The sequence below is a fragment of the Anarhichas minor genome, unplaced genomic scaffold, assembly GCF_050575085.1.
Source record: "Anarhichas minor isolate MPS153535 unplaced genomic scaffold, ASM5057508v1 ptg000007l, whole genome shotgun sequence".
In the NCBI taxonomy this organism is placed as follows: Eukaryota; Metazoa; Chordata; class Actinopteri; order Perciformes; family Anarhichadidae; genus Anarhichas; species Anarhichas minor.
Window position 1 is genome coordinate 8,299,074 of NW_027466453.1, and position 60,948 is coordinate 8,360,021.

Below are 60,948 nucleotides of genomic sequence, written 5' to 3' on the forward strand. Positions count from 1 at the left end.
GGAGAGTGCGTGAGTTGATATGCAATGCCTCTCTTGGAGCCCTTGTCTTTGTGTGCGAGCAGCCAAGAGTGTGCTTCTACTGCTGTGACTGTTAGGGTTTTCTGCTGCAAGGTCAATGGAGCTCCATCCTCCACCCTCCACCCCCACCCGTCCCACCTCCTCAATCCCTCTCTTTTACTGCAGGAGTTGCTGCCAGTGACAAGAGAGTGTCAGCTGCTGCTGCTGCTGACCGGGCATCGCTGCCGGGGTTAAGGATACAGGGCAGCGCACACATACTGGCATAAATTGGCACCCGTGCGCACACTCGTTCGTGCGGCCCAGCGCTGCTCACTCGAGCGAATGCAGATTCTAATGCAGCGCTGAGGAAAAGGGTATTGACGAGCGCTCGAGTCGATGTGCGGATCTCACAGACTCTCACACGCATCGTTATCCAACTGTGAGGGCACTCCGTCTATATTCAGACAATACTAAACAACCACCAAGCGCAGTGCAGTCATGTCATGTATCAATATACAAACCACTTGTGTAATGACGCACAGAATTAGATGGATGAATAATACTCAAATAGAGGGATGTCTAATTGCAAGTAGCAGCAGAAGTGGGACTCATAATTATGATATAAAGTGGATGTCTTTTGTCTTTTGATGATTTAAGGTCAAACTTCGCTCCTTAAGAAGAAAGAAATCTGCTAACAATGTAGGCGAACGCCCCCAGATACTCTATGTCCGATGGATTTAACCAACTTCAAACTGTGACTTTAACAACCCCCTCCCCTCCTCGCCCCCACCCTCTCTCCGCTTTCCTCTCACATCACAGACGTGGCCCAGAATACAAATTGTGTTTTCCTTTCTTTATTTGGGTGGCCCATAATGCTGTGGGCCAGAAGAGAATGGGAGATGGGAGTGAATGCGTCCCACCGCAAGAAAAGGGAGGCGACAATGAGGTGGGAAAGCTGCTCGACAGACAAAAAGACGAGAAGACAAAGAGAGGTAGAAATAGAGACACGCTGAGAGGGAGAGAATGTAATAGAGATGAATGGAAGGTATACGGGAACAGGGTGAAAAGACACAAAGACAAAAGGTAAAATGATGACAAAGGAGGCTGTACTTGAGATGTGTTTGACAAAGGACAGCCTCTTGAATAGTCTTCAAAGATGTGGCTCATTTTTTGTTCCGAGCAACAATGATACAAAGTCTCCCCAATACTGGCTGGAAGCTGCATAATGCTGCAGAGTGGGGTGTTGATTCTCAGTGGGATCGACAGTACGAGTGACCCTTTCACGTTATAGCGAGTCCTTTGATTCCATGATCAGATCAAAAATATCGATTGATGGAGCTTTGAGTTTTCCCAGTTAGATAATACAACACTTCAGGTACCGCCTGATTAAATGAGTCTGCTTGCACAGGGTATATCAGATGTGGCTCGTTGTGTAAAACAAAGCGCAACGAGAAACAGTGTCCTGGGACAAATACAAACTTAAGAAAGAGAATCAAACTACTTGTTTCCCTTCAGTAGTTTTTAAAGCACAGATCAGACATTCAAAAGCTCTTCGGTCTGGTTTCCTAAAATTACATTCCCATACAACTAGGGAAATGTATTTTTTTATCCTGACGTATCAAAAATACCTTTCTCATCAAAGTCTATTTAAGTCCACGGAGGGAGGAGGTTGATTGACATGGGACTTTCACCCATGAGACCGCTGTTCGTGTCCTGTGTGAAACCAGAAGAACGTACTAAACCTATGTAGCATACATAGTCTACTTAACTTACATAACTTAAGCTATGTAACAAACATACTTGTTTTAACCAAACTAGCACAAAACATTATCTTTTTCTAAAAAACAAAAAAGTACTCTTGTTTCGTTACCAACCAAGTTTTTGTTTCAATCCTGTTTCGCTTTTTGAATTTGGGCTGAATTTCAGCTCTTTTTCACCGTTGGCCAGACCTCAATCTCAAGCCAAATTCTTTGATGCAACAGGAGTCCAACCATACCTCCGACATGCAGTTTATTCAGACAGATAGTCTGTAGGTTTACAGAATGGACAGATATCTGACAGGGACAAAAGAAGAACAGGTGATGAGACCCAACAAATTAAGAGGGCACTTAGAAACGTTACAGCTCAGTCACGTTGTAGCACTCCCTCATTCTTTGGTACTTGTTGTCATTTCCCTTTTCCCCCAATTAATTTTAGCTGAACGTCACAATTCCCCTGAGTTGATTGGAGGGTTATTCAGATCACCTGTTGAGCAGAGTGTGATTACCGGCTCCTAATTAAGTATTGAGAGCAGCTTGGTGCGTTTTAGCTCTTGGCCAATCATAGTGTGACGACGCCCTTTCTTGAGGGCTTAAGAGAGGTGGAGAATTAAACACCCGGGTCATTCTGCTTCTTCCTCGACTTAAGCAGACCTTTTTGTTTTTAGCAGATTCAGCCAGATCCTCAGGTTCTCCTGAGCATGACCTGTTCCAGGCATGGCATTGCCCCCACAAATGTTCTGCCTGCCCCACCAACTCCAAGGAGTATACTGTACGCTTTACAAAGCCTGCTCAAAACTACATTAAAGCATGATAAGTACTTCACTTTAATGAAGTTGGCAAGAGACTGTTTGAAAGGGTTAAACTCGAAGCCGTAGAGGCCGAGATATCAGTTGTTGTGCTCTAGTATGGGTGAAGCTCAAGGAACACTGATTTCCCACAGTGCCACTCAATAACTCTTTCATTACTACCACCCTGCCTCCGAAATGCCCTTTCTTTTTTTAAATAACCCAGTTCAAACTTTGGAAAGCTTTCTCCAGAGCCACAGAAAACATGACCCGGTGGTTTTCACTGGCCGAGTAGTACTCCTGGTGATGGGTGAATTGAACTCTATATGCAAATGTGTCTTTCAGTGACCTAATACGGAACTCAAACTGAACTTGAAGGTGTACCCCCTGTGTAGTTCTGCAGGATGCAGAGGCATCAGTGGGGCATAGTGAGTGTCCTTCTGCATGAACAAGCATCCGCCTCAAGTGCCGCTGAGCAGCACACCAAAAGGGTCGGTTTTCATCCCGACAAGGACGACACCTGGGATATTCCCACCATGGCACTGATGTAGTAAGCTGTTACTCTTAACCAGGCGAGGTTGTCCCATGGCCATCACAGACGTCGGTGAGTCGGACCTCAAGGGTTTGTCAACAGAACAGACTGTCTGCCACTCACCACGTATGACCCCTCTCTTCGTCTGCTCGATGGAAGGGTTAACACTGTCAACGCTTCACTCAGGCTTTTCTGTAGCGTGGGGAGGCTGGCAGAGAGCAATATCACTACATTAGAGAAAACAAAGCGGGTGCAGGGGGAGAGGAGGAGGAGGGAGGGGAGGATTGGCACCAAAAGGCCAGGGGTGTTTTGTTTGTGTGGTTGTGGACGCCTGTGTTTCATGTTGTGTCTGTGTGTGTGTAGACCACTGAACGTTTAAAGAAGGAGACATTGGACGCTCCCCATTTTCTCAGGGCTCACACACTTTTTGTGTTGTATTGCCCTAAGGGACACAGCAGCACAAACACACACAGACACACACACACAGACACACACGTACACACACACGATCAATGTCTGTCTCGTTTGATTTAGTCTCTTCCCTAAACAAAGCACAGCGCAACTAGACTCCATCACTTTAAAGCAGCCGAGGAGAGAATATGTCCTTACATCACACTGCTGTGAACCAGCCAGGCATGACGAAGACTGCAGTATTTTCAGCCAGGGGAGACACAAACTCACACAAACACACACACTATGGCCCCGCCGCGCTTCTAAGAAACTACAGTAAACACCCCCTCTATAATGCCGCACCTTCAGCGACAAAGATTCTTATCTCGTAGAGTATAAATTGGTGAGGAAATAGGTAAAAGCATGAATGTCTCCTGGTGAAGGTTAAATTTACGCATTGATTTTATTAATTTTTTTCCATTGCATGAATCCCTCAGTGTCAAAGACAATCTTAAATGTTGATAATAAGATATGCTGAAATGAACTTTGTATGACAGTGCTTTGACTCTTCCGGTCAGTAACTCGTCCGGTTGTGAAGTATGTCTGTGTTTTAAATGTGTGCACTTGTGCAGTACCTGCTCTCTAAGGGTGCATGCATGCATGGGTGGATTTCTGAGGTGTGTGTGTATTATGGCAGCACCCTGGTCTTCATGCTCTCTGTCATGCAATGCTGATGAATAAAACAAGAGAACAAGACAGTAAAAAGGAGGAGGCGGCGCAGGGAAGAGCCTGCAGGACGCTGACACAGATCACCGAGAACAGTTAGAAACAGATGTTTCACAAGTCAAAGTCAAGGGCACGTGTATCATTCAAATTCTATTCGCTCCTTCAAAATGGGAAACAAAATGCAAGGTTAATGACTTGATGTTGTTTCGTGGTATCCCCTCGGGTCAGAGTGGGTTTCCTTCCACAGTCCAAAAATAGACTCGCAACCTGTCCAGGATATTTTGCCTCTCGCCCAATGCATGCTGGGATTGGCTCCAGCCCCCCTGCGGCCCTGAAAGGACTGAAGTGAGTACAAAAGATGAATGAAACCCAACTCTGTAAAAAACAGTTAAATGATCTATATACCTTTACCTTTGCAGAGACTCACCCTCAGCAGCACATCTTTTCCTACAGCTCCAACATGCAAATAGGCAAATAAAAACAGGTTTAAAATGTAATGACTTCTATTATTAAAACATTTGTAGGGGAGGAGATGAGGTTGTGGTGTACTATTCCCTAGAAGATTCTCAACCTTGTCAACTTCACACACAGTACGTCCTAAACTTGTTCTCTTTTCTGTTGGTGGCGCAAGAGAAGAGCCCATCTCTCTCGTCCTTCACCCTAAAGTAAAAGCCCAGTGCAAGTATATGCTACGACACAAACAGAGCTACCTTGCACTGCTAGTTAAGTACAATTTTCTCTTGAATACCAAATAACTTGATGCAATAACAACTTGTATACTTGACACAGGTTGTTGTGAGTGAAAATGTCTTGTAGCAGCAGTGTTGACTGGTTAATTAGACGTTTAATTTATGATGTCCACATTGTTTTGCTGCATTTCAAACCCTTTAATCTACTTTGCCTGATTGAGCTTAATAACAATGGAGCTATTTCCATTTTGTGATGAATGCAGAAACTGCATAAATCTGTCCCTCAAGTCGAGCTCGCACAAATATCAATACGAAAAGTAATTAATTCAGAAATTCTCCCCGGCTGTTGCAAATGTCTTGCTGATTTACCGTGAACGATGACTTCCATTCACAAACTCCCATCGAGATACAATGAATCTTCTGTCTCTCCCAACAAGTTATAATAGCCATTTTTACACCTCATTGAGCCTCGAGGCAAGATTACGATAGTGCAGTCTTGACAACTATTGATGCCGTGGCCTATTTAATCTGCTGGATGAATTAATCCATTTGGAATGAGAGTGGAAAGAGAGAGGAGAGGAGAGAGTAATGGCTTGGACGAGGACCCAGTGGATGAGGAGATGGCATGGAAGACACATTTGTCCCATGGAGACTCAGACCTCAAAAAGGACTGGATCACGCTTATTGACACAGTAAATATATATAGTTATATATTATATAAGCCGATGTGTTAGTCACAGTGTGACAACACTATTATCTGAATCAGGCATTAAAGCAAAGGCTGACTGGCAAAACATGACAGTTTTCCTGGAAAGAGAAGAAAGAAAAAAGGAGAAATGCTGGTTACTGCAATGATGGAGGCATTGGCTGCTCACTGTGTGTGTGTGTGTGTGTGTGTGTGTGTGTGTGTGTGTGTGTGTGTGTGTGTGTGTGTGCCACATCCTGGTCCTCCTGTGGTCATCATTCAATGCACCACACCTGGAGCACAAGAGCCCCTCTGCTGCAGCCAAATGATCCTGCCAGACGAGTGGAGGGACACAGGAATGGAAGGAGAGAGATAAACGAGGGGGAGGGGGAGGGAAAATCAAGGATTTAACGGTGAGAGAATGGGGGATGCAAAATGTGCCAGGGGAGGAGGATGATGCGACCACATAGATGTGTGTTGGTAAGAAGAAAAAAAAAAGTATAGGGAAGAAGTGTGTGTGTGTGTGTGTGTGAGAGAGAAAGAGAGTCAGGGAAGGACAACCAAATGAGAGGGAGGAGATGGATGGAGAGGAAACGAGATAGATGGCCGTGTTAACTCGGGATGCAGGGACACATTGTCTCGGCAACTTCAAGAGGATGGAGAGGAGCCACACAGACAAACAAGGGGAAATTAAATTTAAAAAGAAAGAAAATCAACAAAGCAAAAACCAAGAATGGAGGAGAAGATGAGAGCACACTGAAATTGAAATAAGACACAAAACAGACAATTGGAAGAACAGGTAGGAAAGCATCGTAGTGTTGCTCGACAGAGTTTAGCTCTGCTGTCCAATCTGGCTCCAGTCCCAATTTGATTTCAGAGCTCTACTTTGTAGCTACTCTATCATCACTCTGGCTTTAAATGAATAAAAGTAATCTCCAAGGACACCCCCTCCCCCACTCACAAACTCACTCACCCTAAATAAGCATCTTTTAAAATGTGAAGCTGGCAGCGACAGGCTGACGCAGTGTGTCATTACTCTGTAATACGCAACCCATGAAAAGTATTTTGTTGAAGGTTTTTCCTCAGGTTGGTTCTTTTACTTTGGTGTGAAATGGAAACGAATGAAGTGTGAGATACAAGGTTAAAGTAAAATTCAGTTTTAAAAGAGCTAATTTCTTTTCACCAAATTCTCTTAACTGCGCAAGTAAAGTGCTCGTTCCAAACTGATGAATGTCTCCTATTCATGAGGACACGTGCACTAGCCCGGATACTTCTCCTGCTTACAATGAGCCCTTCATATGTACATGAGGAGAAGTCCTCGTCACGGAGTCCGTGTTTCTACAGGAGCCCACAACAGCCAAACCAAACACTGGTTCAAGTGAGAGATTTACGTTACCTGAAGGCCACCGTAGTTCTCCGGCACGCTTGGCTAATTGCGGTCAGGTGAGTCGCTGAGTGCAAACCGATGTCTGACTTCTGTTGCTCTTTAAGTAGTGTTATAATGATAAGGATTAAGAATAAGGCTTCTGAGCCAGGCAAAGGCCTTTTCACTGTTTTGCACTCAGTGGCTCACGTTACCGCAGTCTTGTCTTACTGTCTCAGTAATTGGCTTGAAGTCCTGGTGATGGAAATGAAATGATTGAGGTGAATAGAATAATAATATTGCCTTATTTTTAATCTAGTTTGAAAACATGCAGTGAAAAGTTCGGGAAATAAAATAAAGTTGATGGAAGTTTGGATTTAAAATATATCAGCGCTTTTAAAAGCTTCCTCTCAGGATACTTTTATTTACTTTAACTCAGTAAAATAACTGACCAATTAGGAACTGTCCTTTCTGGGGAAATGCATTGGTCTCAATTTTGGTCTTAAAATGTTTTGATCTTCTCTTGTTCTCGCTTTGAGCGGTTTGTTGATATCTGCTCGACATGAAGCATTTGGTAGCTACTTGAGATGCAACGACACACACACCTACCCATTGAAGCACAGCATCTGATCTGGACTCGTCTCACCTGAATAGAGAATGGCGTGATGTCGAAATGAGGGCGATGAGAAAACCATCAGAGACCTTGATGAAACTGACAGATGGCAGCACTCAGCTGAGAGACAGATGTTTCTCCCAGAAGGACGGAAAGAAAGAGCGCATTCCTGTGGCCTGGAATCAGATGTTACCGAGACAAGAAAAGAAGAGAGGAGAGGAGAAGACACGGGATGGAAGAAAAAAAAGCCGATAAGAGGAGAGAAGTGAAATAAACCTAAAAAAACAAAGTAAACCTATGTTTATTGTGCATGTACGTTTCCGCTCAAAAAGTGACACCACGTCCAAAACGGACACTGCATGGGTACCTAAGAATGTCATAGTTTGAACTATAGGACCATGGATGGATTATTGAACAGGCCTACTGGGCACACAGGCCCAGGGGCCCTAAGTTTAACTGGCCACCCTGGCCTTCACCTCCAAAATGTCAAAGACATACGCTTCAACAAGGAAGAGATTCAAAATGACCACAAAGTAACACCAAACGACAACAAAGAGACACAACAGGGCCATAAAGAGACCAAAACAACTACAAAGAGACTAAAAAATGACTATAAGGAGACACAAAGTGTCGGTATTCGTCGTGTTGGGAGTGAGAATGTGTTGTCAATCTATCCGGTAGCTGTTGAGACATTTAAGTCCGGTCCAAAGTGGTACACCGGTCAACTGACCGTCCCCGCCATCAATAGTTTGGCCCCTCATCCGTCTCATCACAGCAGTTGAATCACACTCGCCACTGGATGGGGGGGACGTCAGTCCTGTTAGATTCCCTCCTTCACCCCACCTTTCCACTCTCAGCTATCCGTCTCATCTCTACAGTCTCCTCCCCCCATCCCCCTCCCCACCCCATCGCATGCCTCTCCTAATTACTCCCCCTGTCCGTCTCCTTGTCTCCCTCCACCTCCCCGCTCGCTAACTCACCTGTCTCGTCTGTCGCCTCCGATTCCATGTCAGCAGCATTTATTGACAGGCCCCGTTCAATGACTACTACAACCGAAATCCTGTGCGGGTGTGTGTGTGTCTCTGCGAGTGTGTGTGATGTGATTTGAGAGAGGGTGAGGGTGTGTGTGTGTCTCGACTCCTGGCAGGTGTTGTTAATGTTGCGAAGCACGCAGGGGGAGACATACAAACCGCTGTTGAACGAATGATAAACCAAAGCCCAGCGAGGGGACTGGAGGAAATCACTCAAACACACCTTCTGCTCCTTCTCTTTCTGCCATTCACTCCTTTTACTCTCTCTCTCTTTCACGCATCATCTCATTGCATCTACCTTCCCTTCATGTCTTTATGTTCTGCGACATGACAGAAGTAAAGAGTTAAGAATCTTTGGAATACTGTGCAGTATGTAGGACGCACTGTAACCCCTGCAGCTGTATGTGTGCTGCATCTAAACTCACGCACACTGACATGCTGACACGCGGTAGTGAGGTGTTTAAGTTTTGATGCAGGCCGCTGAGCGCTGGCTCCCGTGGGTGCGGCAGCTACCCTTCAGGTGGCAACAACAAAGGTCAAAGTATTGATCATTATTCATTCTGCTAAATGCTAAATGCTAAAACTCGGGCATGGGAGGAGTTTGGGGAGGCCATGGAGAAGGACTTTCGGGTTGGCCTCAAGGAGGTTCTGGCAAACCATCCGACGGCTCAGGAAGGGAAAGCAGGGCTTACCCTAGGCTGCTCTCAGCAGGGGGGGGGGAACTGCTGACCCGGACAGGGGACATCGTCGGGCGGTGGAAAGAGCACTTTGAGGAACTCCTAAACCCGACCAACATGTCCTCTGCAGAGGAGGCAGCGCCTGAAGATCTAGGGGGAGGCTCACCCATATCCTTGGCAGAGGCCGCTGAGGTAGTCAAAAAGCTCCTCGGTGGCAAGGCGCCAGGGGTGGATGAGATCCGCTCTGAGATGCTGAAAGCGCTGGACATAGTTGGGCTGTCCTGGCTGACACGCCTCTTCAATGTCGCATGGGGGTCGGGATCAGTGCCCATGGACTGGCAGACCGGGGTGGTGGTTCCCATTTTCAAAAAGGGGGACCGGAGAGTGTGCTCGAATTACCGGGGTATCACACTACTCAGCCTCCCGGGGAAGGCTTATGCCAGGGTGCTGGAAAGGAGGCTCCGACCGTTTGTCGAACCTCAGATTCAAGAGGAGCAATGCGGATTCCGTCCCGGCCGTGGAACAGTGGACCAGCTCTTTACCCTCGCAAGACTACTGGAGGGGTTCTGGGAGTTTGCCCAACCAGTCTACATGTGCTTTGTGGACTTGGAGAAGGCTTTCGACCGGGTCCCTCGGGGGTTCTTGTGGGGGGTGCTGCGGGAGTATGGGGTGCCGGACCTCTGGACGACTGCAGTAGGAGCTGTGTCCGCATTCTCGGCAATAAGTCAGACACGTTCCCGGTGGGTGTTGGCCTCCGCCAGGGCTGCCCTTTGTCTCCGGTCCTGTTCGTGACTTTCATGGACAGGATATCTAGGCGCAGCCGGGGGGTGGAGAACGTCAGGTTCGGGGGTCTCGGGATCGCCTCTCTGCTGTTTGCAGATGATGTGGTCCTGTTAGCCTCCTCGGATCGTGACCTCCAGCATTCACTGGGGCGGTTTGCAGCCGAGTGTGAAGCGGCGGGGATGAGAGTTAGCACCTCCAAATCTGAGGCCATGGTGCTCTGCCAGAAACCGGTGGATTGCTCCCTCCAGGTGGGGACGGAGTGCCTACCTCAAGCGAAGGAGTTCAAGTATCTCGGGGTCTTGTTCACGAGTGAGGGTAAGATGGAGCGGGAGATCGACAGACGGATCGGTGCGGCTGCAGCAGTAAAGCAGGCGCTGCACCGGACCGTCTTGGTGAAGAGGGAGCTGAGCCGGAAGGCAAAGCTCTCAATTTACCACTCGGTCTACGTTCCTACCCTCACCTATGGTCACGAACTCTGGGTCGTGACCGAAAGGACAAGGTCGCGGCTACAAGCGGCCGAAATGAGCTTCCTCCGTAGGGTGGCCGGGCTCAGCCTTAGAGATAGGGTAAGGAGCTCGGTCATCAGGAGGGAGCTTGGAGTCGAGCCGCTACTCCTTCGCGTCGAAAGGAGTCAGCTGAGGTGGTTCGGGCATCTAATTAGGATGCCTCCTGGACGCCTCCCACTGGAGGTTTTCCAGGCACGTCCAACTGGGAAGAGACCCCGGGGAAGACCCAGAACACGCTGGAGGGATTACATCTCCCAGCTGGCCTGGGAACGCCTCGGGATCCCCCAGAATGAGCTGGAACATGTTGCCGGTGAGAGGGAAGTCTGGGTCAGCCTGCTTGGCCTGTTGCCACCGCGACCCGACCCCGGATAAGCGGAGGAAAATGGATGGATGGATTATTCATTCTCACGAGCTCTGTGAGTTAGTGAACAAATACTTTTTCTCCCCTCTTACAGACACACATACACATGCTTGCTCTATAGGGGACGGACCGTGGTGTGATGTTACGGAGCTCTGCTGACTGAAAAGCACTTTGGGCTATACAGTGATGGACTCCAATAATGATAATGTTCAGCCTACACATAAAATATGCACAAACAAATCCCACTCACATAACTGTATGAGTATGTTCATACGTACATGCCTACACATAAACACTCAAACCCTATATGATGTACATTATGTAATGCTTCCCCGAGTGCCTGGATGCTCACTTTGTTTGTGGCTGTTTTATTTGTGTCTACTATGTGCTATTGAAGCTTGCAGGTCAGAGAGGTTAATGCAAAGGTATATAATCGGTGTAGAGTGGATGTAAGGGTGTGTGTGTGTTTGGAGGGATGAACAGGCCAAAAGGTAAGCCAGCAGCATGATGAAGTCGTATTTGGAGGAGGCTGTTTGATCCAAAGCAAGCCCAGCATTGGAGCATGAGAAAAGAAACTGAACATGCAGTTGAACCCTGAGGTTGTTGATGATTTTTCAGAGAGAAGTTTTCTAAAACAACTCTCTCATTTTTCTCTCCTCTTTTCTTCTTCTTCTACTAAATTAAATTAGATAAGTAGTTACATTTCTATCAAAACATACGCCATTGCATAAATATTTAAAGTGTCCACTGGCCGACTTGTTCCTTTGAGGATTTTAAAACTTTCCATTAGCAGTAAAATATCAATGACATCAACACTAACCACTTAGTGTGGCAACCAAAACCACCGGAATAACTGAGGCTGAAGTTACAGTATGTTCAGTTATTTGTGAACTAATATTCTAAAATCCAGGATGATGCAGGTGAGTGGTGATGTATCTCTGCAGGTGGAACAATGCAGGTGGAACAATGAGAAAAAAGCCATTCTTCGAAAGATTTATTATGTCTTTTTCCCGAGAAGTCATGAATGATACAGTATGTTCAAAGGCTTGGAGACACTCCACCCGATTATAACTCCACTCTGCTTCTACCTCCTCCATAAAACACACTGCAGCTAGTTGTGGATGAACTCATTTTAATCTAGGAATTAAAATAAAACCAATTTCTCTTTTCACGGGCTATAAAATGAAACACCGTGTTGCGTTTTCTCGCTGCACCAAGATAAGAAGACTTTGCATTTCTGGGCTGCACAGGCAAAAAAAAGAAAATCCATCATTTGCTTGACTTCATTAAAACCGTCTTAAATGTTGCTGCTGCTGCTGCATTCAATGACAGCACCAATGACTCAGCGTGCAGGTTGGGTGGATGCCCTCTGAGCCTATCTAATCAGATCATACTGTGGTTGTAGGTGTGCACTTAATAGGTCCAACAAGTCAAGCCGCTATGGGACATTAGCAGGGAGCGGATCGATGCACATGAGATGCCAGTGCATTAACTTGACTTAATCATAGTGTCTCTCAAGGGTCAAACCCAACCTCTTCACTCCCTGTAACACACGGGTACACATACAGGTCTATGCCTAGCTAGCACTAATGCAGTCATTGTTGTAATGTTCAGTTTTACAGGTGTTATGTTATTAACGTTATGTTCATTTTGTAGGTGAGAGTTTGTGGTGCAGTTGAATTGCAATGTCTTCCCATTCATATCTATGACAGGCTTCTCCTCTTTGTGTCATAGGTAGCAGTGTTCTCTAGCTCCTGTTGGCTTGTTTTTTTTTGTTTTTTGCTCTAGCTAACAGAAACTAACTGGCTAAACGTGGTAATAATAATAATAATAATCACTTAATTTATATAGCAACTTTAAAACCAGAGTTTACAAAGTGCTTTGACAGACAAAGCAGCCAAAGCAAGGCAATAAAACAACAGAAAGCTCAACAGTATTATGGTATGGTAGTAATATGAACCAAGCCAGGAAGAGCACCGGGCTTCGAAGTAACATTTCATTTTTGTTCTGAGCAAACATTGGAATTTAACATCTTCTGGGTCCATCATGCGAAGGCATTGGGTCCAAAAGTTTTTTTCCCCACAGAGTTATATTGGGAAAGAGTCGTCTGTAAATTAGAACCAACTTCCAAATAGGAACACTTAAATAGCCCATATCTAAATCATTAGGTCCTACAAGTTGTAACCATGAATAGCCAAATCCAGAGTGGTCATCTATTAATTATAAATGAGCCAGAGAACGAGGGCCTGGAGGCGAGGTTAAAGGAAACGCTAGTGCGCTTGCTCTATGGGCACCACAAAGCAGAAGAGCGCCGGAAGATCCGGTTATTTCATCACTCGGCATTTGAGCCATCACGCACCACTGAGTAACTTTCATAGAAATGAACGGGAACCTGCCTTTCAACACTGACTCCAGATCTCTTTATACATCCATGGAATGAACACACAAACATTAACAGCAACACACACGTGTGTTGAAGACATGTCCATACACAAATGTGAGCGCCTTATGGACATGAATAAATGAGCTGAGAATAATCTGAAGACACACGCACACAACACACACACACACCCCTCATTTAATGTTCACTAATGGCTTTAATCAGCTGTTTAGCTGATTGATGGATATAATGATAGAGGACCCTCCTCTCTGTCTCGCAACTGGCAGAGTGTTGTCCAGGAGAATCCTTCACCCGAGCGAGTCCTTGACTTAAATTAGATTCCATCTGCAATGCGGCTGGCTTTCACAGCACACGGTTAGCCGGTTAGCATAATGTGTGTTAATGGCCCATCCACTTAAGAATGACTCTTAAACCTATTCTGGCCATAAAAGAGCAAATAAAGTCAGACGTCTGCAGGATGATGAGAGAGCAGAGCAGGTGCTGTTTTCTCCACGAACGCCGGTCTTGTTATCGCCCTAATGTTTTTATATTGTGCAGCATTTAGTAGTGTGTTGACACAGAGTCGCCCTCGGATTAACAAAAGGAACGCGTAAACATCAGGCCGTCTGTGACAGACAGTCGGCGTTGCTTTTTATCATAATGTGCAGATGTGGCGATGTGCCGTCGGTGTGATACAAGCTTGAGAGGATTTAAAGGGTGGAATAATTTTAAGAGATTTTCCCTCTTTTCATTGCCTGACACAAGCTATTTGTTGGAATTCGATATACTTTACTGCTCACATCACACACATACCATAGCAAACATATTTCCCTGTGCACACCGAACTTCAAGGTCAAACGCTCTGGTTCATTTTTAGAGCAAATGTGTGTGTAGCTTGCGTGTGGTTCTATTGTATATGTGCATATTTGCACGTATATGTTGTGTAGGTGTTTACAACTGAGAGAAGGAGGGGCGTTCAGTGCTGCATATATGCAGATTTTGTCAGTGTGTGTTGCATGTGCGCGTTCCTTCCCCCCCCATCGGCTATCTTTCTTTAAATGCTGTAAAGCTCCATGCCGGACAGTTGCTTGTAAACATGAAGGAAACAAACGTAAAATCTGTGACTATGCTACATTTACTGCCATTTAGAACAATTCACATGTGAAAACAGATCAATGTTATCCTTCGTTTACATATTGGATGATGGGCTGATCCATAACTCAAACATTAAAGCCACAATATGTGACTTCTTTACGGCTCTCTTTCTGCCCACCTGCCACATCGACTCAACAGAATTCACATTGTCTTTGCACAACGGACATTAGAATATTTAGTAAATGTGATCTGAATTATGACAGAAAAAAATCAATCACTTATTTCCGCAGTGCAATGCAGGATTTTCCTAAAAAAAAAAAAATGTATAAAGTAATCCCTCTTAGTCATCACTTATCATCAACATCAATTCATCCAATGCTATATATAACCCAACCTAACTTTATGTATAACTTTGGTGGAAAACTTCTGAAACTCAGTTGTAAAGTTTAGTGTATCTCTTCTCTCTTTCTCCGTGTCTTTGAATATACTCGCCAACATCTCATCACAAGGTGCTGGAGCTCATATTGCTTCTGAAGTCAGTCTCAACTCTTCTGACACCTGTTGTCGGGGTTCACACTGTTCTGACAGCCAAGGCCGGCACCAGATACTGTGTGAATAACACAATCGCCCCCCCGCCCCCTCCCCATTTCTCATCTAGATCCTGCACTTCACAGGCTGTAGCTCCCCTCACCATTCCTGGTGTGTGTGTGTTTGTCCATGTGTATGTATCGGCACGTTTGTGTTTCATACCCATTTGGATGGTGATTTTTAGATTTATTCATGTCATCATGACTGTGTGTTTCAGCTGATTAGCTTTTTTTTGCTCTTGTTTTGGATAACCGCCATCACTAGGTTGACATTGGTGGTTCTGAGTGAAATGTGTTGACAAGTTCTCGATGGAATGCTAACTGCTTTGCAAACATTATGTCTGCTACAAAAAGTTAGCATTGTCTTTGTGAGCATGTTAACATTCTACCGATAGCATTTAGCTCAAGGTGCTAGCCTCAGAAGGCCGCTAATGGCTGTAGACATGCTTATTAAAGACTTCCACCTGAATGGACACGATTGAGCTTGCATATTACATTGGAGACCTGATGATTTGATCTGACTTTTCGCCTTACAGTGTATTTGCCAGTGTCACCACATCGGTAGAACTCAACAACACAGTAAGACAGATGGTAAAATGTATAAAACATTAGACAATATAAGTTTTAAAACAAGTCTCTTTAATGGGAAGCTCTCCATCTTCTAGTGATGTTAATATTCCTTATGTGTGGTCTGCAGCCTCGGCCTGCTAATCCAGCGTCACATCAATGATCACAGCAGAGATGACGTGATGAAGATTGAAGTGATAAAAGTGCTGTTGATGGCTTAGACAGAGATCTCATCTTCCAGAGAAACTGACAGACGCAAAGAAAGACGTCTGACACTCGTCTGTCATAATGCTCATACGTCTTCCTCCCTAAAGCACTTTCAACAAATCTTCTCTCCCTCTGTGCAGCCTTTTGCCCCCTCTTTTTGCCTTCCTATCTTCTCTCTTTCCATGCGTCACTGCTCTGTGTGTATACGGACAGGTCAATCAGTCCTCCTGTCCTCTGAGTCTCTTGGTGTCTTTGTACATCTGATATCTGCCGGCTCTGCAGCGAGGACTGCCTCTTTTGCATCTAAAGGATGTGATTATACAGTGTAAGAGGGGGGTATTCGTCTAGATGCCCTAATCTTTATGCAGAAAGAACAATGTTCAAGCAGGTGGATCCTGCTGCATGAGCATCAGTCAAACATGCACACATTGGACGCACTTACACAGAAACAGACAGCAGACGAGATTGGATTGGATTTCCTATTAACAGGAAACTCATTCCTCTCCTCTCCTGTCTCATTCTTGCTGTCAAGTATCGGGTCACCCCTCTATCTATCTATCTATCTATCTATCTATCTATCTATCTATCTATCCATCTATCCATCCATCCATCTATCTTCCTTCCTCAGCATTTGTCGTCTAATTCACTTTTTTTCACTCTTTATTTTTTCATCAATTTCTGCTTTTCTTATTCAACTCATTTTTTTTCAATCTGCACCCTTTTCAGAGTGAGAGAGACGGATGGAGAAATAACTGCTGGGACGGTAATATAATAGTGCTCGTGAAGGACGGAGATGATGCCATACAACAGCTCTTTTCTCTCTGTCTCTCTCACAAAAACGTAACTGTGTGTGCGTCATGATACATTTTGAAAAGTGTGCCTTCATGTATTGAAATTTCACATATACCTTGGGTTTTCTTATGGATTGTATGGTCCTTGCAATGGCTGACACGACACATAGAGTTCATTTGTTGATGGTATAAAGGAAAACATTTTGTTTCCTCACAGTATTGGCATACTGAAGCATCCCAAAATGGTCCATGACATTATTTACCTACGAGCATCAAATCAAAATTATTGTTGCTTCAGAAGTAGTTTGCTGTTGTTGCGAGTGAGATGCACTCATGCTGAAGTCAGACTCTACTTCAGCATTTGTTCCATGCAATCGTTTTCTTTTATCATGTCGTCCTCCCTCTATCATGTCTATGAAACCTGTCACTTTGCACGAACTTCGGCACTCTGATCTAAATAAATCAAACAGACTGACTTTCTCTAAATGCAAACGCTCGTCAAAAAGCTGCTGACTTTGTTCTAAAAGCATAATTTGATCAGATGTTAGAAAAAGAAAGCCTTCCTGCTGTGTGGAGACAACCTGCTCAGTGTTGAGGACAAGTGAAGTCAAAGACCTGCAACATCAGTTCCCATTATTTGCTATTTGGGCATTTAGCACATGTTGTTATCCAGTGACTCTGGTCCAGTTCCCTCACTAATGTGTGTGTGTATATAGTAACCAAACACAAGGCGTGGAGCAAATACCGAGTTAGACGACACTCTATTTGTTGAGCTTGTTTAGTAATTCTGTTCAGGATTCCGAAAAAAAGGCCTGTGATGTGACAATCTATTCCATATGATAATTAACCTTAATTCCTATGATGCATTAACATGATTGTCAAAGATAACTCCAACAATAGCAGAATATAGAAAGGAGGAAATAGAATCGAGCATCATCTGCATAGCAGGAGAGTGGCTCGTCATACCTACAAGAATATCATCTACAAAGACGGTACTAGACAGATGACAACAACATTGTAGGATGATTCTTGAGATGTTATGTTCACTTTTGTCAACTTCTGGAAGACAACCACAACGCTGACACATGTGGAAAGGGAATGTGACCCCATTGCAAGGGCGACCAAATGAAACGCACCGTTACCTTGAATAACATACGGGTTACTTATCGGTCTCTGGGTTTGTTAGAAACATTTGGGATAATGTAAGTACACAACTCAACAAATATATAACTTAGGTCTAGTTGTTTTTACACATTGTAATGCGGAAATGTAACATTTATACCTTTTTTAAATGAAATAAAAAGCAGACACTAGATGGCTGGAATCGCACTCCTCTCTCTGTCTCTTGATGCTATACCCTCAAAGTAGGTTCCCAATGTGTCGGCATTATGTTGGCTTACCTGGACTCAGGTTCAAAAGCATCTCTCTCTCTCTCTCTCCCTTTTCTTATTCCCATCACTTGTTCTCTCATCTTCTCCTCACGGGACTTTGCTTTATCCTCATAGTTGATCCAGAGAATACCTCTCCTTTGTTCTAAGTTAAAGAACGTGATATGAATATATACTCAAACAATTTTGGGATAGTCTAATCATCTGAAGCAGTGGGACAACTGATCTGATGCTCTTTTGTGTTCCGTGTTGCCATTGATACGAGAATGGTGTAAAAAAGTTAAAAGTTTAGATTACGTCTCCGGCAGCAACCCCTGATGGTTTTCTTAGTCAGGCCATAGCTATGCAGGCTTTGGGTGAGATAAAGCCTTACCCATGATGTGAATTTCTCTTCCCTATTTTCTGTCATTCGGCTTTCTCTCTCTTCCTTGCCCTCCACCCCGTCCATGCGTCATCTAACACCGGCATTCCCCGGTGAGAGCCATTGTCAGCCTCTCGCCCTCTGCCACTTCACTGGCCTCAACCCTCCCTTTTTACTTCTCTCTTTTTGCTCTGTCTGCATTTCCCTTTTAATTTCTCCTTTGCCTTGCCTCTTTTCATTCCTCTTCTTTCATCATCCACTTCTATCTCCCTGCTGGCTTCGCTTGTCAGTACTCACCTTTCTCCTCCCATTCCCTCCTTCCTCCTGTCCCCCCTACTGATCCCAAAGAGAGCTGCAACACGCACCCTGGCACATCGTGGGATCAAGCCGACCCCCTCCGATACATTTAAAGGGGTCTAGCAGCAAATATATGTATAGAAATAGAAAGAGCTGAGAGAAAACTTGTCACAAGGCTGCACCAAAATGAAGTACGAGATGAAAGAGAGAGAGGGCATCTAATGGTTAAAAAGATTTAGGACTTTGAGGGGAAGGTTTGTGAATTGGACTGGGAGTGATGTCCCTGCACAGTTGTGCCAAAGGGAATACAGAGCAGAGGACAGAAAGAGACAAAGAAACCGAGAAAGAGAGAGTAAATGGAAAGTTTCATAGAGCTATGCAGATCGAGCCATGTGATTGTTTCACAAAATAAGGTTTTGTTGTCAAGATACCTGAGAGAAGCCAAACACCATTAAAATGGTCTTTGTCAACATTAATCATTTAAAGTAGTTGATCAAATGACTCATCTTGACTGGTGGGGACAGTCCCTGGCATATACGAGCTTCTGGAGAACATAAAATCATCCAACATCAATAAAACGTCAATCACAAAATTGATAGCTGTCTCATGAATTAATACCGTGACAGTAATTGAGATGATCCCGTTGTTGAAAGTCGCTCCACAGCGGAGAACACCCAGTTCATATTTTAATGGCTCACGCCATTCCCCGCAGTCCAAGGCCACACAAACATTCCCAGCACCAACACAGAGAATCAATATAAAGCCATGGCTCCTAAGACAACTTGTTTATGGCTTTCACGTACGGGACAGTAGCCCTTAAGTCTCGCATCCGCCTCTCCCGAACCAACCCTTCCCAAAGGTCAGCGTGAGAGGCTCTTCTGTAATACCGCCGGTGGAAACAGCTGATGTTTGCTGCGATCTATAATCACTTCACGTCTATAAGTGAACCTCAGGGAGGAGTGCTGCACTGTCCCAGAGGGATGTATAGCCTGGCAATGTCAAAGTGTTTTATCGTTTAGGTTAGCAATGAAGAGCAGCTTCTTTTTCTCTGCAGAGTCACTATACGTCCTGCACAATGGACCATGGAGTTTTTCTGGATCTCGGTTGATCTTAGTCACACTAGCTACTGCTGATAAAATCTACCAGCAACAATTGTCATTTCAGCTGTTGACATCTTGAAAGTAAGGACCCAGTGTTTCAAAAAGTATTAAGGTTTGAGAGAGGGACATTCTCCCTCGTTTTCACTGTAAACTGCATGTATGACATACAAGAGTGGAACGGCTTAGTGAACATATAATTGCACTAATGAAAAAAAATCTTTAAATAAATGTAATTATATAAATACAAACGTGGATGGCTCCATCACTTCCAACCATTTTCACCGCTTTTGTATCGGCTAATGTTTGTGCCAAAACAGCACCGATACTGTAAATTATCATGTAAAATCTAATATATTAGATACGGGTAAGATATAAAAAAACACTAGTGATAAAGGTAGAGGAGGTCTGGGCATCATAATGTGTCACTGACGATTCTGAATGCCTTAGAGGAGGAAGTGGTTAATGGGAATTAAAAGTGAAAATGAGAAGTTTGAGAGAAGAGAGACGGAGAGCGTAAAAGAGGAAGAGAAGGGAGGAGAAACGCATCAGAGGGGGATTGGAGAGCAGAGGGAGTGTCCCTCGGGTGGGAGGTGAGGAGAAAATTAGGTGGAGGGAGTGTTGGAGAAAGGGAGGGGCGAGCATAAGAAAAGAAGTGTGGCTGGCATGAGAGCCGGAGATTGATGATTATTAATAGTAATGTTTGATTAGCGCAAGTGCAGTGAGGAAAGCGATACGGGGCCGGCCTGAGCAGCCGAACATCACTGACCCCGTGCTGAACTGGACGCCCATTTTTCATCCCAAAATAGTTGGAGAACATACGTATAAAACAGAGAGTGCAGAGTCTCTGATTTTTTTACTGGACGTCCCTCCTGCACCTATCTGGCCCTTCTTCCCACCTCAACATCAGTCATCACGTGACCTGGTAAGACGAAGATGTATATGAGATATTATTTAGAGGGTTAAAGCTTTGCCAGAAAGAATAGACAGTAAATAAACCAGGTAATGACTTTCTGTTAGCAGCCGTTTGCTGCTGAAATAAGAGACCATTTAGTTGCAGGGCTTGCTTTGCGATACTGTTCAAGGTCAAATTTGAATTACACCTAATGAGATTGAATACAGTCTCCACCCAGTGCTCCAGGAAAGTGCAACTTTGTCAAAATGCTGATGCAGTGAAAGGCATGAAGCTCCTCTTGAGAATTAATTTCTGATTCAACGGCTGATCACAGAGATTTAAAAAAATCCTGCGTATACTCGTACAGCAGACGCATTATATATGATGAATATTCATACCACACTTAAGTGCATGCGGTCTCAGTTAATTAATGAGGCATAATATTTTGTTTGTGTGTCACGATGAAATATGTATGCTTTTTTAAAAACTCTCGACGCTCTTGCTTTTAATGGCAGATTAAATGGAATTTACATCTTTAATTTGTTTTGTAATATTTTATGCAAATGTGTATCGAGTCTGCACGCCGCTTTCATCGCAAAGCTTATGTGTTTTGCAAAGTCACTTCATTAGAGTTTGTGATCTTATTAGTTATTATTATTAATCTTAGGAGTGCCTACAGTATGCTAAGTGGGAGTGAGTAGCCATGGCAAGGCTTCATGCGTATGCAATTGATGCATTGCCATGACATTTTCTACAGACAGTCATGTTCTCCTGAGGATGAACTGATATAACTTTGGTGATCCTGACTTTTGCTCTATAGTGCCACCAACAGGTGAAATTATTGTATTTGTCCAGTACTTTTGTTTATGACCAAATATATTCAAAACTAATGACATTCCCACCAGCTTCATCTTTAGAAAATAAAATGTTAGTGTGCGAACATGCGAAACTAAAAGGAAGAACATGGTAAATACCTGCAGAATCTTAGCATCGTCATTGTTAGCAACTAGCACTGCTGTGAGAACACAGAGAGTCCACCATGGCTGTAGACTCTTAAGGCCTTTACATAACGGGGCGTTTATTTTTTTGTGTGTGTGATTAATTCGCACCAAACGAGAATATTGCACGGCAAAAAAAGCACATGCACAATTAAAAACCCCCAGACATAAACTTTGCATAACTGTTTACCAGAAGGAACTCAAATGTACTCGTAGCATTTTGCTGAAAGTAAACTCAATTAGATATCTTACCGTAGCTTAGGCTATACAACCATTTACCTCAGACAGACTGCCAGACGCTGCTCTGGGTCAGTAAGATCCCGGTAGTTGGTCCTCTGCCTGCCTCAATCTATTCCAGCTTTTTATTGAAAAAGTGTAAATGCAAATTTGCTTTGCTGCCAGTATGAATAGTTTTGACGCGGAATATTAGCAACAGAGTGTTTTTTTGTATGGCAATACTAAAATACATAAAAAGTTTGTTTATTACAACCATGTAACTATGATCATGTGAAGGAGAGGTGGCAGAAAAAGAAAATTGTTACACAAATAAATCCTACATTACCTAATTTACATTCAGTCAATCAGGAAGGCAATTAAGTACTGTGCAGTTATGAACACACACACACACACACACACACACACACACACACACACACACAGGACTACTGTTGTTGCCAAGCTCTAACTGTGCAGTTAATCCTGTTCTGTACCTGCCAGAGGATTAGCCAGTGGTGATAATAGCCAGATGATCCTCAGGCCTCTGTACTACTTTGATCAAATCCAGTCCTCCTTGCTGTGCGTGTGTGTGTGTGTGTGTGTATGCACGTGTGTGTTTGCTTTTGAATGAACACCATTGTACTTTATCAACAGCCCTATAAAATCAATAGACAATGTAGTGCACACTGAAAAGGTAGCCCTCGCTACATTCAACCCATTCAACCATTGGGTTTGTTTGAAGATAGACTGTGCAGAATAGTAGCAATTTAGATAAAAAGCTTTTATGGAGGAAGAAAGTCACTGGGGATCCTTTGATGGGGTGGCTGTGGCTCAGTGGAGAGAGCGGGGTTTGATTCCTGGCTCTGACTGCCCTCCCACTGCTCCTAAAAATACTAAGGATGGGTTAAATGCAGAGGTCAAATGTCATATATGTACCTGTATGTACATGACCTTTTAAAGTTTTATTCAGAAAAATGGCCCGTTAGAGTTATTGTTCTTAAGATTAATGGTGCAAAGTAGCTATAGGTCTCTTCATCGAAACATGTTGAAACTTGTCATCTTATGTGAATTTAGATAAATAGGCAATATGTCAGAGTGTCACCATAATGCATTTAAATATTATCAATTTTATTTTATTATTAAATGGGAACAATTTTGAGTTTAGTCATTTCGACCTTCTCTATCAACTCCATTAGTCACGGAGGCCTATTTCTGATGGAGACCACCAATATTGTAATAATCTAAGTGTTTTTAATATTAGCAACCAAAGACACATACAGAGGAACAGCCGTTCTTATCCAGCCATTCATCACAAAGACATCCCAATATTGGTGACCTCAATTTAAACTTAAAGCGACATAAAAGCTCCAGTGGTGTACGAGCCACAACACAATGCTCATTGTTAAACGCCTCATTGCAGTACACTGACGCAGCAGCATAAAGGGAGAAAAACACACACAATACCTTCAAAGCCTATTCGTGTAGAGGACAAGAGTTCACTTCTAGTTCACAAACTGATACGATGCTGAGGAAGCATATTATTTTTCTCCTTTTCTCCTTGTCTCTGCTTTTGACAGACTCCCCCACAAACATACACACAACAGGCGAATGAACACAAGGGGCTCGGATTTCTTGAAATGCAAGTACATTCTTCTTTAAGCCTTCCACCTCTTCGTCCTAGCCTGCTTGGCACACACACACACACACACACATTTACACGTTCATGCAGCTGTTACAGTTAGCAGCCCAGCATGCTTAGGTTAGGTTTCCCACACGTATGAGGCCGTCAGGGCGACGGGACTTCCCACAAAGGAAACCCCAGTTTCACATACTGTACATTCACAGGCCTCATGAAGGAGATCAGTATCCTGCAGAAACCTTTAAAACTCCATTTTCATGTCACGCATTGTTCGCTTACTTCCCTTTTTTTTCTCCACACACTATGAAGCACATACATGACCCCTCTAAAATGGCAGTTCCATGGTCAGATATTTCCTTGCTGTTGTCTAATGAAAATGTATGACTAATAAAGAGTAATACTAATAAAAACCAATTTGACCATACGTTTGTGTCAGCTCAAGCTTGGTTTTATTCTTTTTTCCCCTTTTGTATTGAGACTTCTGAGCAGGCATCTTATAGCCTGCAGCTTTCTGCTTCTGCAATGAAAATGTTGATTTGTTGTGAGTTTAAAGTAGAAGTACACAACACACCTCAGGGACAGGCATTCAAGACTGCAGAAGTCAGTGCAGTAAAGAGCGAAGGAAAGAAAATGCAAGGTCATCCAGTACAATTCACGTTGAAACATTCTAGATGGTTCTTGGAGACAACGACTGTACACAATAAATTCATCATATCAGCGGTGCAGCGCAGCAGACTTCAACCTTGGTCGAGTCTGATTATGAAAATGAAAGAGGATTGTTTGAATCATCTTCACAGCTCAAAACTTATAAAATAATGTTTGAAGATGAAATTATCTGAGGCTGTAAAAACATTCACAGCAATATTTAGAAAAGGACGCAGTATCTATAGAGTCATGTAAACAAACCTTTGAGGCATTTAACGTTGAACTTGATTAAATATCATAATAAGAAACAAGAACCACAACTCTACCCACGCATTACTGGCACTAATATATTACCAATCAAATAGATAGTTTACATAAAGGTTCTGTATGTTTGTTGAGCATCCTCTGAAATATACAAATATACCCATGTTGACACAATCAACCCACGCAGTTCAATGTTTCCTGTCTAATTTTGATACCCACCTCCTCTCTCGTTGCAGAGCACTTCACTTCCTGTCTTTGTGTGTGTTTCCCGCCTGTGTGATTAATTGCCCTCCCTGATTGTTCTCACCTGTCCCTCATTAGACCTGCTGTCACCTGTACCTCGTTAGCACCCTCCCTCCCTTGTGAGTTTGGGCTACGTTCACGTTACAGGGCTTGAAATTACCCATATCTGACATCAGTGTGAACAGATCTCACACCTCACATACAACCAGTAACACACACACACACACATGAGGGGGCTGACCCCATTGCTCCAAAAACACACACTGGGGTTTTTGGAGTCCAGTGACTGCTAGAAACCATTAACTTATTGCTCAATTTAACAGATCTGGGGTCCCCGTGTCCCTGTGTCACTCCTAAATCATAGCATATGACTTTGTACAACTCCTATATATTTAACTTTAACAGCTCTTCCGTTAACTAACTTAAATAAACTTTGTAACGTTACTCCTCTACATACATCTCGAAACACCAGCAGTCAGCACGACTTCGCAATCTTTATAACACGTGATTTCATTAAATCAGAATTCTGCTTTGTGAAGACAAATTTATCACACTAAGTGAATTGTGAAAAGTCTGTTTGTTTAAGTTAATTAATATTTTAAATGCATGACAATGAGGTAAATAAAGTGCTCAACAGTCCCCTCTGTCGGGGGGAAATATTGTTAAATTTAATGAAGCCAAGCTTACTGGTAAACATCTACTCGAGCTTAAACAGACACTGACTCATTCGGCCAACATGATTTAACATACTTCGGTATGAATTTTAGCTCCATGTAAAGTGAGTGAACGCTATGTTTGTGACTGCTGATATGTTAAATCAGAGTTCTAGTGAATGAAACATGACGCTGAATTTAGCAGGTGGACTAGCTGAACCATTGAAGAAGGTAAAACTGACTGACTGAGATCAAGAATCTTCAGAGACAAACCGCAGTGCAAACGCAATTGGCCTTTATACTTCATTTCCTTTAAATAAATCAATGTGGTGTACGTTGGACAGTTCCACTGGCAGCACACTACACTGAGATATCTCGGTGAATCAATCTTATCTCGGCGAATTGTCTCTTTTCCCCGCGGACACCTTTTGTGGTAAAGGTCAGAGAAGGAGGTTGTGCTTTTATAGTGGTAAAAGATTGGATGTGTGGCCACACAAGTTAAGCAGTGTTCAGTATTGATCTGTGTGTGCAGCAGTATGTTACTGAACTAGATAACACCAAGAAGCTCGTACGTCACTGAAGTGGAGTGTGACACCAATGGAAGAGAACATTGAACTACTTCCAATAGAAACACTGCATTTAGCTGTTGGTAGCTAATATCAAAAACACTTAAAAATCTAGCCAGGATACATTTAATTTGTATGCAACATATTTACCATCCTCTAGGTTATCTCTTAATTGCGGTTGATTTCCCCACACTGTGGTAAATATTTTACAGTTCTAGAATATAACCCACATGAATAGCATTGTGTTTCTGTGATTATTAGCCTCATAAATCCACAGTGTTGCAGACTACGAAGCAGATGTTATTACAACAGTTGGACTGCTTGAGGCGTGATGCGGCAAAACACAGGGAAATGTACAGGCAACTCAGACTGTATTCCCACTGAGAAGGACAGGGCAATGATGATGATATTGGCCAGCTCAGCATTATAGGCCGCACACAGGGAGCATAGTGATGATGATGATGGTCCAAGGATGATGCTAATACCCTACCATTACTGTGACCTTTCTATGAGACATTTCAGTCCACCCTGCTTTGCATCAACATCAGAGATGAAAGGTTGAAAGATGTTTAATTTATTATCTAGTAAGCTGCCCTCACCAACAAAAAGGTTTTTTTTTTTGTATTTTTGTCCAAGAGCTCCAGGGTCCACTGCAGATAAACTGCAGTAAGCTTAGGACAAAGGAATAGAATTGGACATTCCCAATCATATCAACGTAGCAGGATGGAATTACAAACTGTAAAACCATGTTTGATGGAATCAGCAAACTAGCTAGTTAACATGCTAATTCCACCGAGCTTTAATGCTCCATTGGTTACAGGAAATTAACCAAACAGTTGGTGGCCAGCGGCAGCACTGGGTCTAACGGTCCCTCCGCCTCACTCCCCGCCACTACGGAGAAGGTTAAGCTACGTAGCTAACTAGCCAGCCATCCGCTGCATCCGCTCTCTTCCCGGCGAGTTGCGTCAACACTTTAAAGCCCCACTGACCTGTGTTGTCACCGCAACAACTAACAACCAATTGACTTTTTTTTTTGTTCTAGTCTACTGAGCGAAGAGAACAATTCAATGTCTGTTCTACTCCTATTCTATTTCTATGGCTCAGAGCTCAGGGGTTTACAGTACGTTCTCCTACACAGGATCCCAGTATCCTTGAAAAGCCAGACCACATCTCACAAGTGCAGGTCTTTAGCCATGCTGGCTTCATGGCTCTGGGGATGGCAATGTCTGTCAGTGTACCACTTTGTTCTACACTAAAATATCCGAGGGGAAAAACCCAAACAAAAATCCTTTTTAGAAGTGTTTTTGATGTCCGTCAATCTCCCAACTCACAGAACAGATATCAAAGTATCCATCCACACTCTTTTTATGCTCGCTATGTGACACTGTTCTGTTCCTGTATACTCCTCATGGAGCCTACTTAAAAACCAGTAAATGTCTGATATTAGTCCGTCTGTTGAAGACAGTGTGGCTGGCAGCTGTCAGCGGCCCGTTCTGAGGAAAATGGCGACCAAATTTAAGTCAGAGTTTGTTGAAAGGACTTGATGCTTCAGTACAGCTTATGTGTCGCTGATGTCACGCTTTAGATGCGGAGTTCTAGTCTTGTCAACAAGAGATGTTAGTCTGGAAAAAGTCCATTGAGCTGGGAAGCTGGACCAAGAAGCAGGCTTTTTATATGAAGATGTCTCTCTTTGCATGTTTAGTTTGAGCAAAATTAGCCGCTTAGTGCCGGGTTCACCTTTCATAGTGTGAGGTAGAAGACGGTTCTCCCCCTGACAAACTGGATTCTCCTATGGTATTTCAGACACAGCTGACTCGGTGCCCTGCTTTCATCTTTAACAGCTCATTGATATCAGACAGATTAAGACACCGACAAGGACACCACCCTGGTTGTTCTGGTTCCGTCATATCTTAATTTTGACACGTCCCATAGCACCACAACCAAACCTCCTCCCCCTCCTGCTCTCAACTCCGTCCTGCTCCGGTATATCTTCCCCTTTCTACAATATCTCCCCCTCTCTCCCTTTGTCACTCCTCTTCGACGGTCACTGATTCAGTCTGTCACTTGCCACATGTCCTGGTTTCCTGCTCCATTTCTACAGTGTCACCAGTGTAACAGGAGAAAGTCTCTGAGTTCTCTCTCTGCTCTCTATCGACCTCGTTTTTAACCTCTGTCCTTCTCTTCCTTCTCTGTCGCCCTCTCCTCTGTATTTTTATTCTCATCTCAATTTTCTTCAACAGCTGAGATGGCAATGAGCAGCATTCTCAACGCTGATGACATCAAGAAATCTCTAGATGCATTTGCAGGTAAAAGCAATTTGCCAGATCTGGCCAATGGCAGCTGGTTCTAGAAGTGTTTGTTTTTAGCCCCAAACTGTATTCCCATAATAATTTATTCTCTATACAATGTCCTTATTGTTATAGAACAAAGAAATACATGACTCTCTTAGGTACTATAACAACCATATGGGTTTATGTCATGGCCAACAGTGTCAATTATTTAAATTGCACTTTGGAGAAATCATGTTTTGTCATTTCAAGCATTTTGATATCCGATAGAAAATCTGTGTTTTTGCACACTAACATGAAAAACCTTTCAATGCAAAAAGTCTATATTTTTTGTGAAACGTAAAGAAATGTTTGTAAAGTATTGACATTTAGCATCTTTGTGTTTGTATGCCTGTGTGCCTCCGTGTGTGTGTGTGTGTGTGTGTGTGTGTGTGTGTGTGTGTGTGTGTGTGCGCAGTTGCTGGCTCCTTTGACCAAAAGAAGTTTTTCGAGATGGTCGGTCTGAAGGCCAAGTCTTTTGACGAAGTGAAGAAGGTCTTCTTGGTGCTGGACGCTGACAACAGCGGCTTCATAGAGGAGGAGGAGCTCAAGTGAGACAAGCACACACACACACACACACACACACGCACACACATATAAACCCAAAGGATGCAACAAATGTTCTGGGACATGTTTCCTTTCTGCTTTTCTGTCCCTGCTTAGATTCGTCCTGCAGGGTTTCGCCAAAGATGGCCGGGACCTGACAGACAAGGAAACCAAAGAATTTTTAAGAGCAGCCGACAAGGATGGTGACGGCAAGATTGGAGTGGATGGTAAACATTGTTGTATTAGTGGGAGCGTCACCAGGTCACACAAACAGACACCAAGCAAAAGGATTGTGGAGAGAACACACACTTACACACACACATACACGATAGCATGAGTCGACTCATTAAGGGACTATCCACAACAACATTAGGAGTGAAATTAGCAACTGACAAAATGATGGTAAAAATAACAAGTGGTGCATTCTCTTCATCGCAGCTGCTCTCCAATTTGTGAACCAATAAACACTCATCACCACTGTCAATGAATGAGCTAATGGGGCAGCAGCGTTGTAATGCTTTCACTTCACCCATTAGTAGGACTGGTCGGGTTGTGCCCGACATGCATTACATTTAAGGTTTAACTCTTTATGATAGGTTTAAATTTATCATAGATAAGAATAAAGTTAACGTGACTGTGACTGCGAGTGAAAAGAAAATGTTACATATTGTATCCCAATTTGACTGTTTCTTAAAACATTTTAGTCCTACTATCTACTGGAAATTAAAAGCCCTGACAAAACATTCATGATGCATGGTGCACATTGAAAACAAATCAAAAAGTAAATAATGCATAACTCTCCCATTTTTCGACCCCACTTTCCCGCCTAATTGTGTACAGTCCCTAACTACAAATTGTTCACTGTATGTATTACTATTAGCATTTTTCAAAGCATCAGTAACTTTTGGATCAAATTTTGAGACCTGACCTAACGTGGACACCATTTTCACTGTACATTATTTTTAAATATAAAGTGAAAATAACTAATCGTAACAAATTTTGTGTTGTTTTTCTTCCTTTCTTGCAGAGTTCGCTGCCATGGTGAAAGAATAAATAGTCACCCAGTGTGACTGACTAGCACTCCGAGATCACCTCCCAGCCACCGCTACATCCCGACACTCGCTGGCCCCCCCTTCCTCCCCTGCACCCGGGCCTCACCACCCCAGCCTGACTCCCAGCCAACAAGGCTGCAGCCGACTGCTGCTACATACACTCCTCTTCCTCCCCCCCCCCCCCCCCCCTGGATGTCTTCGCTAGAAATGCAATGCTGCACTAAAGGAAGTAAGCTGTGGTGTGCCACGCTCCTCTTCAGATGACCCCGCAGCTATATTCATCCTATTTATTTGACCCTTTTTTTATACAAACTGTTCTTGTCGCTGTTCATGTATAGATATAAAACATGCCTGCAGGAATAAACCTCACATTTTAAAGCAGAAAGTAGATATTTAAAGAGAATAGAGATTAATAAAGGAAGACCCTAATGTCCTTCCGTATTTCTGACTTCAACTTCTTTCTTTTCTTAGCCAACACTTCCTCTCGCTTCCCCTCTTTTCCATTTTTCTGTCTTTCTTTTCTCTCTGTCGATTTCACTCCTGCCTGGCACTGTACCCTTCCTGCATTCCCTCCCACACCACCACCCCCCCTCCACCCATCCATCTATCTATCTTTCCATCCCTTTCTCCTCTGGTAATGAGCTGTTGTAAAACATACCAAAAGAAGAAAGAGGTCAAGCTGTGAAAGAATAAAATTGAGAGAAAAAAACAAAGCCTCGAGAACACTGACTCCTCTGTTAATTCCCTTCTTTGATGTGACGCTCTTATCTGATTCTACACTCTCAATCCAGCTCTCCGTCTCTCTCTATTTCTCTGTCACTTCTACCAAGCGGAGCAAGCGAAGCATATCTTGACAGCAACCCAGTAATGTATAAAGGAGTGTACTTAAAGAAGGTCAAAATTACCCTCCGGCGTCATTTGTTAGTATTCATTAGCATCGGCTGTGTCGTGGAAGCAGTGACAGCAGGGAAAGAAACTGCATGAAGACAAACTCCGCACAATCACAGATCACTGAGGAGCATCTTTCTGCGCTCTATGCTGCATTATGAATGTCACTTCGCTGAATGAGGAAAAAGGAGGCTGAGGCCACATTAGTCCACTCGCCAAAGAGTCTTTATTGAGAAGCGCTGTGCTAGTTTAGCCGAGCCGTGCTGTCAAGCCATTAGCAGAATTGGATTCAAGCTGAGGTTCAATTTGGGTTAAGTATCCCCGGCGGAGGACCCAAATAGGCAACGCGGGAATCCTCTTTAGTAGGCCATTTTACTGCCTGAGCAAATAAACACAGATCTGAAGCTTAGAGGCTATCACTTAAAAGACTGTTAAGCTCAGAAAGGCACTAGACTGCTGAGGTCGGTGTCGTTCACAAGAAAGACAACTAAACTGAACTTTAACTTAGCTTTTTTTTTTTCTTTTTTTTTTAGCTTCTTAACTTTTAACTTTAACTTTTTTCATTTTACAAAAAATACTAAATATTTGAAATGAAGTCGCCGGGGGCTTTAACTGGTGTTTTAATGTCACTATTTTTGATTAGGTAACAACTTATTTTCAAGCTATTTTTTTTTGTTTGATTAATAAATATCATCCTTCTGCCATCAGTAAAAAATGTGACCTGAAAAAGCTCAATGAATGGGTGTAGGTAATTATATGATGCTATAAAGACGGTATTACATTATCCATGAACGCATTGCATTTTTCATTACGTTTCTGGCTCAGACTACATTTTCGTCCTTTTAAAAAAAGAATTAACATATTATATTATCTGCCAGAGGTAACATTTGAAATAAAGCCATTTTCCAAAGTAAATTAGTAATGCAATGAATATGTATTAATGCGGACCATGCAGAGAACAATGGTGGAGGTGCAATACAATGACAAAGATTATTTATCACGCATCCATCGCTGAGCTACAAAGGACATATGTCTCAGCACTGACTCGTAACATCAACTGTACACTAACACATCGTAGACGGTAATCATTTATTTCCAAGTGGAACATATAAGTCACTCTCATATCTTTCATTGTCAGAATGTCAGAAAACACAGAGAAGGAAGGAGTCAATTTGTTTATGTTACATGAACACATTGTTTGATAGTGATTCAGTCTTACTTCCATACAAATGTTAAAACCAGAGCCAATTATGAAATAGCCAACAAGATAAAACCATTATAGCCTTAAAGAACAATGTTTGTTGTAATTTACCAAGATCTAAAAATATACACCAACAGTCCTTGTGCGAACCCAAAAATCATAAAATATTCATACATTTTTCTGTCCTCTTTCTCCAGCTTTGTGTGTCTCTTAACAAACCGAGTCTTGTTTGAAAGTAGGAAAACACTAGACAGCCTCCACTCACACATATACTCCATTTCGAAGGTCAAGAATGAACTGTCAAGCTCGACAAAAGCATTTTGTTTCGGGGTGAAGATGTCATCGTCGATATAGACTCGGGGCCGATCTGTCATCGGTGGACGTGGGCTTCAGCTTAACTGTGGCAAACGGGTTGGTGCCCCTTCAAAATGAAAAGGAGAGAAGGAAATGGATGTTGGAGGAGGAGAAAAAGACAAGAGGCAGGGTGGAGAAAAAGCATCTTTGAGCCTCATGGTGAAGGTTATAGCAAGAGAAATGAGAACTTCATTTCACACTGTTCCAGCCTCATCTAACAAACTGTTCAGCTGAAATGATGGTGAGAGTGATAGACATGGTTCCCACATGGCCGTGACTGAAACGGCTTCGGCACTAAACTGCACTTCAAACTCTAATGGAAGGAAAGCAATCCTGTGCCATTTAGATCACTGCCCTCATCTGTTGTTCTCTGCCAGTATATTAATGGGTTCATGATATGCTTCAAAAATATCATTATTTTCTGCAGAAGAGAACACGAGGTCCATTTACACATATTACAACCCGAGAGAATGAGAGAGTGTGAGAGCCACAGGTACATTAATGTTACCTCGGGAAGAGTTCTGGCTGTGATCCATGTGGTTTTGATCTCTGCGGAAAAAAGTACGAGAAAGGTAAGGGTGAGTGAAGGCCGATCCAAACCATAGAAAACATAGACGCGCTAATGGAGGCTCGGCAGGCTCCGGCCCTCGACCCCTTCGCCCTTCTGCTTTCAGTCGGTCCTCCCACAAGCTGCTCATTGATGTGTTGTGCCTGTCAGCTCCACACACACACACACGCACACACACACACACACACCTCAGAGTGTGTCCAGTTGACACACTCTGCTAAATCATATTTTTACAATAGAGATTGACAACGGAGCGACAGAAGAGACCATGCAGAGACATCAAGGAAAATGCATCAATGTCACAGTGAGATATAATCAATGTGCTTTGACCAACGACCAAATATTTGGGGTCATCCTGAGCGATTGTGAAAAAGATATCTCACTTGTTGTCCCTTAAATATACCAACCATTCTTGGAATACTGGTATGATGTGATTTGTTTTAATATCAGTCGTTTTTATAAAACAACATATCCCAGTTAAAGAGGGCCAGTTATACCTTGAGCTCTCTGCAGGTCCCCGACAGAAACAGAAATGCTTTTCAAACTGCTGTGTGCTTGATTATCACCGCAGAGGAAACACATTAAAAAGTATTATCACACTGCAGCAACCTAAAGGTTATGTATCAGACCTGTTTAGTCACCAGTACTTCAAATAGGTCCTCAGTCTAATAGTCTCAAGTTACAGCATGCAAAAACAAGAGCACACACACACACACGCGCACACATGCACACAACCTCCTCGCCCATACACCATCAGCAGCTGGAGCTTCCTCCCTGCATCCACCAGAAATACGGGTGTGGAGCCGTGGAGAGCAGCACCTTGCCACAGTGCCCCTGCTGGACAGACTGGCAAACACCACCAAAGATGTAAAAACTATGTGTTATCAGAGCTGTCCTCCTTCATGCCACCGTTTGTTAATGAAGTACAAATCGATGTAGTACGGTAGCTCTCTCTTATAAGGCACCTTCACTAAAGGGAATCACTCACTAATGCTTTATAGGTAAAAGACTGATAATGAGAAACTTTTGGGTTGGTAAAAATCTAAACCATGTGATAACTTATTTTTATTAACAGCATATAAACACTACAACTGCAGACCTGATGGATCAAACTCTTATATTCATGACTTATTACTTATTGAGATTGTTTGATGAGAAAGTGAAAACCCATCAAACTGTATTATTACCAAGTAGAAAGTTGTTCTTATTAATGGCTAATTTAAAACTTATTGATAAAAGATTTATTAACCACTGATAAAGATATTAGTTACATCGTACAAACGATACAGACAAGGTGTCTCATAAAAAGTAGCCCCGAAAGACCACAGAAGAAGAGAGAAAAATGATTGACATTGATGTACCTTCTTTTCTGAATTAGACTCGGCCCTTCTGTTCGGTGTCGGTGTGATCGGTCGCATCTCATACTGTTTATATGAAGATGAAGGTGGTGGAGGTGGAGGCGGAGGGGGCGAGGCTCCGCTGCAGCTGCTGCTTCCTGGTTGGTCGATCAGGTTGCTCATGCTGCTGCTGCTGCTGCTGCTTCTGAGAGAGGAGCTACTGAAATTACAAAACTCAAATTAGTTGTCCAGTGTAGTGATTTTTTTTCACTCGTTCCTCTTGAAATGATAATTGTGTTTCATAGTTAAATATATATTAGATATGAACACAGTAAATATGAGTTATATCTTGTTTTCCATTTTGAAGTATATGAAATATGTCAAATTCATAAGCTCAGTGCATTCACATTTTAAGCTTTTAGATGTGGCATGTGTCCACAGTGACTGACATTTTAGTTTAAACTTCTTATTGGTTTTGCTCACAGCAATGGGTCACCCAATTATCTCAAATAGTTCATGTTATTATTCCAGGCCTGAGCTTCATACTGACCCTCTTTTAAAAGTGTTGGGCCCATAAAACAATAAGGAGAGCCTGGGGGAGCTGCAAAATATGTCCTGTATCAGGTTTGAAAGGCAAACATTATGCAGAAAATGTTGGGCTTTTAAGTTTCTCCATCTCGTCTTAATGGCTGCAAATAAAGAATGAATTGCTTCTTTGAATTGTGGGAGGTAAGACACACAAATATGATGCTGAACCCTGTGGGACCAAGACAAGCAGCATTTCAAACACTTCGAAAATCACAACACAAGTACCGTAGATGTAAATTCAGTACGAAGAGTAACATGGGAGCAGCTGTAAATCTGTTTGTAGTTCTGAAATGCATGACTAGATGTTTGTTTGTCATCATGACTAGTAACTAGCTTAGCAGAGTAACCAGTTATGGCCAATATGCAATGAATGCCACTATTAAAATCGTGAATACTCAAAAGATCCTCCGTAATGTGACTGGGGCTATTAAAGTAATATTTCAACAGCAAATAATATGCTATGTCACTTTAGTAATTTCCTAGATTCTACGCTGGTTGTCTGACAACCTAACGGTGACGACAAGACTCCCGTAAATAACGGAGCCCGGCAAAGAAATAGTCCAGCAAACCTCCATTAAACCACAATGGACTGTTTTTAACCTTCGGACGTCACCCCATGTCGATTAGTTAGCTTTAGAGGTCCTGATACGCAAACTTTGTTACGTTCTACTGAGCCAGGCTAGCTGTTTATTTCCAGTCTTTTTGCTAAGCTAACCGGCTGTAGGCTGTAACTTTATATTGACAGTATGGTAGACCTTAAAACATTTCACCATGCTGGCATAGTAACAGTCAGTAAGATATGTCAATCATTTCTCTAACAGCTTGTCATTCGCGTGACATTATTGTTATTTGACAGTCATACTTGTTGAACACATTTTATTGGATGTTTACCCAGAGCGGGTTGTCTTTGGAGGATCATCCAATGCTTCCACATAGGTGACTGGAAACCATCCTTCACTGAAAACAAAATAGAGAGAAAGTAAAAGGCAATGACATTTTGTACAGATATTCACGGTCCCCAGAGGATGAATCCTAATTAACTGAAGGTCAAAATTTGAATGTGTCCAATACTGGTTGGTTCATATACTTATAATATACTTGGTTTATTATCAGACACTTGCTAAACTAATGACATCAGCACTTTGGGTTTAGCGCTGCGGCTAATTAGAAAATGTGTCAGGCTAACACGCTAAACTCAGATGGTTAACATAGAAAGCATTATGCTAAATATTAGCATGTTAGCATTATCATTGTAAGCATATTAGCATACTGTTGTTAGCATTTAGCTCAGTACAGCATCCCAGAGCAGCTAGCGTTGCCATAGAATGTTTTATTTTGCTTTTCTGTTTCTCCTTTTAGCCTTTAATGTGTTATTCTTCTTTAAATGTCTCTCCAGTCATTTTGTCGCTGTTTCTTACTCCTTGCAAATGGTTGCGTGTATAAAAGTTTCTCACCATTTCATTTTTCCTTATAATAAAGGGACTGTGTCCAGAACAATAAATGTAAAATCTTTGTCAGTAGACTTACAGAACCGTAATCGCGAGAAGCAGAAAGTACAGCAAAATAAAGTAGGCTGATTTACAGTTTTGTACTGTGACAGACATTAACAATGGGTACAGATAGACAGTGGTGAAGCAACCTTGACAGACACGCACACACTCACCGTGAACTGCTGTCAGCACGTCCATACAGCCAGCCGTTTCTGGGCTGTTGGACCAGCACGGTTATCATCTCTCCCCTGGTGAAGGGCAGCAGGGTGGGGTTGGAGCCACCAGGCTGGTGGGCCACCCGGGCCCTGGTGGATCTGCCTCCTGTAGGGCGAGAAATGCTTCCTTGGGGAGACGGAGCTGGAGAGAAATTAAACACTTAGGTGCACTGAGGACAGTTTGTTAAAGCACAAGTTAGATGATAAACAAGCGTAAATTGCCAAGAAGGATCTCTGGTGAGATGATTAATTAAAAACTATAAGCGAAAAGGATTTATTTATTTAATTATGGCCCTGGAAATCATAACTCAAAGGGTGAGCAGACTACTGAATATCTTTCTAAAATCATTTCAGGGACAGGGGATGCATTTCAATGAATTATACCAAAGAGGGTGCATGGCTTTGTTTATCTCACTAGTGAGCATCGGTTGGGCAAACACGCCTGCTGCACATAATGTTTCAGAAGGACAAAATTGAGATGAGCTGCTATTTAATATTCCGGCAATTATTTGTTGTCTGTTTTTGATACATCGTTGCTTTATCTATTTTTACCCTAGATAGGCAAAGCCAAGTAATTAGACAGACTTTATGCACAGGAACTTACAAATGGGGAGATATGAAAGTGTGTGATGTGCAAAATTATGAAGAGGGAGAGAAAGATGGACGAGAGAGAGCGAGGGAAACACAGATAAAAGGCTTAAAGGAAGATAAAGCCGGTGGCGGAGGGAAATCAAAATGAGCACTGGCGGAGGCATGAGGGGCAGGAAGAAACATAACATATGTGGCACTAAAGTAAAACCTATCAGGTGTTTTGAGGACTTGAACAGCTAAAAGGTTGACATATCAACCCTCACCCCTTGATGGGACGTTGCCGAGCGGCAGCTCCTCTCTGCTCCTTCTCATCTCCTCCTTCATCCCCATCTGTGCGACAATCACATGCACAGGTACAGACAGCTTGTCAGTAATCTTTTCTGATGCTAATATACCTTGTAAACAAACAAAATAATCGAGAAAAGAAGGATGTGACGGATATTCTTGATGTTACAATGAGTAATGTATGTCATGTGTGACTAGAAGCACATCTCAAATATGTGTCCTAAGCGGCTTCTCGGGCTCTCAGGCTTCTCTCTCTGTTAGAAGCGAAGGATAATTCCCACCGTCAAACCAAAACAAACACAGAATCCACGTTAAACCTGCGATTGTTATTAGAGGATGTGGGATCTGTGGGGTTCGTCGGCATGTCACCTTCCAACGAGGAAACGATGTTAATTTCAGCCTTCACACGGAGAATCGTGTGGTTTCAGTTTGTGAATTATCCGTGTTAATCCCACTGTATTGAGATGTGGATGTAACTCATGCGTTTATTCAGACGATATTGAGGTTCAGATGTTGACTAAAGTTAGTGTTTGGACAGAAAAAGTTAGCCTATCACAATCACATATTCATTTATTACATGCCAGACAATCTGTAATCTCTGTCCTCTTATTTCAGATACAGGTTTAATCCTCCTCAGAAAGCTTCCCTCTAACAGGAAACTCATTTCAAATTGAATCAGGCTCCAACCACTAGAGGGCCCCCTAGTAACAAGAATATTATTGGAATAATTTACTGGTGGCTGAGTATTGTCCATTTTCTTTGTTGCACAAATTGAGACAAAAAAATTAAACATTTTGAATCAAACAGATCTTCCCTCAGTCGTTTCTCCTAAAACAGGATTATATCTCACACCAGCAGCATATTCTTGGAGTTTTGAAAGATTCCAATGCAACATCCAGCTCTCACCATGCTTGAATGATTTCTATAAACTGAACTCACAGAGTTGACTACAGCTGTGGGTCGCCTGGCCTCGGGTCCTCTGGTAGCATCGACCTCCTCATTCCAGGCATCAGCTGTCTGCTGGAGGGATCCTCCTGTCTGCTACGCCGCACACACAAAACACACACAGATGCATAGAATAAGTTCATGTTCAGCGCCGCACAACAAGAGAAGAGACGTGAACAGTTTATCTACATATGATAAGCAACAGTGCGCTGTGTTTGTGTTTGAATGTTGTATGAAAGAAGTCGTCAGTGTGCAATTTCTATCAGAATGCCATCTGTTTGTGTTTGTCTGGTCTGATCAACAAGTTGAAAAATGAAAACTGAGAATTATGGAAACTCATTTACACCAGATAAAAAGGTAAAAGTTTTTTTTATCTTTTAATTTAGACTCAATAATTTATATTATCGGTTTTTGACTGTCAAAATTCTGACTTTTAATCTCATAATTTAGATTTTGATGTCACCATTTAGAATTTTTTATCTTATAATTGATTTCTTTCTTGATTACTGATCCTTTCTTTTTCATGATTCTTTTATCTTGTAATTTTGTCTTTTCATCTCATGTTTCTGACTTTCTGACTTTTTATCTTTTTATCTAATTTTGACTTAAGCCCTGTATTTACATTGTTAATAAATTCTGTTAAGTATTAACTTAAGGTTTTGTTCGGGGGCCACAACACGTGTCAGAACAGTCCTGAACCGCTGGTACAGTCTCAAAGGGCTTTGTGATAGCCTCGTTACGATAAGCGAGGTTAGGTTTACGGCACGAAAGGTGTTTAATTAGGTCAATAGAGTGGTACCATAACAATTGAGCAGGGAGTCCAGAGTTCAACAGACTCCCTGTTATTCTAATAATAAATGTACTTACACAGCATTTTTTTAAACACACAGCTAAGTGCTGTTAGTGTGGCATCAGTCCTGCTGAACAACTGGAATGCATATCTGCTGTTCTGTGGTTGACCTTTGTTATAAAGGAGAGGAATTTCCCCCACGGAGACCGATAAAGTCTTGTAATCATTACACATTGTTGAGAATTCTCTTTTGAGCGCCTTCCCATCATTGTTCCTCTGAGATCCATTGCAAATGAGTTGCAAGACAAACCCGACCCATTTGGCACTTGTGGTGAATAAGCCAAAACAAACCATGAAACATTGAGATCATAAATGCTATTCGAAGAAAGTTGTATACCTTATTCATGAGGTGGGCGATGGATTGTATCAGGCCGCAGTGTTTCTCCGACAGGAAGCGGTATCGCCTCTCCTCCTCCTTCAGAGCCTCGTTGTGGCTCTCCCTGAGGAACTTCATATACTGCAGATCCTGCAGATACACATGATTGACAGTTCATATATATATACACTGTACAGGGACATACTCATATACAGTGGTGCTGAATTTTTTGCTCCATGGTGCAAAAATATAGAGACGGAGAGAAACCTGGTTGTCTCCTCGCCTCAGCTGCCTCTCCAGAGCTGCTGACTGGTCGCGGACTTCCATCTCGTAGTGCTTCCTGCTGCCCTGTATGAGAGACAACTCACATCACGTCTGCGCGAAATCATTTCAGTCATCCAGGTAACAATCAGCAATCCAGTGGAAATTATAATGAAGAGGTCTTTGTCATTAATTCTAACGCCGTTTGCCCTTTCTAATGACAGATTCACATGATAACCCGCAGTTATTCATTTTACATTACTTCCTGGCAATGATGATGAGATAACAGCTTGTCATCTGTAAGACGCCCTTTTGACCTTGTTGTGCCCGTGCTTTGGCCCTTCACTCACTGATATGTAATCTTTATCCAGTTTAATGTTAGTGTCCATCTCCTCAAGCACCTCCATACTGAACCAGCGGAACTGGAAAGGGACAAAATCATATTAAACGCAAGAGAAAAAGGAGAACATACGAGTTAGGTCACACATTTAAAGGTTGTGATGGACGGATACGTGTGTTGATGCAACTTACGACTCCGTCTAGCTCCGCCGTGACTCGTCGTTGGCTCTCAGAGATCTGAATCAGGACATCTCCTGAAACACAATTGCATCGGGCTACATGTCACATTATTATCATTACTTCATATCCAACTATAAAACAATAAAATGCCGTTGTGCTGATTAAATCCATCCCCTTTGTTCACTTCTATCTACTCAGTAACCTCTTGAACACGAGGCCTCTGCTCGAAAATGACGTTTTGAATCTTTATTACCAAGCTAGCCACTGTGCTAGCTGTGTGAGGCTAACGTTTTGTTATATAACTGCCACGGCCAACTGTCAAGTGTTTTCTTGTTTCCTCTCGTGGACTCTATGTGCATTGTTTACCAGATGAATCTCTGTGCTGTACTTGGTTCTGGAACAATAATGTGTCACTTGTGATACTTGTTGCTTCCTGAGTAGAAGGCCAAGATAACTGACTTGACAGTTAATCTATATTTGTTTTCATCCAGTTTCCTTGTTACTGTGCCATTGTTTTTACAATACCTTTCGTCTGTGTTGATGATTCTGAACCTGTGATGGTGTTCATGTTCACTGTTTTCTGCTGTGTTCGCTGGTATTGAATTAGCTGCCAAATGTTGTTGTGACAGTAGCACAGTTGCCTCCAGTAAAAGGCCAACTGCTGTCTTAAACCTTGATTAAAAACTTCGCTGAGCTATATAGCTAGGGGCAAGCTCCAAACCATTTCCAAAGCGGTTTGAATATCACGTTTCATCATGCCACAACATTGCATTCTGGAGAGTGTCACTTGTTTAGTTTGGCTTGTCATCGTCCCTGAAATGCATGCTGGGAGTCGCATCCTCACTGAGGAAACAGTACAGTGAGAGGAGACTAATGATCCAGTTTGGACAGTGTCTTTAACTCCAGCCACTAAACCTAACATGACTCTCCTTTAGAGCGGCTGAAAGTGAGAGTCGTCGTCAATTATTCATGTTCCCAGCCGGCATCTGATACCGACTCTGGCAACACTTCTTGGCTTAAACTCACAGAAAAAACAGACTTAAACATACATGTGTTTGAACCCTACTGTTGTCGTACTGTAAGTAGAAATCTAGTTAGTTAGTGCTGCCAAACTCTTGACTTGACTTGAGCCCAATAGAGGCCTCAGGTCAGGTTAAGGTTGTACGTCTTTAAAAGCACTGTAAAACACACCAATTCAGCTTATGAAAGCAGGCTATGTTTAACACACTTCAACATCAAAGAATATGTTAATTACACACAAACACACGCACACACTCCCTCTCGCTACACATGCACTATGTCCTCGTAATTGTGAAAGGAGTAATAAAGCGCGCCAGAGGGTAAACTTTGGTCTTCATGACGCTGAAGAATTAGTTTAATCAATGACCATGAACGCATCAAAGACAAAACGCTCACATACTGGATTGTCGATACAGCAATAACTTCTTTGTGTTGCCACACGGCGTTCATACGTGTGTTCATACCTACCGAGGGATCGAGACGATATGGTGTGGAAAGCATTTTCTCCGATCTTTGAAAGTGCACTACAGTAGGCCTCACTTGTTACAGCAAGAGCTGAAACAACACAAACACAACAGTCATTTGAAATGCAAATGTATTTGGTGCAATTCATTTCCCTAGCATGGAACTACAAGCGCAGGTAAACAGGCCAATTTATTACCCAAAAAAATAAAATTATTCAAAAATTCAAATTTCCATACACACAAATATCTTTCTGTAATCAAATGGAGATATGTTCACTTAAAAAAAGTAAGCATACTTTCACAGGGAAATCACATTTTTCTTAAGCAATAACCATGAAGTCCTTCTTCGCTCTCATTGACCACCATTGATGCTGCTTTGTTTACAGTAAATCTCAGGTTTAACTCTGGTGGAATTCATGATTACATTTGATGTGGTTTAAGTTGTTTTTTTTAACTACACATTTGAATGTACTAAATTGTAAATAACATTATCGTATTGATTTAAAGAGGATTTCTAACAAATGGTCGATGAAAGCTAGTTTATTCAGTCAGCCTGAAAACTTTAAACCCCTTTTTCTCTCAGCCTTTCTCTCACTACTGCTATCTGCCTTTGTAGGGCAGACAGAGTCAAAAGTGGTCAAATCACAGCTTGACCCCAATTTAATCTGCATCCTGGTGTTGCCTCAGTAATTTGAGCACGTAATTAGATCCCTGTGTGGAGTCCTTCTGGTCTTTTATTTTTCAGCAGGTGAGAATAACTTGTTTTTGGGAGCGAACCAATCAGACAACGCAATCCCAGAGGCTGTGAGACAAACTGATTTCAATGGTGAACGAGACGGTGCTTTAATAAAAATTGATGTATGTAGAGTCTGCATCCAGTAATTTGATTTTAAAAATGTATACGGAGAAGCTGCATCAGTAGAATCTATGCGTTACATTTGTTTTTTGCTCTTTCAGCTCATAAACATGTCATGAGGTCATTGCCCTGAACACACATAGTGAACTAACAGCCTCTGTGAAGGTGGGCAACAGAAGACATAATAATCTTTTTTTAATTCTGCAGTGCTTTTGTAGGAGCTTTTGGTTGCAACTATATGAATCAGTTGTTGTGGATGTAGCATTAGTGTCCTCGCACATATTAAACACCTATAATGGAACACAACGTGTGAAAGCATCACCGTGCAAAAACCGCCTCTGTTGCTGAATTTCCTTTGCATGTCAGCCTTTCACATTTAATGCATTGCACGGGGATTAGAGGTGATTATGACGCGGATAACTGAGACATAAAATATGAACGCAATTACTGCGCTTTCGGATTCAAATTAAAAGCTTCATCCTGACCTCTTCTCTTCCTTACAGGAACTAAATGACACACAGTCGGATAAAGAGCGTAGAAATAAATTCAAGACGACATACAGTATCCTAAATCCCTGCCTCTGTATATGGAAATGTGTAGCTGTGTTGGTATAATCACAGCCTCTGCAGGCCTTGGTTACAGGCCCATAATCAAGGCTGTAATGGCACCAGGATATCCCCAAAGCATATGGACTTTAGAATTATGTCTAGTGAGATAGATGTCTGACAGCTCCCATATTGCAGGGAAATCAATTAGAGTTTGTTTAGTTTATTGCACTCGTAAAGGTAGCTGTGTGGACGTCACACACAAATGACATAATAGGGAGTGAGTCTCTTCAGCACATTGTGTGTCTTTTTTTTAATCTTACCCTGGAAAGCATGCACGTAGCTGTTACCCAGTGAGACCAGTTTCTGTAGGCTTGGGTTGAACTCATCCATCAAGCTCTGTTTGGAAAAACACACACACACGCACATCACAGTTTCTGTTGAGCTTTTGAAAGTCAAAGGAACTTTAAGACCCGCCTAAAGGAGAATCAATCAAATCCATCTTTAATTTAATCTGTATTTATGAGCACAAACCCCCAACATCAGAGCACAGACAGCCTCAGACTCAAGCAGAGGAAATACTCCCTGAATTTGAAAATGACTTTGTGCATTCACATCGTGTTCACTTCAGATAAAAAAAAAAGAAAAAAGGTCTAACTGAGCTTCACTCCTCAGTAACCAGGACATATTCCTATGTTTTCCAGAAACTTTCTAGAAGCTTGTCACTTGAAAAAGCAATAACAAAACATGACAGGCCACTCCGTGTGTCTCACAGGTAAGTTTGTCGTCCAATTTGAGCCCACGCAAAGAATCTGCTGCTTACCGAGTAAATCCTCAGGGTGGAGCGATGCAGCTGATCACTATTCATCCCCGACATGTTTGTATCCGAAACAGTGCAGCCGTCTGTGAAACCTCAAGAGGCTCTCCGGGTCTTAAACCATCCAGCGAATGTTCCAAAGCGTCTGTGAGATAAGAGTTGATAGCATTGAACTGGACTTGGAGTTGAGGAGAGGAGGCGGCGGGTGAGTGTGCTGGTAACTGACACCACTGTGGCCTGAGAAAGACTGGAGTAAATAATTAAACATGGTTCGACCATAAAACACACGGACATATGCTGTAAACCCTGACAGGCCTGTGCGTGTGTGTTTGTGTACTTGCCACATTTTATGTTTTATTTAAGACTATAACAGAGATCTGTTTTCATGAAATCATTACAGGTATATCTTTAGAAATGAGTCATTAATATCCATTCTTAGATCTGTCTTTAGGTATTTGGCTGAATCCTGAGCTTAACAGGATTCTCCTTGTCTTGGAAGGGGGTTAATGTGAAGTCATTCACAGCTCTAAAATAGCAGTTTGATCTACCCTGACATCAGCTTTGAAGGTTCAAATGAGACACCTTTTAGTTGGGCTCAAATACTTCAACCCCCCGGACTCAAACACTCCCTTGTCTATTCTGGGTTTATTTGGAAAGGGAAATACTGCCCCATGCTTCTGAATCACTCATTTACAAAGTCATCTAATCTTAAAGCGACATGGGAAATAGATTCAAAAGTGTTTTTCATTTTCTGAGGAGGCGTGGATAGAAATCTTGAGGAATCGAAAGAAAATATCCAGGGAGATTAGACCGGTCCAGTTTGAGGTTATGAATCAAATCTACTATTCAGAGCTGAGCTTTGCCCCCAGTGAACGTATGGTTTGGTCAACTGGGAACTGTAGTATACGAGAGATGGTCCGTCATTAACCGAGTGGAGAATTATGCTCAGAAATAGGAAAGATTCCCGGATTTTGTGAATGGTCAATGATTACAGCCTTATCCTCTCACAGATGTTGGACCATCTGTGATTACCTGATTGTTAGATGTGTTTGGATGTATGACAACAGCCAAATGTGATCAGGATCTATCATTACAAATATTTCAATTAATATTTATTTTTCAAATTCCTTATTTCAATTTGTGATTGTACAATATGTGACATTCATGTCTTGTATTGTTTTCATTCGTACTGCACTGTACTGCTCAAACATGAGGATGTGTTGTACATTTTAGGGACTATTTTCATGTGCGGATTAACACACATTTGTTGCACTTTTCGTATTTACAGCAGCAGGATGGTGTCTGTGGGACTGACACAAAATAAACTACAGTGCCCATGTTCACCGTAACATATTTGGCGTTTGGTGATCACTTGTTAGTGTTACAGGTTTTAGACAATGGAGGACTTTGGACCCATGGAGCAGATTTTAATTCAGAGCACAACAAAATTAAAACATGTCGACGGGATTCTGGGCTACATAAATGAAAGTGACTTCTATAAAACTGTCACAAAGTGAATTTGTAATTCAAGCATATTTTGAAATCTGTGATCCCAATCCTTTAATACAGTAACACCACTAATAGTTCTCCTTTTTGATTGGTTAATGCAGATTTCAGTGGTCATATGTGCTAAAAATCCTATAACCCTAATCCTCGTACTTTAATCACTTCGGATGTCAAAAACCCACTCGCACCGGGAAAAAAGAACAGCAGTGTCCCAATATTTTGTATAAAATGTAATAAAACATGTTAATTGAATGTATCTTGATAGCTGGTCATCATTTTCTGTTTTACATAAGCCTCAGTCGGACACTGAACCATAAGAAATATTGATTACTGATTAATATTGAGAAAACATTCTCTTTTTCTACCAGTGACCAAAACTAAAACTAAAAGACAGAGAGAGAGTTGCTCTGCGATATTTGACCAAAACCCCAGATGAGTGCAGAGAAACGTATTGATTTCTGTTCTTACTTCAACCATCATATTTTGGCATTCGGCCCAATACCTCCTGTTGCCAAGCTGAAACACACACAAGGCCGCGAGAGGCACTCGGCCCCAAAGCTCCGACGGACTCATTTTATTCTCAAACAGACGATTTATTCTGTCTTTGACATGTCAGAGGCAGTGAACTCCGCATGAACTCCTCAAGGAGATGTGCAGGTGTCACATGGATGGTCACGTATTCCTATTGTGAAGGCATGTAGGATGATGTGGTAAGAGTATTGATTGTATTTTATTCTATTAGATGCATGTGTGTGAGAGAATCCACACAGGAAGTAAAGAGTAAACTGGGAAACCTTTGGTTCTTGGGTTAGTTGTTGATAGTTTAATATATTACTGAAGGCCCTGGCAGAGAGAGAGAGAGAGAGAGAGAGAGAGAGAGAGAGAGAGCATTGTACACTAGATGGCACCATAAACTTACACATGACTTGAATTTTAAACAGCTTTATAACACCCCTGATTTAATCTCTTTCCTAACAATCAGCTAAATGCTAAAAAAGTGCAGTATTTCTCTCTGAATTGTAGTGGAGTATAGAAGTATAACGTATCATGAAATGGATACAAGATAATACCCAAGAAAAGTACAAGTACCCCCAAATTATACTTCAGCACAGTGCTTTAACTAAATATACTTTGGTACTTTCCACCACTGCAGACCATTAGTGGCTCTCTGATGTACTCTTCATTCTGCTGACACAGTAGACATTTAAATAGCTTATTTAATTACAGCTACAACAATCAAGCAGCAGAGGCAGGAAATACAACATTCACATACAAAACAATCACACTGAAAACCTTTAAATATGTATAAAGAAAATGTTTTTCACTGCCACAATTCATTTTGTCTCCCATCCCCCCTAAAGAGGTTAAGTCCCCTGCTTACAAAGAAGTCAACGGAGAAAAGGTCCCACAGTGTTTTTAGACTTCGGAGTAGCGACTCTGACCAAATCCCCATCACAGCTTATGGATAAAATCCTGTGGAAAAAGTGCATTAACACAATGAAAAATTCCCAGCAAGGGAAACTTTAAAAGCTCTAACGCCACTGCAGCACACAGCATAAAGGTCATGGGCGACTTATGATGAATCAAGCTCAGACTTACTGGCCACAGAGTCTCTCATGGATGCTTTTATAGACATAAAAGATCAGCAGTATATTGCCATCATTAACCGGGCAGCGGTGTCCAGAATGCTTCACCCACGCTGGCCCTTTTTAATGCACTCGTACCCCCCCTCTGCAGCGTAATAAAACACAAGTTTCTACTGTAATCCCTAAATGCATTCATGTACAGAGCCGGTGTTTACACCTTCATCACCCTAAAACCCTGAAATAAAAACCATTGAAAGCTACAAGCGTCGCCACAATCATCATTAGATGTAACACAGCGACGAGCATGGGCGGAAATGACTGCAATAAGAACCCACACTATACTGCTGCAACGCTGGCAAAAAAGTGCCACCAGTGACATTTAGTGTGCACGCTGAATACAAAAAGTGTGGAGCTCCAGCAATCAGTCTTGCTTTTGTGTGAGAAGTGATTGTTTTGTATTTGCTTTCCCCCGGGCTCTTGTCTCCATCTCTGCAGGAGTATACTCAACAATCTACTTTACTATTCTAGTGTTCCGGTGCAGACTGAGCGCGCCAGCTATTTTTTGCTGCAGACACGTCTCACGCCGTCTCACGCCGTCTCCCCTCACCCGTCTTCTATTCGAGCTCTCAGTGCCTGGGACTTTGAGAAGTCTTAGCTTAAATCCCACTTAATTGTGTGAGAATGCACATCACACACTCACTTTATCCACACGGAGAAGAGTTTTCTCACTCCTGTCTTTGTCTGTCTGTGTGTGTGTGTGTGTGTGTGATTCATTTTCCCTCACTCAGTTTCTCTCATGCATGCTCATAAATATGTTTTTCCAATTACGTGTGTGTGCATGTGCATCATAATGAGATTAAAATGTATTTTTTACTGCCAAGCATCATGGTTTAATGAGACGTATACCCTAACATCAGCAGGTCTGTATCGTGCTCTGCAACACACACACACACACACACACACACAAGCACATAAACCCCCAGCTATAGGGCCATCATTTTGTCATCTCTGCTGCTGTAGAGCTGTTCTACCTTTAGGCTGATTTATCTGATATTTATTTATCTGATATTTATCTGATATTTATCTGATATTTATCTGATATTTATCTGATTTATTTTTCTGCCTTTAGGCTGATTTATGGCCATCCACACATTGCATTACAGTAGGCCTGTAATGTGTTGCTGAGCAAGAAAATATTAAGCCCAAGGGAGGACGGGGGGGGGGGGGACAATTTCCTGATGTGAGACCGATTATTATGCATGCCGAGGAGATCCAATTTAGAATTTGCATCTCCGATGAAAGCTTGAGGAGAAAAGAAAAGTGATAAAGGAGAAATGCACCCTCTTCTCTCTACAATGTGGCTTCGAGCAGCAATGTATTGATAGGATATACCTATCACAGATTACACTTTAAACACAGCTGGAAAAGTTCGGCACATGCTAAAAAGATCAAATGGATAAAAAAAATATGCTACTACATGGATCTCTCTCTCTCTCTCTCTCTCTCTCTCTCTCTCTCTCGCTCTCCCTCTCTCACTCCCCCTCCTCATTCTGCTTCAGTATTAACAGGCTGGATTCTGCCTGAATACAGAGGACATACGCGCTGAACAGGCTGGAGGAGGTCTATCACAGACTGTTTCTGATGTTGTGTGTTGACTCAATTATGGTGCAGAACTCTCATTTTCTAATCGCCTGTTCTTGTGGAAAAGAGGAAAAGTGAGGAGGTTTTTTTTACATTTTCTCTCCAACATTTACAGACGTGAAAATACATTGACGCGTTTGTTGTTTTGGAGCTTTTGGTTTCTTACGGAGTCAGAGTTATTATTATTATTAGATTTTTCTGATAATCGATCTCCCCCGCCGCCACCCTGAAGTTCATTGTTATTATCTTGGCCGCCGGGATGGTGGCCTTCATCGGAGCGGTAATCTGCATCATCGCAGCCGTCCACACCGGTAACTCTAGGGCTGCCGCGGCACAACAGCAACCAGCCACCGACAACCACTCGCTGTATCCGGACGCGGTGGCGCAGAGCCCCGCTGCAGCGGGCTCCGTGGCCCGGGCCGGATCTTTGGGCGCTCTCCATGTTTCTGAAACGCCCGATTCGGAAGCACCGACCTTCAACATCGGGCTCAGCGGGCTGGACGGGGTCACTGGACTCACGGGTCACGACCCGACGGTCAGTCGACTCATCTGCACGCCGATCCCCGCCGGGGAGTGCAACCCGAAGAACTTTCAGCAACAAGCGGAAGACCCGTCGCTGTACGCGGGGGAAGACTGGGGCTACCTCCGCACCACCGCGGAAGAGCTCCGGCAGACCGTTCTGCAGCAAAAGGACCAGATATTAACGGACCAGCGGACCATCAGGGAGCTGACGGGGAAACTATCCGAGTGCGAGAAGGGGCTGGACGGCAGGAGCAGCGGCGCAGACAGACGCCGGAGCGCTGCGGGGCTGTGGGGGGGCAAAAGCACGGCGGAGGAGACGCACCTGGAGCGGGTCATGGTGCGGGACAGCCCGGGTTCGACGCCCGACGGCGTTCACCTGCTCACCGTCAGGGCTGTGGATGAGCTGGAGCAGGCTATCACTCAGCTCAAAGACCGCATAGAGAAACTGGAGGTAGGTAGAGTGTGAAGGAAATGACCCCTCCACGTAAATCATCTCCTGCATGATAAAACAATTCTTGGGAAGCAGTTTTGGGTCCCACATGATGGGGTTTTGAGGCCATAAAGAAGGATCCCTCTATAAGTTTCACCTAGAATGGTGTTTCATGGCCTGAGAACAGCTTCTTTTTAAATTATTGTAGCCTACTATAACTCAAACTCTAGCTACATTTTGCTGTAATAAGTGATGATCAGAGTTGAGCACAGCTATTTGTGTCTTTTCTCCACTCTTATAATACCTTAGGACTCCTGGGCATGCATGCTTATGAAAAGAAGGGGTTTGAATATTGAATGAGAACAAGTGAGTTATCCAAAAACAATATGAGATTTATTTTATTTTCATACTTATAACATAATATTATCAGCTGCATCAATTTGAAATTATATCGATGTTAATTGCTGATAACATCAACATTTAGTGATTTCGTATAATCATAACTTGCCATCTGTTTATGTCATTAATAACACATGAATTGATTGCTTTGGCGCGGCGGATGCTCATTTCTAACGCCAAGTAAACAGATTGAGATGTAAAGTCAAAAGAAGGGGAGAGAGGCGAGATGAGGATAAAGGGGGAGGAGGGGGGAAAAAGGAGCAGCAGCAGCAGGAGGAGGTGGAGGAGAGAGTATAGCAGAGTAACATGCTCTCATCTGACCAGAATCCGATGATGTATAACCTCATTTTTTGGCTAAAGACATACCATACATCATGTATGAGTTGCCTATATTTGTAGAAAGCGCAGACTTAAAGTCATTCTCTGCAGTGTAGTACTCCTCACTCTGTGCGATCACATGTAGGACATGTCTGTGTGGGTCATTTTCTTTGCGGATTATAAACACTTTGTTATTCTATATGGCCGCTGACAGATGGAAAGCAAAAGGGTTGAATAATCACCACGTTTTGCGCTTTTCAAGAACACATATTTCCCTTTTGACAGAATGAGATCTGAATGGATTTCACAGGTCTTCGTAGTTCAACCTAAAACACAATCCTGTAGCGCGTGTGTGTGTCTTTTACCATCCAAGTCACGTTTCCGAGTACACAGGAGCTACATGGCCTATACTTCAGTAGCACATTGTGGTGTTTACATCAGATGCTATGGTGAATATAGAAGAAGAGCTTTCATCTGGGATTACTAGTCAGGTCAAATAACACTCCAAATCGGATACGTTTTCCTTTTACTTTTAGCACGTACCTGCAGCTGCCCGTTCAAAGTCCGTACTGTTGCATGCTGTATGCTTTCAGTTGGGACGTACTATACTTCCTCAGAACATTGCACATTGAACTTTGACCCTCTTCCTTATATATCCGCTGCACAGAGGATTGTGGGTGAGAGTAGCCAGAAGGATATATGCTGGCTTGCATACTGCAAAAAGCGAGCGGATGCATCCTGGTATTTTTGGCACACTGTCATACTATGTATTAGGACATGCTAAATATTTTTCTGGCACACTAAATGGTATATGGTTGTATGGGTATTGGAACGCACAGTATGTTAAATTCCTATCACCATTAGCATTCAAGACCAGACCACGTGAATCACACAAGGTGATATTGCGGCAAATGGTGTGAATGTGCAGTTACTGGAACGCTTTTCCATTTCGCGTACCTACATTTCCATCATAACCAGCAGCTTAATGATAGTAAGCACTCTGTAATATTGCACTGATCCAGCGGCAGTGTGGAGATCCTTTGCACTGAGCTTTACCTTTAGTATTGGCTCTTGTTTTCATGCGGATGTTTTGCATCTGGCTCGTTAATAGGCGGCATGGATGGGTGTTAAGTCACTGTAGCACTTTCAATGCTCACATGGACGCTGAAAGTTTGACATGTATGCATATCTAATTCTAAAATGCTTCGTTGCTGTGATGCTCTGCCAACGTTTTAGCACTTTTAAAAAAATCTGGCAAACATGCAGAAATGGCAGCTTTCCTGAAATGGAAGTGACAATTACCGTTTTTTCTTGAGTACCTTAATAAATAAACGCATCAAGGAAGCTTGAAGTTAGAGGATATGCTGCATGAAACAATAAACAACTCGGCACTGACAATGTGTGGCTGATAACAATACAAGAGGCAACATGGTTGTGAAGTTAGTGTGAGGTATATGTAGGTGTGTGTTCACTATTTTATGTCTTAAGAACAATAACGATGCCTGTTAAAAGTCCCCAAGAGATCTCATGACCACACCTGAGACAGGGAGGATAAAACAAACGCTCCTGCCTGGAAATGAACCGCCCCCTTCAGGTGCAATCACTTCCACTCAATGAGAGGTTTATTATGCTGCCTTCCTCCCTTTGCTCCCACTTTTTTTGACCTGAGTCATGATGTGCGCTTCCTGTAAATCTGTTGACTTCTTTCTTGCTTTGATTCACGTTATACCGCACAATATCTGTTGAGAGGATTTCTATTTGTAATGAGTCTTTTGTCCCTTTGCGGAGCTAAAACCGCTCACACAGAAGTGACCGAAGAATTGATGTGAGATCTTCCTTTGAAAATGAAACAAGCTGACCTCTTCTCCTTCTGTGCTCGTATCCATTGAGTCAAGTCTAGTGCATTCATGTCCAACAATGCCTGCACCACACTTCAGCAAATCTATAATACATTTTCTTCCCAGAAGATATTGCAATTTTGATCATTTTCTCTAGAAATGTTTGACATCTGCACATGTACATAGCTGCATTATAGCCTAGTCCTGTGCTGGATAAAATAACGATTATATGTTGAGAGTAGATCATCATGGCAAGACTCTGGGAAAGCAAATGCATCACAGTGTACAGTGCATAACAAGGTCCAGTTTTAAAAGAACTATTACATCAAATGTGTTGGTACTTAATTATGTTTTATGACTTCCTGGTAAGACAATTTACAATAAGGACATTTATTTTGCTCAATCCTTAGATAGGTATTTAAGGATAGTGACAAGTCTACTGCAGAACACATGTCAAATATGATGAACTGAGGATTACATTGGAAATCCCATCCATCCCGACGAAGGATCTTTTTTGGGACAAAAATCAATACTTAAGACTTGTATGCTTTACTGTGATTTTCACATAGTAGTTGTCATTGTAGGGATTAATTTTCCTAAGCACTGAGCACACTGAATGTATTCTGTATTAATTGCTTCGTGGTTCCTCTGTATTTCTACAGTACACTGTAACACAATGATCAGTGGATACACTGGACCACGCAGGTTTTAGAAATATTACAGCGTCTGTTTTTCCCACATTCCCTCTCTTGTGGTTTGGCTATTTATTGCGGTGACCCGTTCTGAAAGGGATCCTGGTAATTTGTTGTTGATGGAAATAGTTGATTATCTTGGCTGACCTTTAAGATGGTCTGTCCAAAAACCTCCCGTGTGGCACTTGGATACAGACAGTTTTGTTATGCTTCTCTGTGAAATTCTTTGTCACAAAAGAGCTTAGAGGTGCATGCCAGAAATCCCACAGTAATATGAAAACATCAACAAATATAACCCAGAATCAATTCTAAGTAATTCTGCAAAAGCAGCTACAGCCAGCATTCAGTTAGCTTAGCTTAGCATAAAGACAACGGCGGGAAACACCTAGCACGGCTCTCTCTGGAGGTGAAAAAATCCAAAAGTTCTCTAATTAAGCCGTCAAACCTAATTTGAGTAATCTGTACCAAAAAGAAGGTGTAAAAACAACACTTTATTGCTTTTATAGGAGATAATGTTGGGATTTGTGATTTTACTGGGGGTTATGTTCAGGACTATTTCTTGGTATTTCTAGCAAAGATGTTGAACTTCTCTGTAAGGACTGTCACGGGGCATGATGAGGACTCAAGCGCAGACAGTCAGAGTAGGGGAAAAAAAGTCTTTAATAGCTCACAAACAAAAACAGGTAATCCAAGGACAAAACGAAAGACGAGGGGGAAAATCCGGCAGGACAAGGCAGGGCAGACAGACTGGGAAACCGGGAACAGGATGAGCAAAACGGGCGGGTAGGTAGGAAACAAACACAATGATCTGGCAGTGAGTGAGTGAAAGACAGGGGTTTAAATAGTGAACTAGGCAGAGTGAACAGGTGAGACTAATGAGCTGATGAGGTGAGTGTGACTGGCAGGTGCACTGAATGAACTGATTAGGTGAGTGAGGAGCTACAGAAAGAAACAAAGACACAGAACACACAGGGCAAAGCCTGATCGTGACAGTACCCCCCCTCCAAGGGACGGATTCCAGACGTCCAAAAAGAAAAACAAAACAAAAACATGAACATCTTCCAAGGGAGGGCGGTGGGGGCCCGGAGGAGGGTTATAACTCCTCCGAGGCCGAGAGTCAGAGTCCACAACCTGGTGGGTGGAGGGGGTCCGGAGGAGGGATGGCCGGCCTGGCAGACTGGGGAGACTGAGGGTCCGGAGGACGGAGCTCTGGAGACTGAGGGTCCGGAGGACGGAGCTCTGGAGACTGAGGGTCCGAACTCTAGAGACTGGGGGTCCGAGGGTCCGAACTCTAGAGACTGGGGGTCCGGGGGTCGGAACTCTAGAGACTGGGGGTCGGAACTCTAGAGACTGGGGGTCGGAACTCGAGAGACTGGGGGTCCGGGGGTCGGAACTCGAGAGACTGGGGGTCCGGGGGTCGGAACTCGAGAGACTGGGGGTCCGGGGGTCGGAACTCGAGAGACTGGGGGTCCGGGGGTCGGAACTCGAGAGACTGGGAACCAGGAGGGGGTCGGAACTCGAGAGACTGGGAACCAGGAGGGGGTCGGAACTCGAGAGACTGGGAACCAGGAGGGGGTCGGAACTCGAGAGACTGGGAACCAGGAGGGGAACTGCACTCGAGAGACTGGGAACCAGGAGGGGAACTGCACTCGAGAGACTGGGAACCAGGAGGGGAACTGCACTCGAGAGACTGGGAACCAGGAGGGGAACTGCACTCGAGAGACTGGGAACCAGGAGGGGAACTGCACTCGAGAGACTGGGAACCAGGAGGGGAACTGCACTCGAGAGACTGGGAACCAGGAGGGGAACTGCACTCGAGAGACTGGGAACCAGGAGGGGAACTGCACTCGAGAGACTGGGAACCAGGAGGGGAACTGCACTCGAGAGACTGGGAACCAGGAGGGGAACTGCACTCGAGAGACTGGGAACCGGGCTCCAGAGACTGGAGATCGGACTGGGAACCGGGCTCCAGAGACTGGAGATCGGACTGGGAACAGGGCTCCAGAGACTGGAGATCGGACTGGGAACAGGGCTCCAGAGACTGGAGATCGGACTGGGAACAGGGCTCCAGAGACTGGAGATCGGACTGGGAACAGGGCTCCAGAGACTGGAGATCGGACTGGGAACAGGGCTCCAGAGACTGGAGATCGGACTGGGAACAGGGCTCCAGAGACTGGAGATCGGACTGGGAACAGGGCTCCAGAGGCTGGAGATCGGACTGGGAACAGGGCTCCAGGGGCTGGAGATCGGACGGGGAACAGGGCTCCAGGGGCTGGAGATCAGACGGGGAACAGGGCTCCAGGGGCTGGAGATCAGACGGGGAACAGGGCTCCAGGGGCTGGAGATCAGACGGGGAACAGGGCTCCAGGGGCTGGAGATCAGACGGGGAACAGGGCTCCAGGGGCTGGAGATCAGACGGGGAACAGGTCTCCAGGGGCTGGAGATGAGGCTCTGGGCAACCGGAGTCCATAGACTGGGGCTCAGGGGGATAGACTGATGACCCAGCGGGGTAAAGGGCTGGAGGTCGTTGCAGCGCGGAGGCGGCAGCGGCCGGGACTGGAGGTCCCTGCGGTTCGGAGACGGCGGCGGCCGGGACTGGAGGTCGCTGCGGTTCGGAGACGGCGGCGGCCGGGACTGGAGGTCGCTGCGGTTCGGAGACGGCGGCGGCCGGGACTGGAGGTCGCTGCGGTTCGGAGACGGCGGCGGCCGGGACTGGAGGTCGCTGCGGTTCAGAGACGGCGGCGGCCGGGACTGGAGGTCGCTGCGGTTCGGAGACGGCGGCGGCCGGGACTGGAGGTCGCTGCGGTTCGGAGACGGCGGCGGCCGGGACTGGAGGTCGCTGCGGTTCGGCGGCGGCCGGGACTGGAGGTCGCTGCGGTTCGGCGGCGGCCGGGACTGGAGCTCGCTGCGGTTCGGAGACGGCGGCGGCCGGGACTGGAGGTCGCTGCGGTTCGGAGACGGCGGCGGCCGGGACTGGAGGTCGCTGCGGTTCGGAGACGGCGGCGGCCGGGACTGGAGGTCGCTGCGGTTCGGAGACGGCGGCGGCCGGGACTGGAGGTCGCTGCGGTTCGGAGACGGCGGCGGCCGGGACTGGAGGTCGCTGCGGTTCGGAGACGGCCGGGACTGGAGGTCGCTGCGGTTCGGAGACGGCGGCGGCCGGGACTGGAGGTCGCTGCGGTTCGGAGACGGCGGCGGCCGGGACTGGAGGTCGCTGCGGTTCGGAGACGGCGGCGGCCGGGACTGGAGGTCGCTGCGGTTCGGAGACGGCGGCGGCCGGGACTGGAGGTCGCTGCGGTTCGAAGACGGCGGCGGCCCGGACTGGAGGTCGCTGCGGTTCGAAGACGGCGGCGGCCCGGACTGGGGATAGCTGCTGCTCCGAGGCGACAGCTGGAGTCGGCTGGATCGCCGACCGGACACGGGGAGGTGGAGTCGGTCGGACCGCCGACAGGACACGGGGAGCTGGAGTTAGCTGCGGCCCAGCGGGAGCGGGGAATCGCTGCGGCCCAGCGGGAGCGGGGGATCGCTGCGGCCCAGCGGGGATGGAAGTCTGACCCTTCTTTCTCTGTCTCCTACGAGTGTTGAGCTGGCAGTCCATCAGGTCGCGGTTCGCCTTCTGGACACTCCGAGGCCCACCAAAGGCCAGGCGGGTTCCCATGAACTGCTCATACCACTCAGGGAGACGGCACTCCAACCCATGGTCTGCTGAGTCCATTGTGGGCCAGATCATTCTGTCACGGGGCATGATGAGGACTCAAGCGCAGACAGTCAGAGTAGGGGAAAAAAAGTCTTTAATAGCTCACAAACAAAAACAGGTAATCCAAGGACAAAACGAAAGACGAGGGGGAAAATCCGGCAGGACAAGGCAGGGCAGACAGACTGGGAAACCGGGAACAGGATGAGCAAAACGGGCGGGTAGGTAGGAAACAAACACAATGATCTGGCAGTGAGTGAGTGAAAGACAGGGGTTTAAATAGTGAACTAGGCAGAGTGAATAGGTGAGACTAATGAGCTGATGAGGTGAGTGTGACTGGCAGGTGCACTGAATGAACTGATTAGGTGAGTGAGGAGCTACAGAAAGAAACAAAGACACAGAACACACAGGGCAAAGCCTGATCGTGACAAGGACAAAACATTAACTACGGCAGAGTGAAACCTTAATAAATGAGCCCCGTTGTATATCCAGCAGTGATGTAATGTCTCAGCAAAATCAGTCATTAACTGGGTGTAATAACTTTGCCGTAGGCATGCAACCGAGCTAATGTTGAGATTCACTGCTATAGTAGTAAATACATAATACCTGAGCTGTTAGTTTGATTCAACATAACAGAGTGTACTTTACAATGTTTTCCTGTAACACTGTGAACCAGTTTCCATCCACTGTATCCCTCCTCTGCAGTCAGACATCGGCCCATTTCCTCACAACCAGACGGACAGCAGCACCTCAGGAGCGCCAGTGGAAGGCGGCGTGCCGGGCGGCCCGGAAAGGTTGGCCGATCCCGGGCACAGAGCCGGTGCGGACAGGCCCTGGAGGATGGAAGACTTGGAGGGGGAGCTGGAGAAGAAGGTGGAGCTGCTGGAGAAAGAGAGAAAAACCATGAGGCTGGAAACAGAGAAGCATAGGCAGGAAATCGACCGGGGCATCAATAAACTACACCATCGACTCTCAGGGCTGGAGGGAGGTCGGTATTGACAGAGGGGAGGAAAAGAAGGGAATGATGTGTAAATGAAAATATAACAACAAGAGGAAGGGAGGCATGTATACTGTAATGAATCACTTGCAGAATGACTCAATTCACTAATGAGAAATAATTTGGCATAAAAGTTACCTCATATGTTTCATTTTTGTATTCCTCTTGATCAAATCAGGCCAAATCAGGGTTTCTTTATGATAAATAAATGATGTTTAACTGCTGGAAAAAAAGATCAAAAGGACTATAAAATCCATGCCCCGCCTGAAAATGTCAGATCAGATGAAGAAGTTGAGTCACAGTCTATGAGATTAGCAGGAAATCTATTTTGCCAGCTGGATGATTAAATTGATTTCTCTCTTTTGTGTCCGTATACTCTCAGGTGTCTCAGGGCATTCCTTCCCAGAGGGCTACAGGCTGTCCTTCCCAACTCGGACGAACTACATGTACGCTGTTGTGAAACACTCCATCCCGGCGCTGCGGGCCTTCACCGTCTGCCTGTGGCTGCGGCCCGCGGAGGAAGGGATCGGGACGCCTCTGTCTTACGCTGTTTCCGAGCAACCCAACGAACTGGTGCTGCTGCAAGGCCTGCACACCCCCACTGAGCTGCTCATCAATGACAAGGTATACGCCGTCAGTTGAGAGGCTGAGCCTCCGCTGTGTATCTGAACTGACCCGTCCACTGCTTGACAGCAATTCATTTTCCCGAGGAGATTTATGTCGCGGTTTGCGGGTTATGTTTCAAACTATTTATTGATTGATATGACGTGTATTATTAAGCCGACACAAACCCTCTACAGTCTGTAGAGAGCACATCATTATGAGTCCATTTTCGGCAGAACTTTATTTTAATGAATGCAAAGGGATATAGAAAGTGTATACACCGACATAAACATATATTGCCGTAATTGACAATCATTTTATAATATATTAAAGACCATAATGCCAGGATAAATTGCTCAATTATTGCTAGATACAAATATCAAGATTTACATGAAGTGTGCATGCATTACTACCTATTACTTAGTAAATATATGTGGAGTACTCCATCCAAACAAATACCGATTTTAACATACACATTGTGATTTTTCAATCTGTGTCAATATGTTTGTGTTACGTGTTAATTCGATGCAATGGTGCAGCCACGTAAAAAATTTGTTTCAATTTAGGTTAATTAAGGTTTTATTTAATAATATGTCAGTGCCTTTTGAATAAAAAAACATAGAGGATAAAATAACTATAATTTCAAACAGAGAACGCTGTTAATAACTTTGCTGTAAGACACAGTAACTGGATCCAAGATCCCCCCCACTATCACCCACTACTGCTTTCTACTCGGCTCACCCACTTTCTGCAATGTTACCAGTATCACTGCGCTGTATACAAACAGCATTATGGTCTTTATTAGAATCTTTAATGTCTCTTACAGAAGAAGTAGTGCACTGTATTAGCATGCAAATAAGTCCAACACATCAAACGACAGAGCCAATTTAGCAGACAAGCTAAATCGCCTCATTCATGTGTTTAAATGACACATTAATGCACCACATTGACAGCACTGCAGGGTGGTGTAGTGCAGTGCAGTGACTGGTATAATTCAATGAAGTCATTATGGTAATAGATGCCTGGAGGAAAGATTTGTGTCCTTGGAGGTAGCAGGATGTCTTTGGGACTCAGGGAATACTGCACAACAGCCAACAGAGGAAACAGGAGAGAAATAAGATACCAGAGGGACGTCACGCAGCTATACAGCTACATCCTGTCTCACCTCCAAAATGGGTGGTGTCGTAAACATCCACTTCTTCTGAACTGCCCTCGTGCTCTACCCCGTTGCTAGGTGGCGCAGTTGCCTCTAAACCTCTCCAGAGGCAGCTGGCAGCACATCTGCGTGAGCTGGAGCCAGAAGGGAGGAGCCTGGCAGGCCTACCAGGGGGGAAAGCTGCGGGGCGAGGGCCACGCGCTGGCAGCCGGACATCACGTCCGACCTGGAGGAGTGCTCATACTGGGGCAGGAGCAGGTGAGTGCATGAATGAGGGAGTGAAAGACTAAATTAATGATGTTTTCAGTGCTTGGATGCAGGTAATGCTTACTTGCTTGTTTGTAAGTAAAAGTGTTTTTGTCTTCAATCACACCCTCTCCGTAACGTCGCTCTTCTTTCTCTCCAGGATTCTCTGGGCGGAGGGTTTGACTCATCCCAGGCTCTGGTTGGGGAGTTGTCCCAGGTGGGTCTTTGGGACCGGGTCCTGTCTGCTAACCAGGTGGCCAGCTTGGCCCGCTGTGGCAGGGTCACCCAGGGCAGCGTGGCCCCCTGGACCGAGAACGGAGTTGAGGTTTACGGTGGAGCGACCAAGGACCCGGGAGAGCCTTGTAGCAAACACAGCAGGAGTTCTCAATGACCGATGTGGCAAAGGGAAGGGACAGAAAGAAGGGAGGGGTAAAGTTGTAGCCCTTTCAAGAAAGTAGGATTCTGACCATTATTAGCACTGCTCCAGAATTTTTTTAACATCTATGTGTGGCATGGACTGACAAGTTTGTAAAAAATGGAAAATTGATGGTATGCATATCTATATGACGTGAGTACTTGAGGGTTTGCAGTTACTTTACCACACTTCTAGTAATCAATGGAGGCCCACTGGAAAATTGTGCAATACAAGATGAGATTCCTCATAAATAAAGCTTATTAGATTCATGTCCAGCTTCAGGCCACACTGAACTATTTTGTCATTGGTCCAAGCTAATGTAAGCAAATAATGTAAACAGTAACTCTGTGAATACTTGGAATCAATTGAAGCTTCTGCTGGTTATTCACTGGTGAGCAAACGGAAAAGCAACGACACAGTGATGGTCAGCTGACCAAAAGTAGTATGATTAGGTAACAAACAGTTTTTTAACCTTTAGAGGAATTGTGAACATTTTGGAAAATATGCCTATTTGCTTCCTTGCTCATGTCTGTACAGTAAATTAGCAGCCAGCTAACTTAGCTTAGCATGAAGAATAAAAAAGGCGGGTAAATGTTACCCTGGCTCCGTCCAAAAGTAACGACATCTACCTACCAGCATCTCTAAAGCTCACCAATTAACATGTGATATTTTGTTTCTTTAATCAGCACAAATATTTATTAAAATTTGTCGTTTTAAGACTTTGTTGTTTTGTACAAACACGTTCATTTGTGAGCTTTGGGCGAAATGTGTTACGTTTGGACAAAGCCGTGCTAGCCTTTTCCACATGTTACCAGTATTTATGCTAAGCAAAGCCGGCGTGCATAGCTACATGCGAGTGACTCTTCTTACCAAACGCTCAAGAAAGACCCTCAAGAACGCAAACAAGCGTATTTCCTGAAATGTTGAACAGAAATGTTGAATCAGATTAGAGGAAGCTGATAAAACTGTGCAAACATGCCCACTATCTATATTTATTCCTTTGAGACGGCCGAGCTGGGAGAACTTCAATGGGTTCAAGAGTTGTTGACCTCCACTGTGGCTGCCAGACCTTGTGTAAAACCTCTG

The 60,948-nt window shown here is 43.8% G+C and overlaps 3 protein-coding genes across 3 annotated transcripts; 2 read left to right on the top strand and 1 right to left on the bottom strand.

Moving 5' to 3' along the window:
• Window positions 1–28,032: 28,032 nt before the first annotated feature.
• On the top strand, window positions 28,033–29,713 carry pvalb6 (parvalbumin 6). The gene is made up of 4 exons (XM_076080079.1): window positions 28,033–28,093; window positions 28,533–28,665; window positions 28,778–28,887; window positions 29,688–29,713. The coding sequence occupies exons 1-4, from the start codon at window positions 28,033–28,035 to the stop codon at window positions 29,711–29,713; spliced, it is 330 nt and encodes a 109-aa protein (XP_075936194.1).
• A 2,427-nt stretch (window positions 29,714–32,140) lies between these two features.
• Window positions 32,141–43,974, bottom strand: baiap2l2a (BAR/IMD domain containing adaptor protein 2 like 2a). The gene is made up of 14 exons (XM_076080080.1): window positions 43,829–43,974; window positions 43,329–43,404; window positions 41,609–41,695; window positions 40,133–40,194; window positions 39,952–40,023; window positions 39,608–39,688; window positions 39,362–39,490; window positions 38,160–38,267; window positions 37,208–37,274; window positions 36,312–36,495; window positions 35,540–35,605; window positions 34,085–34,280; window positions 32,664–32,704; window positions 32,141–32,222 (listed from the first exon to the last, which is right to left on the bottom strand). The coding sequence occupies exons 1-14, from the start codon at window positions 43,880–43,882 to the stop codon at window positions 32,141–32,143; spliced, it is 1,305 nt and encodes a 434-aa protein (XP_075936195.1). The 5' UTR covers window positions 43,883–43,974.
• A 4,813-nt stretch (window positions 43,975–48,787) lies between these two features.
• On the top strand, window positions 48,788–59,838 carry nptxra (neuronal pentraxin receptor a). The gene is made up of 5 exons (XM_076080082.1): window positions 48,788–49,528; window positions 57,151–57,433; window positions 57,825–58,066; window positions 59,280–59,459; window positions 59,608–59,838. The coding sequence occupies exons 1-5, from the start codon at window positions 48,815–48,817 to the stop codon at window positions 59,836–59,838; spliced, it is 1,650 nt and encodes a 549-aa protein (XP_075936197.1). The 5' UTR covers window positions 48,788–48,814.
• The last annotated feature ends 1,110 nt before the right edge of the window (window positions 59,839–60,948 follow it).

Coding starts and splice junctions, on each gene's coding strand:
- pvalb6 (XM_076080079.1), top strand. CDS start 28,033: ATGGCAATGAGCAGCATTCTCAACGCTGATGACATCAAGAAATCTCTA. Junction 28,094..28,532: donor ATCTCTAGATGCATTTGCAG/GTAAAAGCAATT, acceptor GTGTGTGCGCAG/TTGCTGGCTCCTTTGACCAA. Junction 28,888..29,687: donor CGGCAAGATTGGAGTGGATG/GTAAACATTGTT, acceptor CCTTTCTTGCAG/AGTTCGCTGCCATGGTGAAA.
- baiap2l2a (XM_076080080.1), bottom strand. CDS start 43,882: ATGTCGGGGATGAATAGTGATCAGCTGCATCGCTCCACCCTGAGGATT. Junction 40,024..40,132: donor CGGCGGAGCTAGACGGAGTC/GTAAGTTGCATC, acceptor GTCCCTTTCCAG/TTCCGCTGGTTCAGTATGGA. Junction 34,281..35,539: donor CCAAAGACAACCCGCTCTGG/GTAAACATCCAA, acceptor TTGTAATTTCAG/TAGCTCCTCTCTCAGAAGCA.
- nptxra (XM_076080082.1), top strand. CDS start 48,815: ATGGTGGCCTTCATCGGAGCGGTAATCTGCATCATCGCAGCCGTCCAC. Junction 57,434..57,824: donor ACTCTCAGGGCTGGAGGGAG/GTCGGTATTGAC, acceptor GTATACTCTCAG/GTGTCTCAGGGCATTCCTTC. Junction 58,067..59,279: donor AGCTGCTCATCAATGACAAG/GTATACGCCGTC, acceptor CCCCGTTGCTAG/GTGGCGCAGTTGCCTCTAAA.